General features: G+C 43.0%; 1 protein-coding gene across 1 annotated transcript; it reads left to right on the forward strand.

Annotated features, from left to right (window-relative positions):
• Positions 1–3,347: 3,347 nt before the first annotated feature.
• Positions 3,348–35,120, forward strand: LOC311145032 (glycine dehydrogenase (decarboxylating), mitochondrial-like; the record flags this gene model as incomplete). The annotated part of the gene is made up of 24 exons (XM_084181234.1): positions 3,348–3,360; positions 3,548–3,683; positions 4,343–4,507; positions 4,703–4,780; positions 4,882–5,029; positions 5,327–5,523; positions 7,077–7,173; positions 8,442–8,547; positions 8,714–8,853; positions 9,305–9,385; positions 9,546–9,643; positions 9,982–10,066; positions 10,218–10,259; positions 10,627–10,769; positions 11,224–11,299; positions 17,357–17,482; positions 17,733–17,882; positions 32,390–32,502; positions 32,805–32,946; positions 33,155–33,266; positions 33,376–33,471; positions 33,752–33,924; positions 34,261–34,341; positions 34,557–35,120. The coding sequence occupies 24 exons, from the start codon at positions 3,348–3,350 to the stop codon at positions 34,695–34,697; spliced, it is 2,739 nt and encodes a 912-aa protein (XP_084037360.1). The 3' UTR covers positions 34,698–35,120.
• Between the last annotated feature and the right edge of the window lie 17,772 nt (positions 35,121–52,892).

Raw genomic sequence — 52,892 nt, forward strand, 5'->3', positions numbered from 1 at the left:
ATGAGTTAGGAATGTATTTAATTTTTCTTACTTGACATTTAATAAGAGACAGACGGATTTCAGTTGATTGCGCAAATAGTGAGACCTTTGAAACGTTTTACTATCAATAATGGTTTGTCTACAGCAGGCCAACACTTATGAGGCTTATTTCATTGGCAAACCTCACTGCATAATTCCATTAGAGACAGACGTATCAGATCACTTGCTAGAGATTTGCAAGACTATCAAACACATACTATTCTGGACAAGTACAGTACATTGTATTACTACTTTACCTTGTTTTGTGTAATGAATTACATTTATTTAAACGATAGTTCTAAAGCAACCGACAATATGGATATAATATAATTAATTAAACAAAAGCCATTTGAAAACACAAGCATTACACGCAAAGTAAATAAAAGCAATAGTATTGCTTATGACAATTATTTGTAATAACATGGAAGATGATTAATATTTTGCCAATATTTTCACTAAATTGATGATGCACTGTTTCCATTTGATAGTGATCCATATCTCAACCATAACCAATGTCATACAAACTACTACATTGTTTTCGGAGGTCAATGTCATGTAGTGAAACTGGCTCAACTGTCAAAATTCCTAGGATTGTTGTTACATCATTTTCTGTTTTAAATTAGTCATTGTTTTCACTATCCTGATACTTTTGTGTGTGTGTATGTATGTGGACACCCCTTCAAATGAGTGGATTCGGCTATTTCAGCCACACCCGTTGCTGACAGGTGTATAAAATCGATCACACAGCCATGCAATCTCCATAGACAAACATTAGCAGTAGAATGGCCTTACTGAAGAGCTCAGTGACTTTCAACGTTGCACAGTCATAGGATGCCACCTTTCCAACAAGTCAGTTTGTCAAATTTCTGCCCTGCTAGAGCTGCCCCGGTCAACTGTAGGTGCTGTTATTGGGAAGTGGAAATATCTAGGAGCAACAACGGCTCAGCCACGAAGTGGTAGGCCACACAAGCTCACAGAACGGGGCCGCGAGTGCTGAAGCGCGTAGAGCGTAAAAATCGTCTGTCCTCTGTCTGTCCTCACTACCGAGTTCCAAACTGCCTCTGGAAGCAACGTCAGCACAATTACTGTTCGTGGGGAGCATCATGAAATGGGTTTCCATGGCCGAGCAGCCCCACACAAGCCTAAGATCACCATGCGTAATGCCAAGCGTCGGCTGGAGTGGGGTAAAGCTTGCCACCATTGGACTCTGGAGCAGTGGAAACGCGTTCTCTGGAGTGATGAATCACGCTTCACCATCTGGAAGTCGACGGACGAATATGGGTTTGGCGGATGCCAGGAGAACGCTACCTGCCCCAATGCATAGTGCCAACTGTAAAGTTTGGTGGAGGAGGAATAATGGTCTTGGGCTGTTTTTCATGGTTCGGGCTAGGCCCCTTAGTTCCAGTGAAGGGAAATCTTAACGCTACAGCATACAATGACATTCTAGACGATTCTGTGCTTCCAACTTTGTGGCAACAGTTTGGGGAAGACCCTTTCCTGTTTCAGCATGACAATGCCCCCATGCACAAAGCGAGGTCCATAAAGAAATGGTTTGTCGAGATCGGTGTGGAAGAACTTGACTGTCGAACACCTTTTGGGATGAATTGGAACGTCGACTGTGAGCCAGGCCTAATCGCCCAACATCAGTACCCGACCTCACTAATGCTCTTGTGGCTGAATGGAAGCAAGTCCCCGCAGCATTGTTCCAACATCTATTGGAAAGCCTTCCCAGGAGAGTGGAGGCTGTTATAGCAGCAAAGAGGGGACCAACTCCATTTTAATGCCCATGATTCTGGAATGAGCTGTTCGACGAGCAGGTGTCCACATACTTTTGGTCATGTAGTATATTACAAAAGTGCTCAACTTGGGGAGAGGAATTTGTCCCTCAGTTGGTAATGAAGAGTTGCCTAGTGTACTCTGAAATAGCACTGTACTACTAGTCACATGCTAGAACATAACACTATCAGCCATTTGCTTCTTGCAAAATGATTGACTGAATATTGCTTGGAGCTTATTCTAGATTGGGTAATAAGGTCAGTGGGGCGGGCGGGGGGGTTAAAACCACCTTCGGTCACTCTTATCTGCCCCTGTCGAGTTCCGTTATGTAGCAAGCCATGCATGAAGGAACAAACTGATGGCCTACTGGTTTTTGCTTGTTCAGCTTGGAGAAGCTTGGTTTGCAAAGCCAGCAAGTGATTCTCTCCTCAACAAATACATAGTTCTGAATCAGGCTTTTCTGTTGCTTTGAGGATCTTTGCAGCCATGGTAAAACTATCCTCTCTGATGAAATGTACAAATCCACAGTACGGCCCCCCACACTAAACCACTGGCCTCTACTACTGATGATGCTTCCATTTGTTTTGTTATTAATGTTAGATATTTCGAAACACCATCTTGTGCTGCTGAGTTATAAAGCATCACATTTTTAAATGCAGGATTGATTTACAGTAAAACGTCTTGTGGCACCTAAATTCAAACAGCAAATGTTCACCTCTTTGTGTGGTGGTGTATCACAGAAGAAATGCTCATCCTGAATATGAGAGTAGTTTGGGCACTCGGTTCAGAGGGTTGTATTGTCCATTCCTTGCTGAGGGAGTTGCTAAGCAGCAATGGAATGGCCGAGGAATTCCAGTGTCTCTGTGTGTATTAACTGATCTCCCCTACAGCACTGGGGAATTAGGCTAGATAACTAGCCATTGGGAAAGGGACCATATGTTGCACATCTCCTGAGTGGCGCAGTGGTCTAAGGCACTGCATGCCACTAGAGATCCTGGTTCGAATCCAGGCTCTGTCGTAGCCGGCCGCGACCGGAGACCTATGGGGCGGCGCACAATTGGCCCAGCGTCGTCCAGGGTAGGGGAGGGAATGGCTGGCAGGGATGTAGCTCAGTTGGTAGAGCATGGTGTTTGCAACGCCAGGGTTGTGGGTTCGATTCCCACGGGGGGCCAGTATGAAAAATAAAATAAAAATAATGTATGCACTCACTAACTGTAAGTCGCTCTGGAGAAGAGCGTCTGCTAAATGATGACAACATTTTTAAAAATAATAATTGTCTCCTCCAATGCATAGAAACATGACCAAATGGAAATGCATTGTACATGTACAGAAATGTTGTATACAGTTCACACTAACATGACATGCAGAGATGTGGAGTACACATCCAATCACATAAAGCTGTTAAGTTTAAATTCCTATCCACTCCATTTTGACAGCGAATCTGAATCTATATGATATCACTGCCCATTTGTTTGGGTGGGTTGTTCAGAAAATGGTTGGGTATAATCATTTTCAGGTTGGTTTCATGCAAGCCCCATCCTAATTGAGTCAGGATGATCCGGAATCGTAATGCAGTCACCTGCCTAGATGGGAGAGAAGATGCCATCAATCTTGTGCTGTTTTGCAGTTGAAATTAAGAGATGTTTTATTAAAATCAAACCAATACGGAAACATACATCAGAAATTCCATTTATTGAAATGCATTTTTTCTCTCAAATGCATGTGATACCAATTGTGATGTCTATTTCTGCAGGCGAGAATGAAGTCTTAGAGCATCTCCAAAAGATTGCATCAAAGAACAAGGTGTGGAGGTCTTATATCGGAATGGGCTACTACAACTGCTCAGTGCCTCCAGTTATACAGAGAAACCTTCTAGAGAATTCAGGATGGTAAGGGCCACTGACACACCCTGGCGCCGCCGACGAAGATGGCGGCTAGCTCTTAGGAAACTTTGCAGTATTTTGTTTAATATTGCTTGTCCATATATGTATATATTCTTAAATTCCATTCCTTACTAGTTTTGTGTGTATTGGGTATATGTTGTGAAATTGTTAGATATTACTGCACTGTCGAAGCTAGAAGCACAAGCATTTCGCTACACCCGGTATAACATCTGCTAAACACGTGTATGTGACAAATAAAATGTGATTTGATGATCATCTTCTAGCCAAGTTGTCCCTATTAGTAGGGCAAGCTATATTTGATTGTGTACTCAAGGTGTGTATATGTATGGGCTTCTGTTAGTCATTTAAAGCTCTAATTGCTACATTGCAGAAGAACTTGCCGCTAATCAGAAATCTTGTGACTTGAAGCTCAAGTTTGCACTGGATTAAATTACATGCTCATGTGGGATCTTGTGATCCGTCTTTGTCCAACTTAAAACGAGACAACGCTCTTAATCACAACACTTTGATTTCACATTTTACTCATGCAGTTTTCTCTATCTTCGTAAACTTCCACTCACGTCACCCTAGTATCTTGATTCCTTGAAAACCAGCTTGTTTTTCTGTGTATCTGTAATGATTTCTCTGTGTCCTGTTCTCATCAGGGTGACGCAGTACACCCCCTATCAGCCCGAGGTGGCTCAGGGTCGCCTGGAGAGTCTGCTCAACTACCAGACCATGATCTGTGACATCACAGGCATGGCTGTAGCCAACGCCTCTCTGCTGGACGAGGCAACAGCTGCCGCCGAGGCCATGCAGCTCTGCCATAGGTGAGGCGAGAATAAACTCAAGTGGGAAATAGTGGTTGACCATTAAAGGATAGTTAATTTAGTATAGCTCATCTATAGGGTCTAGTTATAGTCTATAAAAAGGGCCCAGGGCTTTTCCTGGTCAGGCCACTTAGTCAGAAAAAACTTCTGGCCCTACAGGTGTGTTCATAATCTTTTGTTATATTCTCCTCACAGACAGAACAAGAGAAGGACATTCTACATCGACCCACGTTGCCACCCTCAGACGATCGCTGTAGTGCAGACCAGAGCCAAGTATGGGCATCCTTTCAATGCTTCAGAAACAAGGTTAGAACTGTGTACCAAAAGCAGCATCCTCACAATCGGTGCTCTGCTCTGTGATTGTTGACTAACAGCTACATCGGGGTGAAGACTGTGCTAAAGCTGCCTCATGAGATGGACTTCAGTGGGAAGGATGTGAGCGGGGTGCTGTTCCAGTACCCAGACACCGACGGCAGAGTGGAGGACTTCACCGCGCTGGTGGACCGTGCTCACAAGGGAGGGGTAAGAGAGCCGCCACGTCGGACGTTATTGGTAGTAATGGTTTATTAACCTAGGCTGATATCTTAAAGTAAATTGGGGTGGGGGTTTGGTAGTCTTATTTGGATTTGTCGCTCTTGGTTTGGTAGGAAAGGATCCCTTCTTGCTACACCACATAGATTCACAGTAGACTTTGATGCACGTCTTTGGTTGATCAGTTGCAGTTGAACAGTGGGCACGTGAGAAAGTGTAGGATGTGGTGATTCCAGTTTGGTACCTCAGTGAAGTGTATGGAAGACTCACCGTCTCTCATCCCTGTAGGCTCTGGCTTGCTGTGCCACTGACCTGCTGGCCCTGTGTGTGCTGCGCCCCCCTGGAGAGTTTGGGGTGGACATCGCCCTGGGCAGCTCCCAGAGGTTCGGGGTACCGCTCTGCTACGGTGGTCCTCACGCTGCCTTCTTCTCTGTCAAAGAAAACCTGGTCAGGATGATGCCTGGCAGGATGGTGGGAGTGACAAGGTGAGAGCCCTTGATATTCACATTGGTCCTGTTCAGAATGGAAGTCAGATCTCTTGAAGTTGTTCAGTGTTGGGCAATATAAACAGCATATTGAGATTGACCTTATATCATACTTGCTCACAGTCTAAAAGACTGAAGTATGCAGAACACATACAGTACCAGTCAAAAGTTTGGACACACCTACACATTCAAGGGTTTTTCTTTATTTTTACTATTTTCTACCTTGTAGAATAACAGTGAAGACATCAAAACTATGAAATAACACAAATGGAATCATGTAGTAACCAAAAAACTGTTAAACAAATCAAAATATATTTTACATTTTGAGATTCTTCAAAGTACCCACCCTTTGCCTTGATGACAGCTTTGCACGCGCTTGGTATTCTCTCAACCAGCTTCATGCGTTAGTCACCTGGAATGCTTTTCCAACAGTCTTGAAGGAGTTCCCACCAATGCTGAGCACTTGTTGGCTGCTTTTCCTTCACTCTGCGGTCCAACTCATCCCAAACCATCTCAATTGGGTTGAGGTCGGTGATTGTGGAGGCCAGGTCATCTGATGCAGCACTCTCCTTCTTGATCATATAGCCTTTACACAGCCTGGAGGTGTGTTTTGGGTCATTGTCCTGTTGAAAAAGAAATTATAGTCCCACTAAGCGCAAACCAGATGGGATGGCGTATCGCCCAAGCAAGTCTCTTCTTCTTATTGGTGTCCTTTAGTAGTGGTTTCTTTGCAGCAATTCGACCATTAATGCCTAATTCTTGCAGTCTCCTCTGAACAGTTGATGTTGAGATGTGTCTGTTACTTGAACTCTATGAAGCATTTATTTGAGCTGCAATCTGAGGTGCAGTTAATTGCCAATTTCTGAGGCTGGTATCTCTAATGAACTTATCCTCTGCAGCAGAGGTAACTCTGGGTCTTCCTTTCCTGTGGCGTTCCTCATGAGAGCCAGTTTCATTATAGCGCTTGATGGTTTTTTGCGACTGCACTTGATGACACTTTCTTGAAATGTTCCGGATTGACCTTCATGTCTTAAAGTAATGATGGACTGTCGTTTCTCTTTGCTTATTTGAGCTGTTCTTGCCTTAATATGGACTTGGTCTTTTACCAAATAAGGCTATCTTCTGTATACCAACCCTACCTTGTCACAGCACAATTTATTGACTCAAACACATTAAGAAGGAAATAAATTCCACAAATTAACTTAACAATGCACACCTGTTAATTGAAATGCATTCCAGGTGACTACCTCATGAAGCTGGTTGAGAGAATGCCAAGCGTGTGCAAAGCTGTCATCAAGGCAAAGGGTGGCCACTTTGAAGAATCTCAAATATAAAATATATTTTGATTTGTTTAACACCTTTTTGGTTACTACATGATTCCATATGTGTTATTTCATAGTTTTGATGTCTTCACTATTATTCTACAATGTAGAAAATAGTAAAAATAAAGAAAAACCCTTGAATGAGTAAGTGTGTCCAAACTTTTGACTGGTACTGTACATTAAGACAATATCTTGATGTACATTTGTTTAATGTCCCTTTTTCACCTGCAGGGATGCAGCTGGTAAGGAGGTGTACCGCCTGGCCCTGCAGACCAGAGAGCAGCACATCCGCAGAGACAAGGCCACAAGCAACATCTGCACTGCACAGGTACTGTACACCCAACACCGACACACTGAGCCTCCACCCAACACCGGCACGCTGAGCCTCCACCCAACACCGACACGCTGAGCCTCCACCCAACACCGACACGCTGAGCCTCCACCCAACACCGACACGCTGAGCCTCCACCCAACACCGACACGCTGAGCCTCCACCCAACACCGACACGCTGAGCCTCCACCCAACACCGACACGCTGAGCCTCCACCCAACACCGACACGCTGAGCCTCCACCCAACACCGACACGCTGAGCCTCCACCCAACACCGACACGCTGAGCCTCCACCCAACACCGGCACGCTGAGCCTCCACCCAACACCGGCACGCTGAGCCTCCACCCAACACCGGCACGCTGAGCCTCCACCCAACACCGGCACGCTGAGCCTCCACCCAACACCGGCACGCTGAGCCTCCACCCAACACCGGCACGCTGAGCCTCCACCCAACACCGACACGCTGAGCCTCCACCCAACACCGACACGCTGAGCCTCCACCCAACACCGACACGCTGAGCCTCCACCCAACACCGACACGCTGAGCCTCCACCCAACACCGACACGCTGAGCCTCCACCCAACACCGGCACGCTGAGCCTCCACCCAACACCGGCACGCTGAGCCTCCACCCAACACCGGCACGCTGAGCCTCCACCCAACACCGGCACGCTGAGCCTCCACCCAACACCGACACGCTGAGCCTCCACCCAACACCGACACGCTGAGCCTCCACCCAACACCGACACGCTGAGCCTCCACCCAACACCGACACGCTGAGCCTCCACCCAACACCGACACGCTGAGCCTCCACCCAACACCGGCACGCTGAGCCTCCACCCAACACCGGCACGCTGAGCCTCCACCCAACACCGGCACGCTGAGCCTCCACCCAACACCGGCACGCTGAGCCTCCACCCAACACCGGCACGCTGAGCCTCCACCCAACACCGACACGCTGAGCCTCCACCCAACACCGGCACGCTGAGCCTCCACCCAACACCGGCACGCTGAGCCTCCACCCAACACCGGAACGCTGAGCCTCCACCCAACACCGGCACGCTGAGCCTCCACCCAACACTGATATACTGAGCCTCCATCCAATACCGACACTCTTAGCCCCAGAACAGCCTAACTGTATTCAACTCTTATGAAGGTCTTATGAAGTTATCTTGTGTAAAATAAAAAATAAACTAGATGTAGTGGTTGTCTGCATATTTTTTAAGAACTTTATCTCACCTTCAAACTGTATCTGTGTCTTTCAGGCTCTGCTGGCCAACATGGCAGCCATGTTTGGAGTGTATCATGGACCCCAGGGCTTAAAGCACATTGCTGAGAGGACACACAATGCTGCACTGATCCTCGCTGAGGGTATGTCCTCCACATATTCATTTTAAGTCTTATATCAATCAACCGTGACCAAATTCAATCACAAGCATGTATTGAGAAAGAAATAGTAACATTGCTTCTCTTTTAAATGAATTATGAATGATACTGAGTTCTTAGAAATCCTTTTCTCTCACTCCCTTTGTATCAGGTCTGAAGCGGGCCGGACACAGGCTCCACAGCGAGATGTTCTTTGACACACTGAAGGTTAGCTGCAGTGTGGCAGCCAAGGACATCCTGGAGAGGGCTGTCCAGAGAGAGATCAACCTGCGTGTTTACGGCGAGGGAGTGGTGAGTTGTACCAAATACGGTTTAGGAACAGATTACATACACGTCCATTCAGTGTTCCTACTGTAAGCAGGTCAACAAAGGTACAACAAAACACTCATCACACTTCAGTCCATGCTCCCATGTGCTTTATTGACAATGTTTGACCCTTAGAATACCTTGTCGAAATTTTTTTAAATAAAGCACGCGGAAGCATAGATTGCTGAGTACAAGATACTCTTACTTTGAGTCCCCCCTATAGATAAAACCAGGGGCTAGTTCCGGATGGTGCAGTGTTACAGAACGTTCAGATATAAAGGTATTGTAGAGTCATTTGAGCTCTACTCATTAAATATCTATCTGCAGCATTGTAGAATTAGCACCCCTCTGAATAAGCCACATGTGGCCATGTTCATTTATGCTTTAGATACACACACATTACTTTCACTCTGAAATGATTTCTGTGTTTACCTAGTTAGGTGTGTCTCTGGATGAGACGGTGACAGAGAGGGACTTGGACGATCTGCTCTGGGTCTTTGGATGTGAATCCTCAGCGGTACGTTTGATTTCAATATTCCATATAGGAGTATGCATAAACTCAGCATTGACCCTATTGCTATCTTGAGAGTGAGTGCAAAGATGCATCTTGAAGCCATGGGACAAATACTTTGATTTCAGCTATCGCATATATAATTCCATTAAATCTCAATTTACAGGAGCTCATTGCTGAAAAGATGGGTGAAAGGGTGAAAGGCATTATGGGTAGTCCTTTCAAGAGGACCAGCAAGTACCTCACCCACACAATCTTCAACAGGTTGGTCTGTTTGTAGCGACCTCAAATTACAATACTGGCCTGGGCGTGATAAGGATGAAGCTTGATATGCCATAATTGTTATGATGACTTGTGTTCTCAGTGATGATAGCATTATCAGTATGACACCAGAATGGTGAGACATTAGCTGACCTTCCATGTTGATTAGTTCTCTCTGTTGTCCCAAACTGCACCTGATAGAATAATTCCTTGCACTGGTAACGTAAGGTTGTTACACATATACTGTAAGTGATAATATAGGGTTTTAGAAGTGAAATGACACATTAGGCCTAAAACGTATCTTATAATCTTGATTCGCTCTGATTCTTCATCCCGTGCAGTTACCACTCCGAGACCAACATTGTGCGCTATATGAAACGCCTGGAGAACAAGGACATCTCTCTGGTTCACAGCATGATCCCACTGGTGAGTCTTATGGGAAAGCAAAGAAGAAATGTTTTACTTTAGACATGGTGCTTTTCACATGATCCGAATACTACACAAAAAAACAGCAAACCACTGTAAAGATTAGTGGGCCCGTCACCATTTTTAATGTCCATTTTGTTTTCCATGTCAGGGTTCCTGCACAATGAAGCTGAACAGTTCTTCAGAGCTCATGGTGAGTTAATATCAGGGTTGGGGTAAATTCGAATTGACGGCAGTCAATTCAGGACATAAACTGAAATTCCAGTTCAATTATTTAAAAAAGGGCATGTATTTTCAATGATTTCTCAATAAACCTAAAAGTAAAAGCTATTTATTTCAAACGTTTTTGAATTTTAAAATCAAATCACTGCCTGAATTGACTGCCTTCAATTCGAATTGACAACAACCCTGGTTAATATCTCTCATTGTACAAAACATTAAGAACACCTTCCTAATATTGAGTTGCAGTCTGGGTTTTTTATGGTGGTGTTGTGAAGAACACTTTAGGTTACCTTGATATGACTATTTCTCCCATTGTTCCCTCTTTCCAACTCTTTTAGCCCATCACCTGGAATGAGTTTGCCAACCTCCACCCCTTCTGTCCCCTGGACCAGGCTGAGGGTTACCAGCAGCTCTTCAGGCAGCTGGAGAAGGACCTCTGTGAGGTGACTGGCTATGACAAGATCTCTTTCCAACCCAACAGGTAAGCCCCTCACTGACACAAACATTCAGTGTAGGGGGGGGATTCATGACCAACTGGGATTTCAGTTTCCCACACTCATCTGAGTGTGATTTACCAAACCACCTCCGTTACACATACCCAACTGTCAATGGATTCAGTTCAGGTCATTGTACTTGATCATTTAACTATCAAAGGTAGCTTTGTGGCTGATATCTCTATGGTTCCAAGTCCCCCCCCACTTATCAGTATTATTTGGGCTGATGTATAGCACACCGTGCTACATTGGCCTAGATGGAAAGATAGTGGTCTGGTTGTTCAACTCTTAGTCCATGCTTTCCTTTTACAGTTACTGTAAAGCCCATTGACTAACCTTTGAACTTGGCACGTTTGATTATAATGAGACAGGACTTCACTGGGAGCATGTGTCTGAGCATGTGGCTGGTACATTAACAGACTGTATGACCTTGTCTTTTAGTGGTGCTCAGGGAGAATATGCTGGCCTCGCTGCCATCAAAGCCTACCTGAACTCTAAAGGAGATGCCCATAGAACAGTAAGTATGGTTCTAATGAAACAAAACACTTTTTGCTAGCACACATACTAGGCCCTGCAGTGTCATGCAGTATGTCCACCCTTGGTTAATTGTTATCACAAAAAAATGTATATTATAAAATTACAGTATTCTTTTGGGGAGTAGATTGTCAGAAATGTGGGGGTGTATGTACTATAAAATATTACCCTAATGAATTTTCAGCCTGAATGTTTGCTGCAGTCAGCCATTTCACTGTGAACAACCTGTAATAAAGGTGTTACATGGTATTGCACACTGGATACTTAGACCTACCTACAATAATTTATCAGTGCATGGAGAGCCATAAAGAGACTTGTTTTAGGTACAGACAGCTTATAGGTATGATGACAAAGATAATCATCCACTCGTTTGCCGACAGACATTGTATTGGAAAAGCCTTCTGAAGAATAGCGCGTTTTGGATACTTATACAGGAACTGTTTGAAAATCCCCAAGTAGCCTAGCGGCAGGTAGCCTAGCGGTTAAGAGCTTTGAGCCTTAGAAAGGTTGCTGGTTCGAATTTCTAAACTGCCTAGGTGAAACATCTGTCGATGTGCCCTTGAGCAAGGCACTTAACCCTAATTGCTCCTGTAAGCCGCTCTGGATAAGAGCGTCTGCTAAATGACTAAAATGTAAGTATCACAACCGTGACTGGAGGTAAGACTGCTTGTTCAAGTAGCTTTCCGGTTTTGTAATTTGGCTTTTGTTTCAAGAGCTCACACCACTATCTAAGATGTGCTTGTAAGTGAGTTGTTAAAACTAACAACTCCCTTATATCTTAGGTAGTGATGTGAGCTTTTCAAACAGTCAATGTCCACAGTTGTGCAAATAAAGGACAGAAAACGCCACACTACCTGGAGGTTACTTGATTTCAAGATCCCATACAGTGGGGGAAAAAAGTATTTAGTCAGCCACCAATTGTGCAAGTTCTCCCACTTAAAAAGATGAGAGGCCTGTAATTTTCATCATAGGTACACATCAACTATGACAGACAAATTGAGGAGAAAAAATCCAGAAAATCACATTGTAGGATTTTTAATGAATTTATTTGCAAATTATGGTGGAAAATAAGTATTTGGTCACCTACAAACAAGCAAGATTTCTGGCTCTCACAGACCTGTAACTTCGTCTTTAAGAGGCTCCTCTGTCCTCCACTCGTTACCTGTATTAATGGCACCTGTTTGAACTTGTTATCAGTATAAAAGTCACCTGTCCACAACCTCAAACAGTCACACTCCAAACTCCACTATGGCCAAGACCAAAGAGCTGTCAAAGGACACCAGAAACAAAATTGTAGACCTGCACCAGGCTGGGAAGAAGAAATCAACTGTGGGAGCAATTATTAGGAAATGGAAGACATACAAGACCACTGATAATCTCCCTCGATCTGGGGCTCCACGCAAGATCTCACCCCGTGGGGTCAAAATGATCACAAGAACGGTGAGCAAAAATCCCAGAACCACACGGGGGGACCTAGTGAATGACCTGCAGAGAGCTGGGACCAAAGTAACAAAGCCTACCATCAGTAACACACTACGCCGCCAGGGACTCAAATCCTGCAGTGCCAGACGTGTCCCCCTGCTTAAGCCAGTACATGTCCAGGCCCGTCTGAAGTTTGCTAGAGTGCATTTGGATGATCCAGAAGAGGATTGGGAGAATGTCATATGGTCAGATGAAACCAAAATATAACTTTTTGGTAAAAACTCAACTCGTCGTATTTGGAGGACAAAGAATGCTGAGTTGCATCCAAAGAACACCATACCTACTGTGAAGCATGGGGGTGAAAACATCATGCTTTGGGGCTGTTTTTCTGCAAAGGGACCAGGACGACTGATCCGTGTAAAGGAAAGAATGAATGGGGCCATGTATCGTGAGATTTTGAGTGAAAACCTCCTTCCTTCAGCAAGGGCATTGAAGATGAAACGTGGCTGGGTCTTTCAGCATGACAATGATCCCAAACACACCGCCCGGGCAACGAAGGAGTGGCTTCGTAAGAAGCATTTCAAGGTCCTGGAGTGGTCTAGCCAGTCTCCAGATCTCAACCCCATAGAAAATCTTTGGAGGGAGTTGAAAGTCCATGTTGCCCAGCGACAGCCCCAAAACATCACTGCTCTAGAGGAGATCTGCGTGGAGGAATGGGCCAAAATACCAGCAACAGTGTGTGAAAACCTTGTGAAGACTTACAGAAAACGTTTGACCTGTGTCATTGCCAACAAAGGGTATATAACAAAGTATTGAGAAACTTTTGTTATTGACCAAATACTTATTTTCCACCATAATTTGCAAATAAATTCATAAAAAATCCTACAATGTGATTTTCTGGATTTTTTTTCCTCATTTTGTCTGTCATAGTTGACGTGTACCTATGATGAAAATTACAGGCCTCTCATCTTTTTAAGTGGGAGAACTTGCACAATTGGTGGCTGACTAAATACTTTTTTCCCCCACTGTATTTGATGATTTTAAGTCTCTGGGAACAGCAAGTTATGGGTAAAACTGATTGAGCGTGGCTTTTTTCCCCGTCAGGGGGGAAATGTAAACGTTACCCAACAAACACACAGGTATTAGTGACAATGTTGCAAAATGTATAAATAAGTCACCTAATAAGGGATAAAATCAATTGATGACCTACAGTTGAAGTCGGAAGTTTACATACTTAGGTTGGAGTCAATAAAACTTGTTTTTCAACCACTCCACAAATTTCTTGTTAACAAACTATAGTTTTGGCAAGTCAGTTAGGACATCTACTTTGTGCATGACACAGGTAATTTATCCAACAATTGTTTAGACAGATTATTTCACTTATAATTCACTGTATCACAATTCCAGTGGGTCAGAAGTTTACATACACTAAGTTGACTGTGCCTTTAAACAGCTTGGAAAATTCCAGAAAATGATGTCATGGCTTTAGAAGTTTCTGATAGGCTAATTGACATCATTTGAGTCAATTGGAGGTGTACCTGTGGATGTATTTCAAGGCCTACCTTCAAACTCAGTGCCTCTTAGCTTGACATCATGGGAAAATCAAAAGAAATCAGCCAAGACCCCAGAAAAAAATATGTAGACCTCCACAAGTCTGGTTCATCCTTGGGAGCAAATTCCAAACGCCTGAAGGTACCACGTTCATCTGTACAAACAATAGTACGCAAGTACACTGCTCAAAAAAATAAAGGGAACACTTAAACAACACAATGTAAGTCAATCACACTTCTATGAAATCAAACTGTCCACTTAAGAAGCAACACTGATTGACAATACATTTCACATGCTGTTGTGCAAATGGAATAGACAACAGGTGGAAATTATAGGCAATTAGCAAGACACCCCCAATAAAGGACTGGTTTTGCAGGTGGTGACCACAGACCACTTCTCAGTTCCTATGCTTCCTGGCTGATATTTTGGTCACTTTTGAATGCTGGCGGTGCTTTCGCTCTAGTGGTAGCATGAGATGGAGTCTACAACCCACACAAGTGGCTCAGGTAGTGCAGCTCATCCAGGATGGCACATCAATGCGAGCTGTGGCAAGAAGGTTTGCTGTGTCTGTCAGCGTAGTGTCCAGAGCATGGAGGCGCTACCAGGAGACAGGCCAGTATATCAGGAGACGTGGAGGAGGCCGTAGGAGGGCAACAACCCAGCAGCAGGACTGCTACCTCTGCCTTTGTGCAAGTAGGAGCAGGAGGAGCACTGCCAGAGTCCTGCAAAATGACCTCCAGCAGGCCACAAATGTGCATGTGTCTGCTCAAACGGTCAGAAACAGACTCCATGAGGGTGGTATGAGGGCCCGACGTCCACAGGTGGGGGTTGTGCTTACAGCCCAACACCGTGCAGGACGTTTGGCATTTGCCAGAGAACACCAAGATTGGAAAAATCGCCACTGGCGCCCTGTGCTCTTCACAGATGAAAGCAGGTTCACACTGAGCACATGTGACAGACGTGACAGAGTCTGGAGACGCCGTGGAGAACGTTCTGCTGCCTGCAACATCCTCCAGCATGACCGGTTTGGCGGTGGGTCAGTCATGGTGTGGGGTGGCATTTCTTTGGGGGGCCACACAGCCCTCCATGTGCTCGCCAGAGGTAGCCTGACTGCCATTAGGTACCGAGATGAGATCCTCAGACCCCTTGTGAGACCATATGCTGGTGCGGTTGGCCCAGGGTTCCTCCTAATGCAAGACAATGCTAGACCTCATGTGGCTGGAGTGTGTCAGCAGTTCCTGCAAGAGGAAGGCATTGATGCTATGGACCGCCTGTTCCCCAGACCTGAATCCAAATGAGCACATCTGGGACATCATGTCTCGCTCCATCCACCAACGCCACGTTGCACCACAGACTGTCCAGGAGTTGGCGGATGCTTTAGTCCAGGTCTGGGAGGAGATCCCTCAGGAGACCATCCGCCACCTCCATCAGGAGCATGCCCAGGCGTTGTAGGGAGGTCATACAGGCACGTGGAGGCCACACACACTACTGAGCCTCATTTTGACTTGTTTTAAGGACATTACATCAAAGTTGGATCAGCCTGTAGTGTGGTTTTCCACTTTAATTTTGAGGGTGACTCCAAATACAGACCTCCATGGGTTGATACATTTGACTTCCATTGATAATTTGTGTGTGATTTTGTTGTCAGCACATTCAACTATGTAAAGAAAAAAGTATTTAATAAGATTATTTCATTCATTCAGATCTAGGATGTGTTATTTTAGTGTTCCCTTTATTTTTTTGAGCAGTGTATAAACACCATGGGACCACGCAGCCGTCATACCACTCAGGAAGGAGACGGGTTCTGTCTTCTTACAAGCCGAAGAACAATATCCCAACCGTGAAGCACGGGGGTGGCAGCATCATGCTGTGGGGGTGCTTTGCTGCAGGAGGGACTGATGCACTTCACAAAATAGATGGCATCATGAGGATGGAAAATTATGTGGATATATTGAAGCAACATCTCAAGACATCAGTCAGGAAGTTAAAGCTTGGTCGCAAATGGGTCTACCAAATGGACAATGACCCCAAGCATACTTCCAAAGTTGTTTCAAAATGATTTAAGGACAATAAAGTCAAGGTATTGGAGTGGCCATCACAAAGCCCTGACCTCAAGTCTACAGAAAATGTGTAGGCAGAACTGAAAAAGTGTGTGCGAGCAAGGAGGCCTACAAACCTGACTCAGTTACACCAGCCCTGTCAGGAGGAATGGGCCAAAATTCACCTAACTTATTGAGGGAAGCTTGTAGAAGGCTACCCGGAATGTTTGACCCAAGTTGAACAATTTAAAGGCAATGCTACCAAATACTAATTGAGTGTATATAAACTTCTGACCCACTGGGAATGTGATGAAAGAAATAAAAGCTGAAATAAATAATTCTCTCTACTATTATTCTGACATTTCACATTCTTAAAATAAAGTGGTGCTCCTAACTGACCTAAGACAGGGTATTTTTACTAGGATAAAATGTCAGGAATTGTGAAAAACTGAGTTTAAATGTATTTGGCTAAGGTGTATGTAAACCTCCGACTTCAACTGTGTGTGTGTATATATATATATATATATATATATATATTTTTAAACATACTTAACCCCTTAATTTTTGTACCCACAAAACTACCACAATTCTTCCATTCATTTGTATGGGTTACATTTAGACGAGTCCCGTGACACTTGTCGGGGTCGTAAAGAAAAAAGTGAATAGCCCAAACGGTTCGGATGCTACAGACGTTTGCGTGAGAACACAGAATTTCAGGATGTCTCCTGGTCTGACAAACAGCGCTGTAGCTCTGACACTTTCCACCGCAAATGGGGAAGGATGACATAGGCAGGGGATTTTTACTAGGATTAAATGTCAGGAATTGTGAAACTGAGTTTAAATGTATTTGGCTAAGGTGTATGTAAACTTCTGACTTCAACTCTATTTTGCATTGATGTCACTTGGAGATTTGCACAAAGAAATGTTAGGACTCTAATGCTGTAATGGTTGACTTGCTTAGGCCTAATTAGCTATTTTACTTTGATGGTCTGATTGTAACTCTCATTGATATTATTTATTTTGCTCAGGTTTGTCTGATCCCCAAGTCGGCCCATGGCACCAACCCGGCCAGTGCCCAGATGGCTGGCATGAAGGTGCAGGTGGTGGAGGTGGACAAGGATGGCAACATTGACATGGCAAACCTCAAGGCACTGGTAAGAGCTGGTTGGAGTGATTCTGATAATAAGCTCACTGTTACAGAAGAGCCTTTCAATATAACCAATGATCTTGAGTATCCCTTCAAATGCTTTTCAATCTAGGCACAAAGAATAATTGAGAAACATGATGGCCAGACAGTCGGTGGTCACTATCTACCGGTCGCGCAACCAGCAGTGAATTAGCCCCCTTAAAAGTGGACTCTCGCGTTGCCGAGTCACACAGGCTAATCCATTATTCCTCTCTTAGGTGGACAAACACAAGGCTAACCTGGCAGCCATGATGATAACGTACCCCTCCACCTTTGGTGTGTTTGAGGAGAGCATCGGTGATGTGTGCAATCTCATCCACCAGAACGGAGGACAGGTCTACCTGGACGGCGCTAATATGAACGCACAGGTGAGAGAAGAGTATATGCTTGTCACCTTGCTGATAAGGTTTTTGTGTGGATATACTGCATAGACCATTAAAGTTGAACAGTGTGTTTATATAAGCTAACTCTGTTGTGTAGTAAAACTTTGACTATTTTTGCACAAAAAAAATAAATACATTTATATATACCAAATTGGGTTGCTTATCCAGGTGTTAACTGAATCATGGACCCATCTATCACATAAGACTATTTTGAATGAATTGAGTTATTGTAGTTGAGTTAATTGAGATGCATACATACAGTGGGGGAAAAAAGTATTTAGTCAGCCACCAATTGTGCAAGTTCTCCCACTTAAAAAGATGAGAGGCCTGTAATTTTCATCATAGGTACACGTCAACTATGACAGACAAAATGAGAAAAAAAATATCCAGAAAATCACATTGTAGGATTTTTAATGAATTTATTTGCAAATTATGGTGGAAAATAAGTATTTGGTCACCTACAAACAAGCAAGATTTCTGGCTCTCACAGACCTGTAACTTCTTCGTTAAGAGGCTCCTCTGTCCTCCACTCGTTACCTGTATTAATGGCACCTGTTTGAACTTGTTATCAGTATAAAAGACACCTGTCCACAACCTCAAACAGTCACACTCCAAACTCCACTATGGCCAAGACCAAAGAGCTGTCAAAGGACACCAGAAACAAAATTGTAGACCTGCACCAGGCTGGGAAGACTGACTCTGCAATAGGTAAGCAGCTTGGTTTGAAGAAATCAACTGTGGGAGCAATTATTAGGAAATGGAAGACATACAAGACCACTGATAATCTCCCTCGATCTGGGGCTCCACGCAAGATCTCACCCCGTGGGGTCAAAATGATCACAAGAACGGTGAGCAAAAATCCCAGAACCACACGGGGGGACCTAGTGAATGACCTGCAGAGAGCTGGGACCAAAATAACAAAGCCTACCATCAGTAACACACTACGCCGCCAGGGACTCAAATCCTGCAGTGCCAGACGTGTCCCCCTGCTTAAGCCAGTACATGTCCAGGCCCGTCTGAAGTTTGCTAGAGTGCATTTGGATGATCCAGAAGAGGATTGGGAGAATGTCATATGGTCAGATGAAACCAAAATATAACTTTTTGGTAAAAACTCAACTCGTCGTGTTTGGAGGACAAAGAATGCTGAGTTGCATCCAAAGAACACCATACCTACTGTGAAGCATGGGGTTGGAAACATCATGCTTTGGGGCTGTTTTTCTGCAAAGGGACCAGGACGACTGATCAGTGTAAAGGAAAGAATGAATGGGGCCATGTATCATGAGATTTTGAGTGAAAACCTCCTTCCTTCAGCAAGGGCATTGAAGATGAAACGTGGCTGGGTCTTTCAGCATGACAATGATCCCAAACACACCACCCGGGCAACGAAGGAGTGGCTTCGTAAGAAGCATTTCAAGGTCCTGGAGTAGCCTAGCCAGTCTCCAGATCTCAACCCCATAGAAAATCTTTGGAGAGAGTTGAAAGTCTGTGTTGCCCTGCGACAGCCCCAAAACATCACTGCTCTAGAGGAGATCTGCATGGAGGAATGGGCCAAAATACCAGCAACAGTGTGTGAAAACCTTGTGAAGACTTACAGAAAACGTTTGACCTGTGTCATTGCCAACAAAGGGTATATAACAAAGTATTGAGAAACTTTTGTTATTGACCAAATACTTATTTTCCACCATAATTTGCAAATAAATTCATAAAAAATCCTACAATGTGATTTTCTGGATTTTTTTTCCTCATTTTGTCTGTCATAGTTGATGTGTACCTATGATGAAAATTACAGGCCTCTCTCATCTTTTTAAGTGGGAGAACTTGCACAATTGGTGGCTGACTAAATACTTTTTTTCCCCACTGTGTGTGTGTGTGTATATGTGTATATATATATATATATATATATAACACACACAACCGTTCAAAAGTTTGGGGTCACTTAGAAATGGCCTTGTTTTCGAAATAAAAGCAATTGTTTTGTCCATTAAAATAACATCAAATTGATCAGAAATACAGTGTAGACATTGTTCATGTTGTAAATGGCTATTGCTGATTTTTAATGGAATATCTACAGTTGAAGTCGGAAGTTTACATACACCTTAGCCAAATACATTTAAACTCAGTTTTTCACAATTCCTGACATTTAATCCTAGTCACAATTCCCTGTCTTAGGTCAGTTAGGAGCACCACTTTATTTTAAGAATGTGAAATGTCAGAATAATGGGAGAGAGAATGATTTATTTCAGCTTTTATTTCTTTCAACACATTCTTAGTGGGTCAGAAGTTTACATACACTCAATTAGTATTTGGTAGCATTGCCTTTAAATTGTTTAACTTGGGTCAAACGTTCCGGGTAGCCTTCCACAAGTTCCCCATAATAAATTGGGTGAATTTTGGCCCATTCCTCCTGACAGAGCTGGTGTAACTGAGTCAGGTTTGTAGGCCTCCTTGCTCACACATGCTTTTTCAGTTCTGCCCACAAATTTTCTATAGGATTGAGGTCAGGGCTTTGTGATGGCCACTCCAATACCTTGACTTTGTTGTCCTTAAGCCATTTTGCCACAACTTTGGAAGTATGCTTGGGGTCATTGTCCATTTGGAAGACCCATTTGCGACCAAGCTTTAACTTCCTGACTGCTGTCTTGAGATGTTGCTTCAATATATCCACGTAATTTTCCTTCCTCATGATGCCATCTATTTTGTGAAGTGCATCAGTCCCTCCTGCAGCAAAGCACCCCCACAGCATGATGCTGGCACCCCGTTTCATCAGACCAGAGGACATTTCTCCAAAAAGTACAATCTTTGTCCCCATGTGCAGTTGCAAACTGTAGTCTGGCTTTTTTATGGCGGTTTTGGAGCAGTGGCTTCTTCCTTGCTGAGCGGCCTTTCAGGTTATGTCAATATAGGACTCGTTTTACTGTGGATATAGATACTTTTGTACCTGTTTCCTCCAGCATCTTCACAAGGTCCTTTGCTGTTGTTCTGGGATTGATTTGCACTTTTCGCACCAAAGTACGTTCATCTCTACAAGACCGATAGATCTCTTTCCTGAGCGGTATGACGGCTGCGTGGTCCCATGGTCTTTATACTTGCGTATTATTGTTTGTACAGATGAACGTGGTACCGTCAGGTGTTTGGAAATTGCTCCCAAGGATGAACCAGACTTGTGGAGGTCTACAATTTTTTTTCTGAGGTCTTGGCTGATTTATTTTCATTTTCCCATGATGTCAAGCAAAGAGGCCCTGAGTTTGAAGGTAGGCCTTGAAATACATCCACATGTACACCTCCAATTGACTCAAATGATGTCAATTAGCCTATCAGAAGCTTCTAAAGCCATGACATCATTTTCTGGAATTTTCCAAGCTGTTTAAAGACAGTCAACTTATTGTATGTAAACTTCTGACCCACTGGAATTGTGATACAGTGAAAAAATCTGTCTGTAAACAATTGTTGGAAAAATTACTTGTGTCATGACTTGCCATAACTATAGTTGACAAGAAATGTGTGGAGTGGTTGAATAACAAGTTTTAATGACTCCAACCTAAGTGTATGTAAACTTCAGACTTCAACTGTACATAGGCGTACTGAGGCCCATTATCAGCAACCATCAGTCCTGTGTTCCAATGGCACGTTGTGTTTGCTAATACAAGTTTATCATTTTAAAAGGCTAATTGATAATTAGAAAACCCTTTTGCAATTAAGTTAGCACAGCTTAAAACTGTTGTGCTGATTAAAGAAGCAATAAAACGGGTCTTCTTGAGACTCATTGAGTATCTAGAGCAACAGCAATTGTGGGTTCGATTTACAGAATCAAAATGGCCAGAAACAAATAACTTTCTTCTGAAACTCGTCAGTCTATTCTTGTTCTGAAAAATGAAGGCTATTCCATGTGAGAAATTGCCAAGAAACTGAAGATCTCATACAATGCTGTGTACTACTCCCTTCACAGAACAGCGCAAACTGTCTCTAACCAGAATAGAAAGTGGAGTGGGAGTCCCCAGTGCACAACTGAGCAAGAGGACAAATTCATTAGTGTCTAGTTTGAGAAACCGACGCCTCACAGGTCCTCAACTGGCAGCTTCATTAAATAGTACCTTCAAAACACCAGTCTGAAAGTCAACAGTGAAGAGGCGACTCCGGGATGCTGACCTTCTAGGCAGAGTTGCAAAGAAAAAGCCATATCTCAGACTGGCCAATAAAAAGAAAAGATTAAGATGGACAAAGGAACACAGACACTGGACAGAGGAATATTGGAAAAAAGTGTTATGGACAGACGAATCAAAGTTTTGAGGTGTTCAGATCACAAAGAAGAACATTTATAAGACGCAGACCAAATGAAAAAATGCTGGAGGAGTGCTTGATGCCATCTGTCAAGCAAGGTGGAGGCAATGTGATGGTCTGGGGGTGCTTTGGTGGTGGTAACGTGGGAGATTTGTACAGGGTAAAAGGGATCTTGAAGAAGGAAGGCTATCACTCCATTTTGCAACACCATGCCATACCCTGTGGACGGCGCTTGATTGGAGCCAATTTCCTCCTACAACAGGACAATGACCCAAAGCACAGCACCAAACTGCAATAACTATTTAGGGAAGAAGCAGTCAGCTGGTATTCTGTCTATAATGGAGTGGCCAGCACAGTCACCGGATCTTTAACCCTATTGAGCTGTTGTAGGAGCAGCTTGACCGTATGGTACGTAAGAAGTGCCCATCAAGCCAATCCAACTTGTGGGAGGTGCTTCAGGAAGCATGGGGTAAAATCTCTTCAGATTACCTCAACAAATTGACAACTAGAATGCCAGAGGTCTGCAAGGCTGTAATTGCTGCAAATGGAGGATTCTTTGACGATTGTTTGAAGGACACAATTATTATTTCTATTAAAAATCATTATTTCTAACCTTGTTAATGACTACATTTCCTATGCATTTTGCTATATTTCCTATTCAAACTCATTTCGTGTGTGTGTGTGTGTGTGTGTGTGTGTGTGTGTGTGTGTATATGTGTATATATATATATATATATATATATATATATATACATACATACATACATACACACACACACACACACACACACACACACACACACACACACACACACACACACACACAGTGACTTGCGAAAGTATTCACCCCCCCTTGGCATTTTCCCTATTTTGTTGCCTTACAACCTGTAATTAAAATGTATTTTGGGGGGGGGGGGGGGTTGTATCATTTGATTTACACAACATGCACTTTGAAGATGCAAAATATTTTTTACTGTGAAACAAACAAACAAAGAAACTTGAGCATGCATAACTATTTACCCCCCCAAAGTCAATACTTTGTAGAGCCACCTTTTGCAGCAATTACAGCTGCAAGTCTCTTGGGGTATGTCTCTATAAGCTTGGCACATCTAGCCACTGGGATTTTTGCCCATTCTTCAAGGCAAAACTGCTCCAGCTCTTTCAAGTTGGATGGGTTCTGCTGGTGTACAGCAATATTTAAGTCATACCACAGATTCTCAATTGGATTGAGGTCTGGGCTTTGACTAGGCCATTCCTAGACATTTTAAATGTTTCCCCTTAAACCACTCGAGTGTTGCTTTAGCAGTATGCTTAGGGTCATTGTCCTGCTGGAAGGTGAACCTCCGTCCCAGTCTCAAATCTCTGGAAGACTGAAACCGGTTTCCCTCAAGAATTTCCCTGTATTTAGTGCCATCCATCATTCCTTCAATTCTGACCAGTTTCCCAGTCCCTGCCAATGAAAAACATCCCCACAGCATGATGCTGCTACCACCATGCTTCACTGTGGGGATGGTGTTCTCGGGGTGATGAGAGTTGTTGGGTTTGCGCCAGACATAGCATTTCCTTAATAGCCAAAAAGCTCAATTTTTAGTCTCATCTGACCATAGTACCTTCTTCCATATGTTTGGGGAGTCTCCCACATGCCTTTTGGCGAACACCAAACGTGTTTGTTTATTTTTTTCTTTAAGCAATGGCTTTTTCTGGCCACTCTTCCGTAAAGCCCAGCTCTGTGGAGTGTACGGCTTAAAGTGGTCCTATGGACAGATACTCCAATCTCTGCTGTGGAGCTTTGCAGCTCTTTCAGGGTTATCTTTGGTCTCTTTGTTGCCTCTGATTAATGCCCTTCTTACCTGGTCCGTGAGTTTTGGTGGGCGGCCCTCTTTTGGCAGGTTTGTTGTGGTGCCATATTCTTTCAATTTTTTAAATAATGGATTTAATGGTGATCCGTGGGGTGTTCAAAGTTTCTGATATTTTTTTTATAACCAAACCCTGATCTGTACTTCTCCACAACTTTGTCCCTGACCTGTTTGGAGAGCTCCTTGGTCTTCATGGTGCCGCTTGCTTAGTGGTGTTGCAGACTCTGGGGCCTTTCAGAACAGGTGTGTGTGTGTGTGTGTGTGTGTGTGTATATATATATATATACTGAGATCATGTGACACTTAGATTGCACACAGGTGGACTTTATTTAAGTAATTATGTGACTTCTGAAGGTAATTGGTTGCACCAGATCTTATTTAGTGCCTTCATAGCAAAGGGGGTGAATACATATGCACGCACCACTTTTCCGTTATTTATTTCTTTTGAAAGTTTTGATTTTATTGTAATTCACCAATTTCGACTTTTGTGTGTGTCCATTACATGAAATCCAAATAAAAATCCATTTAAATTACATGGTGTAATGCAACAAAATAGGAAAAACGCCAAGGGGGATGAATACTTTTGCAAGGCACAGTAATACATACAGTACCAGTCAAAGGTTTGGACATACCTACTCATTCCAGGGTTTTTCTTTATTTTTACCATTTTCTACATTGTAGAATAATAGTGAAGACCTCAACACTGAAATAACACATGGAATCATGTAGTAACTTAAGAAGTGTTATCGTGTTATCCTGAACATATTGTTTTTTCTGCCGGAATCACTGAACCATTAACACCGGATTCATCGCTACTAGCTAGCTGCAACCAACTGGACGTTTTGTGGTTGGCTAATCAGCCCTGAGTTAGCCTTGCGCCAGGCCCATCTCCCGGCTATCTACACCTCTGTCAACCGGACGGGACCTCCTAGTGTCGACACGGAGCCCCGCCGATCCAACATGACTGGTCTGCCGACGAAATCATCTGATGTGGTTACAACAGGCTTCCCGTTACGACGTCGACCACGAAGATCCATCTGCTAGCCCCGGCCCGCTAACACACGCTAGCCATGGCCTCTTGCTAGCTAGTGCTGTAGCAGCCCCCGCACTACCTCCAAACTATCCTATTGCTGTTCACCGGACCTTATGATAACTCAGCTATACAGCTGATGCCTGCTGGACTGTTCCATTTTACGGTACCGCATCCTGTTTATGTTTAGCCTCAGCCCAAACTTTGTCGCCATTACCAGCTGTTGTCTTAGCTCTCTCGAATTACACCTGTGATTGCTTTATGCCTCTCTCCCATGTCAATATGCCTTGCTTATTGCTGTTTCGCTTATTTCTTATTGTACTATTTCACTGTAGAGCCCAACTAAACCTGCCTTAGATAGCTCCTTTGTCCCACCCCCCATACACGCGGAGACCGACTCAATCGGTGCCTCCAGTGATGCTATCTCCTTCATTGTTACCCAACGCTTAGGTTTACCTCCACTGTACTCATATCCTTCCATATCCTTGTCTGTACATAATGCCCTGACTCTATTCTACAACGCCCGGAAACCTGCCCCTTTTATTCTCTGTACCCAACGCACTAGAAGACCAGTTCTTAAAGCCTTTAGCCGTATCCTTATTCTAGTCCTCCTCTGTTCCTCTGGTGATGTAGAGGTTAACCCAGGCCCTGTAGCCCCCAGTATCACTCCTATTCCCCAGACGTTATCATTTGTTGACTTCTGTAATCGTAAAAGCCTTGGTTTCTTGCACGTTAATATCCGAAGCCTCCTCCCTAAGTTTGAGTTATTCACTGCGTTAGCACACGCCGCCAACCCTGATGTTCTAGCAGTGTCTGAATCCTGGCTTAGGAAGGCCACCAAAAATTCAGAAATGTCCATCCCCAACTACAACATTTTCCGTCTCGATAGAACTGCCAAAGGGGGTGGGGTTGCAATCTACTGTAGAGAGAGCCTGCAGAGCTCTATCGTACTATCCAGGTCTATGCCCAAACAGTTTGAGCTTCTACTTCTAAAAATCCACCTTTCCAGAAATAAGTCTCTCACTGTTGCCGCTTGCTACAGACCCCCCTCAGCCCCGAGCTGTGCCCTGGACACCATATGTGAACTGATTGCCCCCCATCTATCCTCAGAGTTCGTACTGCTTGGTGACCTAAACTGGGATATGCTAAACACCCCGGCCGTCCTACAATCTAAACTAGATGCCCTCAATCTCACACAAATGATCAACGAACCTACCAGGTACAACCCTAAATCTGTAAACATGGGCACCCTCATAGATATCATCCTGACAAATTTACCCTCTAAATACACCTCCGCTGTCTTCAACCAGGATCTCAGTGATCACTGCCTTATTGCCTGCGTCCGTAATGGGTCCGCGATCAAACGACTACCCCTCATCACTGTCAAGCGCTCCCTAAAACACTTTAGGGAGCAGGCCTTTCTAATTGACCTGGCCCGGGAATCCTGGATGGATATTGACCTCATTCCGTCAGTAGAGGATGCCTGGTTGTTCTTTAAAAGTGCTTTCATCTCAATCTTAAATAAGCATGCCCCATTCAAAAAATTCAGAACTAAGAACAGATATAGCCCCTGGTTCTCCTCAGACTTGACTGCCCTTGACCAGCACAAAAACATCCTGTGGCGTACTGCATTAGCATCGAACAGCCCCCGCGATATGCAACTTTTTAGGGAAGTCAGGAACCAATATACACAATCAGTTTGGAAAGCAAAGGCTAGCTTTTTCAAACAGAAATTTGCATCCTGTATCACTAACTCCAAAATGTTTTGGGACACTGTAAAGTCCATGGAAAATAAGAGCACCTCCTCCCAGCTGCCCACTGCACTGAGGCTAGGAAACCACCGATAAATCTACAATAATCGAGAATTTCAACAAGCATTTTGCTACGGCTGGCCATGCTTTCCACCTGGCTACCACTACCCCGGCCACCAACTCTGCACCCTCCGCTGCAACTTGCCCATGCCCCCCCACTTCTCCTTCACACAAATTCAGACAGCTGATGTTCTGAAAGAGCTAAAAAATCTGGACCCCTACAAATCAGCTGGGCTAGACAATCTGGACCCTTTCTTTCTAAAATTAGCCGCCGAAATTGTCGCAACCCCTATTACTAGCCTGTTCAACCTCTCTTTTGTAACGTCTGAGATCCCCAGAGATTGGAAAGCTGCCACGGTCATCCCCCTCTTCAAAGGGGGTGACACTCTAGATCCTAACTGTTATAGACCTATATCCATCCTGCCCTGCCTTTCGAAAGTATTTGAAAGCCAAGTTAACAAACAGATCACCGACCATTTCGAATCCCACCGTACCTTCTCCGCTATGCAATCCGGTTTCCGAGCTGGTCATGGGCGCACCTCAGCCACGCTCAAGGTCTTAAACGATATTATAAACGCGATCGATAAAAGACAGTACTGCGCAGCCATCTTCATCGACCTGGCCAAGGCTTTCGACTCTGTCAACCACCGCATTCTTATTGGCAGACTAAATAGCCTTGGTTTCTCTGACTGCCTCGCCTGGTTCACCAACTACTTCTCAGATAGAGTTCAATGTGTCAAATCGGAGGGCCTGTTGTCTGGACCTCTGGCCGTCTCTATGGGCGTGCCACAGGGTTCAATTCTCGGGCCGACTCTATTCTCTGTGTATATCAATGATGTCGCTCTTGCTGTTGGTGACGCTTGGATCCACCTCTATGCGGACAACACCATTTTGTATACATCTGGCCCTTCATTGGACACTGTGTTAACAAACCTCCAAACGAGCTTTAATGCCATACAACACTCCTTCCGTAGCCTCCAACTGCTCTTAAACACTAGTAAAACTAAATGCATGCTCTTCAACCGAACGCTGCTTGCACCCGCCCACCCGACTAGAATCACTACTCTCGGCGGGTCTGACCTAGAGTATGTGGACAACTACAAATACCTAGGTGTCTGGTTAGACTGTAAACTCTCCTTCCAGACTCACATTAAGCATCTCCAATCAAAAGTTAGATCTAGAACTGGATTCCTATTTCGCAACAAAGCCTCCTTCACTCATGCTGCCAAACATGCCCTCGTAAAACTGACTATCCTACCGATCCTTGACTTCGGCGATGTCATTTACAAAATAGCCTCCAACACCCTACTCAGCAAATTGGATGTAGTCTATCACAGTGCTATCCGTTTTGTCACCAAAGCCCCATATACTACCCACCATTGTGACCTGTACGCTCTTGTTGGCTGGCCCTCACTACATATTCGTCGCCAAACCCACTGGCTCCAGGTCATCTATAAATCACTGCTAGGCAAATCCCTGTCTTATTTTAGCTCACTGGTCACCATAGCAACACCCACCCGTAGTCTGCGCTCCAGCAGGTATATCTCACTGGTCATCCCCAAAGCCAACACCTCCTTTGGCCGCCATTCCTTCCAGTTCTCTGCTGCCAATGACTGAAACGAACTGCAAAAATCTCTGAAGCTGGAGACTCTTATCTCCCTCACTAACTTTAAGCATCAGTTGTCAGAGCAGCTTACCGATCACTGCACCTGTACACAGCCTTTCTGAAATTAGCCCACCCAACTACCTCATCCCCATATTGTTATTTATTTTGCTAATTTGCACCTCAGCACATCTATCATTCCAGTATTATACGACATTGTAACTATTTTGCACTATGGCCTATTTATTGCCTTACCTCCATAACTTACTACATTCGCACACACTGTATATATATATTTTCTGTTGTATTTTTGACTTTATGTTTTGTTTACCCCATATGTAACTCTGTGTTGTTGTTTTTATCGCACTGCTTTGCTTTATCTTGGCCAGGTCGCAGTTGTAAATGAGAACTTGTTCTCAACTGGCTTACCTGGTTAAATAAAGGTTAAATAAAAAATTTATAAATACAAATAAACAAATCAAAATAGATTTGAGATTCTTCAAAGGAGCCACCCTTTTGCCTTGATGACAGCTTTGCACACTCTTGGCATTCTCTCAACCAGCTTCATGAGGTAGTCACCTGAAATGCATGTCAATTAACAGGTGTGCCTTGTTAAAAGTTAATTTGTGGAATTTCTTTCCTTCTTCATGCGTTTGAGCCAATCAGTTGTGTTGTGTTGTGACAAGGTTGGGGTGGTATACAGAAGATAGCCCTATTTGGTAAAATACCATATTATTGCAAGAAGAGCTCAAATAAGCAAAGAGAAACAACCGTCCATCATTACTTTAAGTCATGAAGGTCAGTCAATTCTGAAAATTTAAGAACTTTGAAAGTTTCTTCAAGTACAGTCGCAAAAACCATCAAGCGCTATGATGAAACTGGCTCTCATGAAGACCGCCACAGGAAAGGAAGACCCAAAGTTACCTCTGCTGCAGAGGATACGTTTGTTAGAGTTACCAGCCTCAGAAATTGCAGCCCAAATAAATGCTTCACAGAGTTCAAGTAACAGACACATCTCAACATCAACTGTTCAGAGGAGACTGCGTGAATCAGGCCTTCATGGTCGAATTGCAGCAAAGAAACCACTACTAAAGGACACCAATAAGAAGAAGAGACTTGCTTGGGCCAAGAAACACGAGCAATGGACATTAGACCGGTGGAAATCTGTCCTTTGGTCTGATGAGTCCACATTTGAGATTTTTGATGAACAGATTATCTCTGCATGTGTGGTTTCCACCGTGAAGCATGGAGGAGGAGGTGTCATGGTGTGGGGGTGCTTTGCTGGTGACACTGTCAGTGATTTTATTTAGAATTTAAGGCACACTTAACCAACATGGCTACCACAGCATTCTGCAGCGGTACCCCATTCCATCTGGTTTGGGCTTAGTAGGACTATAATTTGTTTTTCAACAGGACAATGACCCAATACACCTCCAGGCTGTGTAAGGGCTATTTTAACAAGAAGCATAGCGATGGAGTGCTGCATCAGATGACCTGGCCTCCACAATCACCGACCTCAGCCCAATTGAGATGGTTTGGGATGAGTCGGAAGGCAGAGTGAAGGAAAAGCAGCCAACAAGTGCTCAGCATATGTGGGAACTATTGGAAAAGCATTCCAGTTGAAGCTGGTTGAGAGAATGTCAAGAGTGTACAAAGCTGTCAAGGCAAAGGGTGGCTATTTGAAGAATCTCAAATATAAAATATATTTTGATTTGTTTAACACATTTTTTGGTTACTACATGATTCCATATGTGTTATTTCATCGTTTTGATGTCTTCACTATTATTCTACAATGTAGAAAATAGTACAAATAAAGAAACCCTTGAATGAGTAGGAGTGTCCAAACTTTTGACTGGTAATGTACATACATACATACATACATACATACATACATACATACATACATACATACATACATACATACATACATACATACATACATACATACATACAGTGCCTTCGTAAAGTATTCAGACCCATTGACTTCTTTCACATTTTGTTATGTTACAGCTTTATTCTAAAATTGATTGAATAGTTTTTTCCCCCTCATCAATCTACACACAATACCCCATAATGACAAAGCAAAAACAGGTATTTCAAAATTTTAGCCAATTTATAAAAAATATGACATTTACATAAGTATTCAGTACTTTGTTGAAGCACCTTTGGCAACGATTACAGCCTCAAGTCTTCTTTGGTATGACGCTACAAGCTTGGCACACCTGTATTTGGGAGTTTCTCCCATTCTTCTCTGCAGATCCTCTCAAGCTCTGTCAGGTTGGATGGGGAGCGTTGCTGCACAGCTATTTTCAGGTCTCTCCAGAGATGTTCAATCGGGTTCAAGTCCGGCCTCTGGTTGGGCAACTCAATGACATTCAGAGACTTGTCCCGAAGCCACTCCTGCGTTGTCTTGGCTGTGTGCTTAGGGTCGTTGTCCTGTTGGAAGGTGAACCTTGCCCCAGTCTGAGGTCTTGAGTGCTCTGGAGCAGGTTTTCATCAAGGATCTCTCTATACTTTGCTCCATTCATCTTTCCCTCGATCCTGACTAGTCTCCCAGTCCCTGCCGCTGAAAAACATCCCCACAGCAGCATGATGCTGCCACCACCATGCTTCACCGTAGGGATAGTGCCAGGTTTCCTCCAGACGTGACGCTTGGCATTCAGGCCAAATAGTTCAATCTTGGTTTCATCAGACCAGAGAATCTTGTTTCTCATGGTCTGAGAGTCTTTAGGTGCCTTTTGGCAAACTCCAAGCGGGCTGTTATTGTGAAGTAGAAACGTCTAGGAGCAACAATGGCTCAGCCGCGAAGTGGTAGGCCACACAAGCTCACAGAACGGGACTGCCGAGTGCTGAAGCGCGTAAAAATCATCTGTCCTCGGTTGCAACACTCACTACCGAGTTCCAAACTGCCTCTACAAGCAACTTCAGCACAATAACTGTTCGTCGGGAGCTTCATGAAATGGGTTTCCGTGACCGAGTAGCCACAAATAAGCCTAAGCTCACCATGCGCAATGCCAAGCGTCGGCTGGAGTGGTGTAAAGCTTGCCGCCATTGGACTCTGGAGCAGTGGAAACGCATTCTCTGGAGTGATGAATCACGCTTCATCATCTGGCAGTCCGATGGACAAATCTTGGTTTGGCGGATGCCAGGAGCGCGCTACCTGCCCCAATGCATAGTGCCAACTGTAAAGTTTGGTGGAGGTGGAATAATGGTTTGGGCTTAGTTCGAGTGAAGGGAAATCTTAACGCTACAGCATACAATGACATTCTATATGATTCTGTGCTTCCAACTTTTTGGCAACAGTTTGGGAAAGGTCCTTTTTCATGTTTCAGCATGACAATGCCCCCATGTACAAAGCGAGTTCCATACAGAAATGGTTTGTCGAGATCGGTGTGGAAGAACTTGACTGGCCTGCACAGAGCCCTGACCTCAACCCAATAGAACACCTTTGAGATGAATTGGAATGCCGACTGCGACCCAGGCCTAATCGCCCAACATCAGTGCCCGACCTCACTAATGCTCTTGTGACTGAATGGAAGCAAGTCCCGCAGCAATGTTCCAACATCTAGTGAAAAGCCTTCCCAGAAGAGTGGAGGTTGTTCTAGCAGCAAAGGGGGGACCATATATTAATGGCCATGATTTTGGAATTAGATGTTCAACGAGCAGGTGTCCACACACTTTTGGTCATGTAGTATAGTGTATATTATTTAGTTATTTATTTGTAGCATTTGAACATAACAACATTTTTACAAGGCTCTCCTGGAGTGCATGGGAGTGCTCAAGTATGATGCATTTTACCCTCCACCGGTACTGTAGCGCCCGCTTCTGCAGATAAGAGGAAATGTGACTTTGGAGAATTGCCTTTCTATCACCCTGTAATCTCCTCTCTCTCCTGCCTGCTCTGCTCTCTACAGGTGGGCTTGTGTCGTCCTGGTGACTACGGATCTGACGTGTCTCACTTGAACCTCCACAAGACCTTCTGTATCCCCCACGGGGGCGGAGGACCAGGGATGGGACCTATCGGAGTGTAAGTGACCATAACGGGATTGTTTCCCTCAAATGCACATTTTAATGGACTAAGTACAAAAACTGAACCTGCCCAAAGGAAATATAACTGGCCAAATCCATTATAAATAGGCCGTTTTGTCCTGGTCAGGTCACATAATATATGTATGCCATTTAGCAGACACTTTTATCCGAAGCGACTCAGTAATGCGTGCATACATGGTAAGGAAACACTCCTGGCACAAAGTTTTGGTGCAAAACATGACTTAAAAGTGAATAATTAATTACTATTGATGGCTTAATGGAGTTGTGCATGGTAAACAGGAAGGAGCACCTTTCCCCGTTCCTGCCCTGCCACCCAGTGGTCAGCATGTCAGCAGGCAACATGTCCAGCTCCCTGGGCACCATCAGTGCTGCCCCATGGGGCTCCAGTGCCATTCTGCCCATCTCTTGGGCTTACATCAAGGTCAGTACCAGTGGACTGTATCGATCCTATGGTTCAGTGCCATGAAATGTAAATAAGGATGATGATAGATTTGTTAGAATAGTGCTATTCATGATACTTAAAGGTCTTTATAGGCAAATGCAGGGGGGAAAAAAACATGCAACTGAAGCAACAACGTAGCTGTTTAGTACATGAGTTGATATAGCCCCTGTTGTATCCTACTGTGTAGATGATGGGAGCCAAGGGGCTTGTTCATGCCACAGAGGTGGCTATCCTTAATGCCAACTACATGGCCAAGAGATTAGAGAGCCACTACAAGATCCTCTTCAAAGGCAGGAAAGGTGAGTGGTGGAGGTCCTATTCACCCAAGTATGGTGCCCTGTGTCCATCAGTAATCAGCTGACACTAGCAAATGTTGATTTAATTAACACAGATTTCTTTGGGCCACAGGTTTTTGTGCCCATGAATTTATTTTGGATGTGAGGCCATTCAAGAAGAGCGCCAACATTGAAGCGGTGGATGTGGCTAAAAGGCTCCAGGATTATGGTGAGCTGGAACATGGATATTCACAACACTGCATTTACGGATAGTTGGGTACTGCTTAAAAGTCAACAGGGTCTACTTCTGTCTCTTTCTGTATCTTAAGTTTAAAAAAAATAATATATATATATATGCAAACAGACATTACACAAATACACATTTATCCCCACATCCCACCCACGGGACCTGCTTAATTAAGTACATATATTTAAATAATCATATTTTTTTTTATTGAATTTAACTGTGAGCCATCTTCTTATCCCCCTGTTTGTCTGACCCTGGCCAGGTTTCCATGCCCCCACCATGTCGTGGCCCGTGGCAGGAACCCTGATGATCGAGCCCACGGAGTCAGAGGACAAGGCAGAGATGGACCGCTTCTGTGATGCGTTGATGGGAATCAGACAGGAAATAGCCGACATTGAGGAAGGCAGGATGGATGCCCGCGTTAACCCACTGAAGGTGCACTGCATTGGCCTGACTGATAGATAGACACAACTTACAATCTGTGTGTGTTAAACCATGCAATCAGCTACATACAGTGGTCTATAAACTCATTATAGCTATTTTTCTCAATTAAATAGGTGTGAGTGATAGCCTCCCATATTTCAACATAAGTTATAACAACTGATTGTGATAAGACATACCGATCCGGTGTTATGGACAACCTTTTATTAGAGTATTATTGAGCATAAAAAAATCTGTGCTTTAGTGATGGCACCTAAATGTAGCAAGAGTTGCTGTATGTTGCCAGAGCAGCTAAAATAGGTGTTCACTTGGGTCTGTCTGTGTCCACAGATGGCCCCTCACTCCCTGGCGAGCATCACCTCCTCCACCTGGGACAGGCCCTACTCCAGGGAGTACGCTGCTTTCCCCCTGGTGAGTCTTCCCTCTGGAAAACATCACAACACACACTACCAACTCCACTTCCCCCTGAGCTAAAAATGGCCTTGTTTGTGATTCATGTGAATATCAACATGTTTACAATTGATTTACCAAAATCGTTGTACACAGATTATTTTACTCTCTCTGTATTATTGTTAACAAATTGGATGCATGGTAAACTCAAATGTTTCCCATTTTAAAACTTCCAGCCATTTGTGAGGCCCGAGACCAAGTTTTGGCCATCCATCTCCAGGATCGACGACATATACGGTGACCAGCACCTGGTCTGCACTTGCCCCCCTATGGACGTGTATGAGTCACCATATGAGGAGAAGAGAGCTTCCTCATGACACTAGTGCCTCCGTTATACCAGCCGTCATCATCATTCATCACACTTCCAAATTGTGAAAATCCATGAAGAGTTGTGTATCGTTTTTCTGTATTTCCATGATGTGCCCTCGGTGCCTCAACTCTCTGTCTATATTCTATGTTGTACAAATAGTTACCTTGAATCTCCCTTCACACTGTTTTATTCTCTAAAGTACCGGATCGGACAACAAAAACGTAGATCTCAACTTGTGTAGGGTTGTTGTTAATATTTGCCATCTGTTTCATGTATGAACATTTTAAAATGTGTATTTTGGCACGTGTTTGCCTAATTACTTATACTAATGTTAGTCTTGATGTTAAGATACTTTTAGGGGATAAAGAAAGTTAATGATCTTTAAATTACCTGTTAGGAAAAATAGTTGTAATAAACATTGATTGTCTGGATCTTTTCTTGTTCAGTTTTGGAAGTAGACTATACACATTTGAGGTAATACTGCCAGCTAGATCTGACTGTTGGAACACAAGCACCTATTCTGTCTCACATGGTTTGTTCTGTGAGACACAATACTAATACATCTGGACATTGAGATGTTTCTTATCTCCAGATTACATTATATAATTGGGTGAAAAAGAATAAGTGAAGATTACAGTTCTCGTGAATGTCCTGTGTTCAGTCTTTGACACTAACTAATTACAGTTCAAAAGAATGAATGTCCCGTTCAGTCTGCCTACAGACATGGCATGAGAACCTCAGGGAAGTTCCTTCATTTTATTAATATGGCTAATCCTATTAGGTGATAATCTTTTCGCTTTGCCTCAGAAAATCAATTTTGTGTGATTTATGACTGAAAACATAAGCACAATCAATGGAACTGTTGTGTGTGCATGACTTTAGTTTACAGTAATACTGACACTTACTGTATGCAAGACGCTATGGCATGTTTCCATTACATAAGACACACACCCTATTTTTACCATGTCTGCTTTTAAACTCCCCACACTGTGGTAAAGTTTCGGGGATTGACATTAAGGGTTGCCCTACTGCCTGGGGCAAGTGAGCGGTCCTGCAAGTTGAGCCTGCTCTGAGGTTGCCCCATTTGGCAAAGAATCCCAGTAGCCTAAAATTATCATTCTGGTTCCTCCCCATTGTTTAAGTGAAAGACAATTTATGGCAGAAAGTCAAGTTGAGCCTGCTGAGATTATATATATATTTTTACTGATAACCAAAATATGAAGAATTCCAGAACTTCTCTTTCTTATTCCTCCCCTATGTGAAGGTGAAAGGCAGGCAATATGGCACTTCTGTGTGTAAATAGCTCATTTACATTTTCGGGCAAGTGATCATAATCTTCAGGCAACCCCGATGGGCAAGTTCCTTTCAGACTTTGTCAATACCTGTATGTACAGTGTCTTCAGAAACTATTCACACCCCTAGACTTTTTCCACATTTTGTTGTGTTACAGACAACATTTTAAATTGATTACATTTATATTGTTTTGTTACTGGCCTATACACAATACCCCATAATGTGAAAGTGTAATTATGTTTTTTTGAAAGTTTTACAAATTAATTAAAAATGAAAACCTGAAATGTCTTGAGTCAATAAGTACAGCGCATTCAGAAAGTATTCAGACCCCTTGACTTTTTCCACATTTTGTTACGTTACAGCCTTATTCTAAAATTGATTAAATTGTTTTTTTCCCTCGTCAATCTACACACTACCCCATAATTGCAAAGCAAAAACAGGCTTTTAGAAATTTTAGCAAATGTATTAAAAATAATACACTGAAATATGACATTTACATAAGTTTTCAGACACTTTACTCAGTACTTTGTTGAAGCACCTTTGGCAGCGATTACAGCCTCGAGTCTTCTCTTGACGCTAGAAGCTTGGCACACCTGTATTTGGGGAGTTTCTCCCATTCTTCTCTGAAGATCCTCTCAAGATCTGTCAGGTTGGATGGGGAGCGTCGCTGCACAGCTATTTTCAGGTCTCTCCAGAGATGTTCGATCGGGTTCAAGTCCGGGTTCTGGCTGGGCCACTCAAGGACATTGAGCCTTGTCCTGATGCCACTCATGCGTTGTCTTGGCTGTTTGCTTAGGGTCGTTGTCCTGTTGGAAGGTGAACCTTCGCCCCAGTCTGAGGTCCTGAGCGCTCTGGAGCAGGTTTTCATCAAGGATCTCTCTGTACTTTGCTCCGTTCATCTTTCCCTCGATCCTGACTAGTCTCCCAGTCCCTGCCTCTGAAAGACATCCCCACAGCATGATGCAGCCACCACCATGCTTCACCATAGGGATGGTGCCAGATTTCCTCCAGATGTGACGCTTGGCATTCAGGCCAAAGAGTTCAATCTTGGTTTCATCAGACCAAAGAATCTTGTTTCTCATGGTCTGAGAGTCCTTTAGCTGCCTTTTGGCAAACTCCAAGCGGGCTGTCGTGCTTTTTACTGAGGAATGGCTTTTGTCTGGCCACTCTACCATAAAGGCCTGATTGGTGTAGTGCTGCAGAGATTGTTGTCTTTCTGAAAGGTTCTCCCATCTCCACAGAGGAACTCTGAAGCTCTGTCAGAGTGACCATCGGGTTCTTGGTCACCTCCCTGACCAAGGCCCTTCTCCCCCGATTGCTCAGTTTGGCCGGGCGGCCACTTCTAGGAAGTCTTGGTGATTCCAAACTTCTTCCATTTAAGAATGATGGAGGCCACTGTGTTCTTGGGGACCTTCAATGCTGCAGATATTTTTAGGTAACCGTCCCCAGACCTGTGCCACGACACAATCCTGTCTCGGAGCTCTACAGACAATCCCTTCGACCTCATGGCTTGGTTGTTGCTCTGACATGCGCTGTCAACTGTGGGACCTTATATAAACAGGTGTGTGCCTTTCCAAATCATGTCCAATCAATTGAATTGACTGCCGGTGGACTCCAATCAAGTTGTAGAAACATCTCAAGGATGATCAATGGAAACAGGATGCACCTGAGCTCAATTTAGAGTCATAGCAAAGGGTCTGAATACTTAAGTAAATAATGTTTTTTTTTTAATGTTTTCACTTTGTCATTATGGGGTATTGTGTGTAGATTGAGGAAAGAAATTAATTGTATCAATTTTAGAATAAGGCTGTAACGTAACAAAATGTGGAAAAAGTCAAGGGGTCTTAATACTTTCCCGAATGCACTGTATTCAACCCCTTTGTTATGGCAAGCCTAAAGTTCAGGAGTGAAAATGTGCTTAACAAGTCACATAATAAGTTGCATGGACCTACTCTGTGTGCAATAATAGTCTTTAACATTATTGTTGAATGACTACCTCATCTCTGTACCCCGGACATACAATTATCTTTAAGGTCCCTCAGTCGAGCAGTGAATTTCAAAGACCAGGGAGGTTTTCCAATGCCTCGCAAAGAAGGGCACCTATTGGTAGATACAAAAAATACAAAAAGCAGACATTGAATATCCCTTTGAGCATGGTAAAGTTATTAATTAGACTTTGGATGGTGTATCAATACACCCAGTCACTACAAAGATACAGGTGTGATTCCTAACTCAGTTGCTGAAGAGGATGGAAACCACTCAGGGATTTCACTGAGGCCAATGTTGACTTTAAACAAGTTGCAGAGTTTAATGGCTGTGCTAGGAGACAACTGAGGATGTATCAACAACATTGTAGTTACTCCACAATACTAACCTAATTGACAGAATGAAAATATGGGAACAGAATATAATTCCAAAACATGCATTCTGTTTGCAACAAGGAACTAAAGTAATTCTGAGTACCACTCTCCATATTTTCAAGCATAGTGGTGACTGCATCATGTTATCGGTATGCTTGTAATCGTTAAGGCTGGGGAGTATTTCCAGATAAAAAAATAAATGTAATGGAGCTAAGCACAGGCAAAATCCTAGAAGAAAACCTGGTACAGTCTGCTTTCCACCAGACACTGGGAGATAAATTCACCTTTCAGCAGGACAATAACCTGGATCTACAAAGCCAAATCTACACTGGAGTTTCTTTCCAAAAAGACAGTGAATGTTCCTGAGTGGCCGAGTTACAGTTTTGACTTAAATCTGCTTGAAAATCTATGGCAAGACCTGAAAATGATTGTCTAGCAATGATCAACAACCAATTTGACATAGTTTGAAGAATTGTGAAAATAATAATGGGCAAATTTTGCACAATCCAGGTGTGGAAACCTCGTAGAGACTTACCCAGAAAGACTCACAGCTGAAATCACTGCCAAAGGTTATTCTAACATGTATTGACTCAGGGGGTTGAATACTTATCTAATCAAGATATATTAGTGTTTAATTTCCATAAATTCTTCACAAATGCTAGCATTTTTTTCCACTTTGACAGAGTATTTTGTGTAGATTGTTGACAAAAAAATGCCAATTAAATCCAGTTTAATCGCACTTTGTAACACAATACAATTTTGAAAAAGTCAAGGGGTGTGAATACTTCCTGATGGCACTGAACGTTGTCTGGTGGTCCATGTTCCAGGGTTAGTGCTGTGTTGCAAGTCAATGTATGTAGATTGGTTAGACCCAAAATAGACAGCTTGCAAGATCTACAGCCTGTATGTATGTATGTTTGATTAAATTACACATTGACTTGTGATTATTGAGGTTGTTTTTTCAATTCATTCACCACCAAGTATGAATACCATTTTCAAAGGGTGTATGAGCCTCAATTTGAGAAGCTTGCAAATTTGAGTGTTAGGTCTGTTCACACCATTGTTCTCACAAATGACTATCAAATGCATTGGCCTTGGTCTGGTTAGAGTGTGATAGTGAAATTACAGTAGCAAATCAACTTAAGGAGCAGGGGAGAGCGATTGTTCCCTTGACAAATCTGGCCTCATGCCTATTGGGATAAATGGTGCTGGTTTGTGCCATGGTAGAGCCAGCACACATTCAGCAATTTTATTCATTCTGGGGAGAATTCCGACCCGAGTTAAGCGCACATAAATGGAACGTAGTTCCCTTTTTATGCACTTTTCTCTCTACGCATATTCTGACCTTGAACTTAAGCACGGGAATAGCATGCTATTCACCCGCTATTCGTTTGGGGTGGAGATCAAATAAATGAAGGCGTGTCTACAGATACGCCATATTCTGACCTTGACTTAATTCCCTCATAATTCCACTACCTTTATGCGCGATGAGATGATGAATAAGGTCGAGCAACCTGTCAGTTCCAAGTGGAACAACATATGCTTTCTTTTTTTCGAAAGAAATAACAGCACTCTCCATGCACTGTAATTTGCAAATTGATAAGAGCTATTGGTAAGAGCTAGGTAAATGATTAAGACGTTTGGATAAGGGGATTGTAAATATAAATGTATATTTTACCGTACGGTCACTGGAGACAAATGTGAAACAAGTCATATGGCAGCAAACTGAATCATACCAACATACAGTGCATTCAACAGTATAGACACTTTGACTTTTTCCACATTTTGTTACGTTACAGCCTTATTCTGAAATTGATTAAATTGTATTTTTTCCTCATCAATCTACACACAATACCCCATAATGACAAAGCAAAAACAGGTCTTTAGAAATAATTCACATTTGTTAAAAATAAAAAGCTGAAATATCACATTTACATAAGTATTCAGACCCTTTACTCAGTACCATGTTGAAGCACCTTTGGCAGCAAGTCTTCTTGGGTATGACACTACAAGCTTGGCACACCTGTATTTGGGGAGTTTCTCTCATTCTTCTCTGCAGAGCCTCTCAAGCTCTGTCAGGTTGGATGGGGAGCGTCGCTGCACAGCTTTTTTCAGGTCTCTCCAGAGATGTTTGATCGGGTTCAAGTCTGGGCTCTGACTGGGCCACTCAAGGACAATCAGAGACTTATCCCGAAGCCCCTCCTGCATTGTCTTGGCTGTGTGCTTAGGGTTGATGTCCTGTTGGAAGGTGAACCTTCACCCCAGTCTGAGGTCCTGAGCACTCTAGAGCAGGTTTTCATCAAGGATCTCTCTGTACTTTGCTCCGTTAATTTTTCCCTCGATCCTGACTAGTCTCCCAGTCCCTGCCGCTGAAAAACATCCCCACAGCATGATGCTGCCACCACCATGCTTCACCATAGGGATGTTGCCAGGTTTCCTCCAGACGTGACACTTGGCATTCAGGCCAAAGAGTTCAATCTTGGTTTCATCAGACCAGAGAATCTTGTTTCACATGGTCTGAGTGTCCTTTAGGTGCCTATTGGCAAACTCCAAGCAAACTGTCATGTGCCTTTTACTGAGGAGTGACTTCCGTCTGGCCACTCTACCATAAAGGCCTGATTGGTGGAGTGCTGCAGAGATGGTTGTCCTTCTGAGAGATTCTCCCATCTCCACAGAGGAACTCTGGAGCTCTGTCAGAATGACCATCGGGTTCTTGTCACCTCCCTGACCAAGGCCCTTCTCCCCCGATTGCTCAGTTTGGCCGGGTGGCCAGCTCTAGGAAGAGTCTTCCAAACTTCTTCCATTTAAGAATGATGGGGCCACTGTGTTCTTGGGGATCTTCAATGCTACAGAAATGTTTTGGTACCCTTCCACAGATATGTATCGACACAATCCTGTCTCGGAGCTCTACGGACAATTCCTTTGACTTCATGGCTTAGTTTTTGCTCTGACATGCACTGTCAACTGTGGGACCTTATATAGACAGGTGTCTGCCTTTCCAAATCATGTCCAATCAATTGAATTTACCACAGGTGGACTCCAATCAAGTTGTAAAAACATCTCAAGAATGATCAATGGAAACAGGATACACCTGAGCTCAATTTCGAGTCTCATAGCAAAGTTTCTGAATAGATATGTAATTAAGGTATTTCTGTTTTTTATTCTTAATAAATTTGCAAAACAATCTAAAAACCTGTTTTCGCTTCGTCATTATGGGGTATTGTGTGTAGATTGATGAGGATTTCCCCCCCTCTTTAATCCATTTTAGGGTAAGGCTGTAACGTAACAAAATGTGGAAAAAGTCAAGTGGTCTGAATACTTTCCGAATGCACTGTATATGGCAGCTCTATCGCAAAGACCGAGTTTCATAGCATAGGGTCTGAATACTTATGTAAATAAGGTATTTCTGTTTTATATTTTTTATAAATTTACAAACATTAAAAAAAAACTGTTTTCGCTTCGTCCTTATGGGGTATTGTGTGTAGACTGATGAGGAACAAATTTATATAATCAATTTTAGAATAAGGCTGTAACATAACAAAACATGGAAAAAGTCAAGGGGTCTGAATACTTTCCGAATGCACTGTATCACCTTTTCCACAGGGAAGTTTATGAAATGCTGGCCTCATAACTTCGGATTAAATTTGGAGACCGAAGCTATAGGCTTCTGTAACCATACATACATGACAGTATAGTCCCAAACCTACTGAGTTGATTTATGATTTCCAGAATGTTCTAATTATATACCCAGACTTTTCACTGTATTTTTTGCAATTTGTATAGTGTTAAATATTATCCACTATCGGTAGCCACTGTCGGTTACACCCACATAAATGTATAACTTTCACTGACTTTAGTGTTAGTTAGTTTCCTTACATTTTGCATAATTCAATTACATCGTTAGTTTACCTTTCTATCCACTGTCATGTTCATGGGTTTGTTCCTGAGGATCGCTAGCAATAGTGGATCATATTAGGCTAACATTACAAGTTGTGCAATAATTTGAGGCATGTAGCCTATTCTCACCTTCCAATATTTCATGGATTGAACAATTGAATATGGCAACTTTCAGGATGACTCAAACCACTGTATTTTTGATTCACCAATATATTTTGTGGTAAAGGCTCTCCAAACCTGTTTTTTTTATTATTCATAAATACTTTCCTAACCCTAAATAATATACAGAGTATTTTTAAATCTACCAATTCATGCTGAAAAGGAGACAAATATGTGTGTATTTAGGCTTACATTGCTTTATTTAATTGATACCTAATATTCTGAACCATTCACTCCATATATTCTAGTCTGTCAAGAAAATACAAATTAAAGACACACCCAATTTAAAGGGATGGCTTCTGATAAATGTACTTTAAAACCTATTGAATTAAAACTCCAATAGAAAATATGTTGGCCAGCAAGTGGGAGGGTTTTCAGCGATTTAATTACATTGATTCAGGACGTGCCTGCAAAGCCCGTTACGTACCAGCATAAGTGAAGTCTGAATACCAACTACTGAGAAGTGCTTAAGAAAAGCATACATTTCCTTAGTCTGAATCGGGCCCTCAGTGAATTGCAAAACGTTGGCAAACACAAAACCCACTTCGATGGGCATAAAAATACATACAAATGTTTTCAGAACTTTATTTTCATAAAAATAGTGCAAAAGTACCCTTCTATTTTTCCAGATGGAGGCCACTACTCTTCGGCTAATCATCTCAGCCAACTAATTCCTTGATTAAAGTCCTTATATAAAACAAAGGTAGGTGTTTTATTCAAGTAGAACAAAAATGGTGACCCCGAGAGCAAGGCTTGGGCACTCCTATCACAATGACCTTTAAACAAAATAAAAAGACAGATTATTGTTTCAGAAACATTTTTATTGGGGGAGGACAAATGGTGTGGCAACAGTTGACACTGTTTTCTGATGTGGATGGAAGGAATTCGCACAACCATAATCATTAAAGGGCGACTGCACTTCCTTATTTGGCCTCGTTTTAGATTTGGTTCATTAAGAAATGCTAGCGGCCAGGACTGAATTCAAACGTGAGTTGGTTTCGCGGTGTGGTTTGATGTGGGTAGCTCAGTTGGTAGAGCATGGCGTTTGCAACGCCAGGGTTGTGGGTTCGATTCCCACGGGGGGTCAGTATGAAAAATAAAAAAATAATGTATGCACTCACTAACTGTAAAGTCGCTCTGGATAAGAGCGTCTGCTAAATTACTAAAATGTAAATGTGTCTCTTGTGTGTGTTCGCAGGTGGTAAGAGTTGCAGATGCTAAGATACAGGATTGTTTTGCTAGCACAGACTGGAATATGTTCCGGGATTCATCCGATGGCATTGAGGAGTTTACCACATCAGTCACCGGTTTCATTAATAAGTGCATCGACGACGTTGTCCCCACAGTGACCATAAATATATTTCCCAACCAGAAGCCATGGATTACAGGCAACATCCGCACTGAGCTAAAGGCTAGAGCTACCGATTTCAAGGAGCAGGTCACTAATCCGTACACTTATAAGAAATCCTGCGACGCCCTCAGATGAACCATCAAACAGGCAAAGCGTCAATACAGGACTAAGATCAAATCCTACTACACCGGCTCTGATGCTCGTCGGATGTGGCAGGACTTGCAAGCTATCACGGATGTACTACCGTTCAAAAGTTTGGGGTCACTTAGAAATGTCCTATATATGTGTGTGTGTGTCTGTGTGTGTATATATATATATATATATATATATATATATATATATATATATATGTATGTGTGTGTGTGTATATATATACAGTAGCCAAAAATATTTAAAAATATATACACTGTCCCAATACTTTTGGAGCTTACTGTGTGTACACCAGCAACTTTAAAATAGTGACTGACCAGGTATAATATCAACACCCTCTGTTACTTACTGTAACTCATGTGATATGGATAAAACCCTGACTACACACTACAAGCTCTGACTCGAGCAATCCCAAGAGCTCATAAACTGCAAACACAGTTACTGCAATATCATCTGAAACAGATTCATATTATTTGCAGTAGCTCTCACAACAACCTCCTTCACCTCCTTAACTCCCATCTTGTAAGTGCAGAGCTGGGTGGCCTCTGGGTCTGTTTCACTGGGAGCTGCCTTCCTCCTCTCGACAAGCCAGTCTACCAGCGCCACAAACACACCAGATATGATGAGAACCAATCCAGACAGGTAGAAGCCTGCACCGAAGACATTGGCCCGGTCACCCAGCCAACCTGTGCCAAGGAAAGAAGGAGGAGAAATGAGACCACACAAACAAGTGGCCCGGATGAATAAACCAATAGTTTCACTGAATGAAAGCTTAGTTCATTCAAAGTGCAAATGAGTGCAACCCCTTAGTTATTTAGATAGTTCACGTTAACATTGTAATTTTGCCCCAATTCTCACCTGCAGCAGGTGGACCAATGAAGATCCTGGTGCTTCTGAAGAGAAGGCCTGGCTGGCCTTCATACTTGGGCTCTGCATCACAGCTCTACAGCATGCTAAGAACATGCTAAGAACATGCATGTACAGTAGGCATATACAGTATGTCCACTACTGCAATATAATTAATAATGGTATATAAAATCAAGCCTAATATACAGTGTCTATAGAAAGTCACCACCCCCTTTCAAAATGTTCCCCTTTTGTTGCGTTACAGCCTGAAATGAAAACACATAAAATCAAACTTTTTCTTTATTTACACACAGTAACCCACAATATCCAAGTGAGAAAGAAAAATCTGAAAAGATCTGAAAATTAATTAAAATTATAACAGTAAAATACCCTATTTTGATAAATCAACACCCCCTGAGTTAATAATTTACTTGGTGGAACCACCTTTTGCTTGAAATACAGCCATGAGTCTCTTTGAATACATCTCTACTAACTTTGTACACCCAGACTGTGCAATATTTGCCCATGCTTCCTTGCAGAATTGTTCAAGCTCAAATTGCATGGTGACCGCTCATGGACTGCACTCTTCAAGTCATTCCACAGATTCTCAACGGGATTTAGGTTGGGGCTCTGACTAGGCCACTCAAGGACATTCACCTTCTTGTCCTTCAGCCACTGTACGGTTGCTTTGGCGGTGTGCTTTGGGTCATTGTCCTGTTGAAACATGAACCATCTTCCCATTTTCAACTTCCTGGCAGAGGGCTGCAGGTTCTCTTGCAGAATCTGTCAGTATTTTGCACTGTCCATTTTCCCTTCTATCCTGACAAGTGCAGTCCCTGCTGAAGAGAAACACCCCCACAACAGGATGCTGCCACCGCCGTGCTTTACTGTAGGCATGGTGTTCTTTGGGTGGAAAGATGTATTGGGTTTTCGCCAGACATATCGTTTTTCTTTCAGGCCAAAAACTTCAATTTTTGTGTCATCTGACCACAGCACCTTTTGCCACTTGGCCTCGGAATCTACAATGTGCTTTTTGGCAAAGCTCAAACGAGATGTGGCTCCCATAGAGGCCAGATTTTTGGAGCGCTTGTGATATTGTGGTCACATGCACACATTGACCAGTCTTTGCCATAAAGGCCTGAAGCTCCTTGGTAGCCTCTCTGATCAGTCTCCTCCTTGCCCGGACATCCAGTTTGGAGGGACGGCCTGATCTATGCAGGGTCTGGGTGGTGCCATGCCCCTTCCACTTCTTAATAATGGTCTTAACTGTGCTCCGAGGGATAGATAAAGCTTTAGAAATATTTGTATATCCATCCCGACTTGTGCCTTTCCACAACTTTATCTCGTGGATCTTTTGAAAGTACCTTTTTGCCCATAGTGGATTTTTTGCTTTGAATTGCACTAAACAGTGGAGTCCTCTATGAACAACTGCTTTTATTCTGAACTAATCAGTCACGACAATTGATCACAGATGGAAGCCAATTAGCTTGATTTGTGATCTGGAAGGTGGTTGATTATACCTCAGCAAGTTTGCAATTGCAATTCTATGGGGCGGTGCTCATTTATCCAAATAGGGTATTTTACTGTTTTACTTTTAATACATGTTCAGATTTTTTAAAGATTTTTTTTCCCGCTTGGATATTGTGGGTTACTGTGTGTAAATAAAACCGGAAAAAGTATAATTTGATGTGTTTTCATTTCAGGCTGTAAGGCAACAAAAGGTGAACATTTTGAAAGGGGGTGGTGAATTTCTATACCCACTGTAGGTACAGTGAGTATGAAACACTCTTTCTTAGAGCCTCAGTCTGCCTGAATGTATTCTGAGCATATACAGTTGAAGTCGGAAGTTTACATACACTTAGGTTGGAGTCATTAAAACTCGTTTTTCAACCACTCCACAAATTTCTTGTTAACAAACTATAGTTTTGGCAAGTCGGTTAGGACATCTACTTTGTGCATGACACAAGTAATTTTTCCAACAATTGTTTACAGACAGATTATTTCACGTATAATTCACTGTATCACAATTCCAGTGGGTGAGAAGTTTACATACACTAAGTTGACTGTGCCTTTAAACAGCTTGGAAAATTCCAGAAAATGATGTCATGGCTTTAGAGGCTTCTGATAGGCTAATTGACATCATTTGAGTCAATTGGAGGTGTACCTGTGGATGTATTTCAAGGCCTACCTTCAAACTCAGTGCCTCTTTGCTTGACATCATGGGAAAATCAAAAGAAATCAGCCAAGACCTCAGAAAAAATAATTGCAGACCTCCACAAGTCTGGTTCATCCTTGGGAGCAATTTCCAAACGCCTGAAGGTACCACGTTCATCTGTACAAACAATAGTACGCAAGTATAAACACCATGGGACCACGCAGCTGTCATACCACTCAGGAAGGAGACACGTTCTGTCTCCTAGAGATGAACGTACTTTGGTGCGAAAAGTGCAAATCAATCCCAGAACAACAGCAAAGGACCTTGTGAAGATTCTAGAGGAAACTGGTACAAAAGTATATACATCCACAGTAAAACGAGTCCTATATCGACATAACCTGAAAGGCCGCTCAGCAAGGAAGAAGCAACTGTTCCAAAACCGCCATAAAAAAGACAGACTACGGTTTGCAACTGCACATGGGGACAAAGATCATACTTTTTGGAGAAATGTCCTCTGGTCTGATGAAACATAAATAGAACTGTTTGGCCATAATGACCATCGTTATGTTTAGAGGAAAAAGGGGGTAGCTTGCAAGCCGAAGAACACCATCCCAACCGTGAAGCACGGGGTGGCAGCATCATGCTGTGTGGGTGCTTTGCTGCAGGAGGGACTGGTGCACTTCACAAAATAGATGGCATCATGAGGAAGGAAAATGATGTGGATATATTGAAGCAACATCTCAAGATATCAGTCAGGAAGTTAAAGCTTGGTCGCAAATGGGTCTTCCAAATGGACAATGACCCCAAGCATACTTCCAAAGTTGTGGCAAAATGATCAACAAAGTCAAGGTATTGGAGTGGCCATCACAAAGCCCTGACCTCAATCCTATAGAAAATGTGTGGGCAGAAATGAAAAGTGTGTGCGAGCAAGGAGGCCTACAAACCTGACTCAGTTACACCAGCTCTGTCAGGAGGAATGGGCCAAAATTCACCCAACTTATTGTGGGAAGCTTGTGGAAGGCTCCCCGAAATGTTTGACCCAAGTTAAACAATTTAAAGACAATGCTACCAAATACTAATTGAGTGTATGTAAACTTCTGACCCACTGGGAATGTGATGAAATAAATAAAAGCTGAAATAAATCATTCTCTCTACTATTATTCTGACATTTCACATTCTTAAAATAAAGTGGTGATCCTAACTGACCTAACACAGGGAATTTTTACTTGGATTAAATGTCAGGAATTGTGAAAAACAGAGTTTAAATGTATTTGGCTAAGGTGTATGTAAACTTCCGACTTCAACTGTAGGCGTAAATCTAGCTATACATTAATACGCCGATATGTGAATTATTCCATAGTAGCCGTTATACCTTGGCTAGTAGAAACGGTAGGAAGCAAAAATATATATAATTGTCCCATAATCTCCAAACTGTTCCCTGTTTATTTTGTAAGAACATTTTCTATTTAGCCCTATCTGTATATACTCAGTGGCCAGTTTATTAGTTACACCACCCACGGAAATAGTTTGATCCTACATACCGTGAGTCACGTGGCCGTGGCTTGCTATATAAAGCAGTCAGACAGGCAACGAGGCATTCAGTTACTGTTCGATTGAACGTTAGAATGGGCAAAATGAGTGACCTAAGCGACTTCGAGCGTAGTATGATCATCGGTGCCAGGCGCGCCGGTTCCAGTATCTCAGAAAGAGACGGCCTCCTGGACTTTTCATACACAACAGTGTCTAGGGTTTACCGAGAACGCCATCTCGGAACGCACAACTCGTCGGTCCTTGTCACGGATAGGCTATTGCAGCAGACGGCCACACCAGGTTCCACTCCTATCAGCTAAAAACAAGAAGAAGTGGCTCCAATGGGCATGTGATCGCCAACATTGGACAACTGAAGAGTGGAAAAACATTGGTCTGATCTGACGAATCCCGGTTCCTATTGCGTCATGCTGATGGCAGAGTCAGGATTTAGCGCAAGCAGCATGAGTCCATGGCCCCATCCTGCCTGGTGTCAACAGTACAGGCTGGTGGCGGGGTTGTAACACGGAGGTGCACACGTTAGGTCCCTTGATACCAATTGAGCAACGTTTCCATGCCCCAAAGAATTCAGGCTGTTCTGGAGGCAAAGGGGGGTCCAACTTGGTACTAGATGGGTGTACCTAATAAGCTGGCCACTGAGTGTAGGCTAGCCTTTGTGGGTGCTATGGATCTCCACTATCGTCTGGACTTAATGTGCCCAGCCGGTAATACTCTCGTGTCCCCCGGCTCCCGGTTCGTACTTAAAACATTCTCCATTCAGGCAGCAAAGGCTTCGATTTCCTCCTTAACCTCGATTTAATGGTGAGAAGGTGGAAAGAAACAGGGAAAATATGCATATTTTCTTTATGAAACACCATTTTCAACCACCATGCTAGAGTTGCTATATGCTAGTCCCGGATGTTACGTATCACGTTCAGCCAATCAGGTTGCAGCAGTCTGTTTTTTCACCCCTAACCTAACATAGCAGGCTTAAAAGTAACGGAACCCCTGGTCTGACAGTTTGTAACTGGATGCATCTATTCTTCCTCTTAATGAGCAGGGCTGCCCCAGGGCACCTACCTTTTTTTGGGGGAAAACAGCTGTTATTGAGATAACAGCAGTTACTGCACTTGCATAATCATGTCTAGTCATTCTGCTTTTTTGTATTGATTAATTTATTAGATTGACAGCATTTTTCCCGCTAACCGTCCATTCTGAGACTGGACCGCAGCAGACCGCAGCCTCCACACTTCGCCTTGCTATTCTCCTCCTGGTTTATGGTTTTATCTGTTTATGGGGGATATTGTGGTTATTTTCCACAGGACTAGTAGAGGCAGTAATCCAGTGTTTCCGCTGCAGTCATTTAGTTGTGGCGCCCAGGCAACAATTTTTTTTTTGCCACGCCAAACAAATATGGAAGATAAAAATACATTTCTGCTGAGGCGCACTTTGAAAATGCTAGAACAGTCCACATGTACTTTTCCTCTAAAAAACAAAACGAGTAATGAATACAAAAAACAACCCCATAGTAGAATAGTTTATTTATCTAGTCGGCTTGTTGTTGTGTGTTCTATGCCCGATAAATATTCTCAAGGTGCATTCAAGTCGCGAGTGACATAGTAGGGAGGGAAACATGCATTCTGACAAGCAGTCAATGCACAACAATTGATCACAACAATCGCGGGGAAAAAGCAGTTTTGGCATTTGTTAAAAAGAGGCGGATCCCAGCTTTCCATTCTTACTTTATTTTGTTAACTCCTAAATATGAACTGCACCATTTAAACCCAGAGTTTTTAGCAGCTGCATGTTTAAACACTTTATGAGCTGCAATTTGCATGAGTGGATAGGGGAGAGTGGGGCTAAATGTAACACAGGTAAATTGTAGGTTAACTTGGGGTAAAACGTCACCCTAAATAATTTTGGGGGAGTGATTTAAAAAATTGTGATGAGACAAATAAAAGTTTTAGTTGAGCAAGAATAATGGCAACCAGGAAAAGTGTTAGGGGGGGAAATTGTGACATTAAGTGGTTTCTGTGAGAAGTACAGGGTAAAACGTCCATGTGGTATTTTACCCCAAGTTACCCTAACATTATATTCACTGTGTTTATTCAAGTTTTTTGGGACATAAAATGAATCTAACAATATAGTTAAAAGATCACATTTGGGATCTAGCTAATGATTAGCCAGTGTTGGGGAGTAGTGAACTACATGTAGTTCAACTAGTAAATTAACTACATTTTGCAGTAGTTTGGTGGTAGTTTAACTTTTTTTTCAGTGGTTAATTATGTACTTTTTTGCCATGTAGCAGTGTAGTTAACTACTGGAACTACACAAGCTACTTAGCTAAAATGGTCATACCATGGATCATTTAGCTATTTGATTTAGAATTTTAGGACCCCTTTAAGTATAAAAAATATTTGATAAAATATTGAGTTTGGCCTTCACTACTATAGCCCATAGAAACGCATTGAATAACATATTCATAAATGGCAAAAAAAGACAGTAAAAATAAATGTCTTAAGAAATAAGGTTTTAAAGTGTCTGTCCTATATCTAGGAGACATAAGATTTTTGTTGGCACAAAACTACCTCCGTACTTCCATTCATTTGTAAGGGTTACCTTCAGACAAGTCCTGTGGGGCTTGTGAGAGTCATCTTTCCATAGAGTGGTCATATTAGTTAGGCCAAACCGTTCAGACGCTACAGAAGTTTTTGTGAGAAAACCGATTTTTGGGATGTCTCATGGTCTGACAAACACCGCTGTAGCTGGGCCACCTTCCACTCCAGATGCGGAAGGCCGACATAGGAGGATGTGGTGGATTGAGACACAGCCCATGCAAAAAAACTGATATCTACCTTAAACTGACAGATTTTGATGTGGATTTTTTAAAGTATGTTACTTAGATTAGCGCACGGGTGTGTCAATAGACTCTTAAGGATTAAGTGATCTGTTCTTGCCATTTGTAGTCATTGACATTTCAGATTTACATATAACTTTTCACGAAGTAGTTTGGATGTTTTTCAAAGTAACTTTAGTTAAACCTTTGTGTAAAGTAATTGGTAGCTTGGTAAACTATCTTTTCAGAGTAGCTTCCTCAACACTGTGATTAGCCCATGGTACAGTGGGGGAAAAAAGTATTTAGTCAGCCACCAATTGTGCAAGTTCTCCCACTTAAAAAGATGAGAGAGGCCTGTAATTTTCATCATAGGTACACGTCAACTATGACAGACAAATTGAGATTTTTTTTCTCCAGAAAATCACATTGTAGGATTTTTAATGAATTTATTTGCAAATTATGGTGGAACATAAGTATTTGGTCACCTACAAACAAACAAGATTTCTGGCTCTCACAGACCTGTAACTTCTTCTTTAAGAGGCTCCTCTGTCCTCCACTCGTTACCTGTATTAATGGCACCTGTTTGAACTTGTTATCAGTATAAAAGACACCTGTCCACAACCTCAAACAGTCACACTCCAAACTCCACTATGGCCAAGACCAAAGAGCTGTCAAAGGACACCAGAAACAAAATTGTAGACCTGCACCAGGCTGGGAAGACTGAATCTGCAATAGGTAAGCAGCTTGGTTTGAAGAAATCAACTGTGGGAGCAATTATTAGGAAATGGAAGACATACTGATACACTGATAATCTCCCTCGATCTGGGGCTCCACGCAAGATCTCACCACGTGGGGTCAAAATGATCACAAGAACGGTGAGCAAAAATCCCAGAACCACACTGAGGGACCTAGTGAATGACCTGCAGAGAGCTGGGACCAAAGTAACAAAGCCTACCATCAGTAACACACTACGCCGCCAGGGACTCAAATCCTGCAGTGCCAGACGTGTCCCCCTGCTTAAGCCAGTACATGTCCAGGCCCGTCTGAAGTTTGCTAGAGTGCATTTGGATGATCCAGAAGAGGATTGGGAGAATGTCATATGGTCAGATGAAACCAAAATATAACTTTTTGGTAAAAACTCAACTCGTCGTGTTTGGAGGACAAAGAATGCTGAGTTGCATCCAAAGAACACCATACCTACTGTGAAGCATGGGGGTGGAAACATCATGCTTTGGGGCTGTTTTTCTGCAAAGGGACCAGGACGTCTGATCCGTGTAAAGGAAAGAATGAATGGGGCCATGTATCGTGAGATTTTGAGTGAAAACCTCCTTCCATCAGCAAGGGCATTGAAGATGAAACGTGGCTGGGTCTTTCAGCATGACAATGATCCCAAACACACCGCCCGGGCAACGAAGGAGTGGCTTCGTAAGAAGCATTTCAAAGTTCTGGAGTGGCCTAGCCAGTCTCCAGATCTCAACCCCATAGAAAATCTTTGGAGGGAGTTGAAAGTCCGTGTTGCCCAGCGACAGCCCCAAAACATCACTGCTCTAGAGGAGATCTGCATGGAGGAATGGGCCAAAATACCAGCAACAGTGTGTGAAAACCTTGTGAAGACTTACAGAAAACGT

This window comes from Coregonus lavaretus, assembly GCF_964263955.1.
Source record: "Coregonus lavaretus genome assembly, chromosome: 17".
NCBI lineage: Eukaryota > Metazoa > Chordata > Actinopteri > Salmoniformes > Salmonidae > Coregonus > Coregonus lavaretus.